This window comes from Vulpes lagopus, chromosome 3 (assembly GCF_018345385.1).
Source record: "Vulpes lagopus strain Blue_001 chromosome 3, ASM1834538v1, whole genome shotgun sequence".
Lineage (NCBI taxonomy): Eukaryota > Metazoa > Chordata > Mammalia > Carnivora > Canidae > Vulpes > Vulpes lagopus.
In genome coordinates, this window is record NC_054826.1 from 78,326,499 (window position 1) to 78,398,381 (window position 71,883).

The 71,883-nt window shown below is 43.8% G+C and overlaps 1 protein-coding gene and 1 pseudogene across 1 annotated transcript; one reads left to right on the forward strand and one right to left on the reverse strand.

Annotated features, from left to right (window-relative positions):
* Window positions 1–11,524: 11,524 nt before the first annotated feature.
* Window positions 11,525–12,083, reverse strand: LOC121488366 (annotated as a pseudogene).
* A 10,035-nt stretch (window positions 12,084–22,118) lies between these two features.
* RHOU (ras homolog family member U) lies at window positions 22,119–33,324 on the forward strand. The gene is made up of 3 exons (XM_041750249.1): window positions 22,119–22,653; window positions 24,310–24,368; window positions 29,964–33,324. Exons 1-3 carry the CDS (start codon window positions 22,392–22,394, stop codon window positions 30,417–30,419), a joined length of 777 nt encoding a protein of 258 aa, XP_041606183.1. The 5' UTR covers window positions 22,119–22,391; the 3' UTR covers window positions 30,420–33,324.
* The last annotated feature ends 38,559 nt before the right edge of the window (window positions 33,325–71,883 follow it).

The following is a 71,883-nucleotide window of genomic DNA, read 5'->3' on the forward strand; positions in this document are numbered from 1 at the left end:
TGTGTATTCTAATGAATGAATAAATAAAATCTGAAAAAAAAAATAAAATAAAATCTAGTTTGTCTGATATAAGGATGGCTCCTCCGGCTTTCTTTTGGCATACATTAGCATGATAGATGGTTCTCTCTCCCCTCACTTTCAATCTGCAGCTGTGTTTAGATCTAAAATGAGTCTTCTGTAAGCAGCATGTGGATGGGTCTTTTTTTTTTTTCTAATTTATTCTGATATCCTCTGTTTTTCATTGGAGTATTCAGTCCATTTATGTTCAGAGTGATTATTGAAAGATAGGAATTTAGCACTATTGTGTTACCTGTAAAGGTGGTGTTTCTGATGATGTTCTCGGTTCCTTCTAGTCTTTGTTGCTTTTGGTCTTTTTTCCCCCCACTCAAAGAGTTCCCCTTAATATTTCTTGCAAGGCTAGTTTAGTGGTTACAAACTCCTTTGGTGTTTGTTTGGGAAACTCTTTATATCTTTTTCTATTCTGAATGACAGCCTTGCTGGATAAAGTGTTCTTGGATGCAGATTTTTCCCATTCAGCATGTTGAATATATCCTGCATTTCTCTTCTGGTCTGCTAAATTTCTGTGGACAGATCTGCTGTGAACCTGATCTATCTTTCTTTGTAGGTTAAGGACTTTTTTCCTATTGCTGTTTTTAGCATTCTTCCCTTGTCTGTGTATTTTGTGAATTTGACTATGACATGCTTTGGCAATGGCTAGCTTTTGTTGAATTTAATGGCAATTCTCTGTGCTTCTTGGATTTTGATGTCTGTATCCTTCTATAGATTAAGGAAGTTTCCAGTTATAACTAGCTCAAACGAACCTTCTGCCCCTTTTTCTTTCTTTACATCTTCTGAGACTCCTGTGATACCAATGTTATTGCATTTTAATAAGTTGCTAGTTCCCTTAATTCTCTTATATATTACTTTTGTTTCCCCCTTTTCATTATTTTCCATAATTGTACCTTCTATACCATTGATTTATTCCTGTGTTTCATCCATCCTCATTGTTATGGCATCCATTTGCATTTGCATTTCAGTTATAGCATTTTAAATTTTGGCTTGACTAGCTTTTAGCTCTTTATCTCTGCAGGAGGGAATTCTCTAGCATCTTCTATGCTTTTTTTCAAGCCCAGTTAGTATCCTTATAATTGTTTTATTTATTTATTTTTAAAGATTTATTTATTTTTACTTATTTATGATAGACATAGAGAGAGAGAGAGAAAGAGAGAGAGGCAGAGACACAGGAGGAGGGAGAAGTAGGCTCAATGCCGGGAGCCCGACATGGGACTCGATCCAGGGACTCGATCCAGGGACTCCAGGATCGTGCCCTGGGCCAAAGGCAAGCGCTAAACTGCTGAGCCACCCAGGGATCCCCCCCTTATAATTGTTTTAAAATCTAGTTCAGACATCTTACTTGTATCTGCATTGATTAAATCCCTGGCCGTCATTTCTTCCGGTTTTTCCTTTGGGGTGAATTCCTCTGTCTTATCATTTTGGAGGTCAAAAAAAGCAAAATAAAATAAAATTTAAATTTAAAATTAGAAAATAAGTAAATAAAGGAAGCTAGGTGTGTTTTGATTTGCTTGTTAAGAGATGCTTGATAGAAAAAAGAAAGAAAAAAGATAAAAAATTTAAAAATTTTTAAAAATTGCTTTCTGTATCCAAAAAACAAAATGAAAACAAAAACCTGAACAAGCAAACAAAAAACAAAGGAGGCTTAATTCTGTTTCCCCTAGAGATGAAGATTTGCAGCACTCTGCAGAGATCAGTAGATGGTGTAGGTGAGGGGAGACAGTCTCCTTCTCAGGGAGGAGAGTGCTATTCTGATTCTCTGGTGTATTTGCCCTAGTGGAGTTGGGTCTCCAGGGGTCAGGGGAGTAGGGCTTGGTGTACAGGCTCTCTCCACTTTGTGGCACTGTTTAGCTCACTGAACTGGATCAGTGCTCTCCACTTTGTGGCACTGTTTAGCTCACTGAACTGGATCAGTGCTGGTGGGAAAGGGGTAAAAATAACTTTGCCCCCCTTTCTCATCTCTGGAGTGGGAAACACCCACAACTCTTCAGGAAGCCCTTATAGATGTGCAAACAGTCACCCCTCCAGTGTCCCTAGCTTTATCAGATCCCTGCCTTCACCTGTCCTTGACCAAGTTGTCCACCTGCCAGGCAGCACAGCACTCCTGTGTTTTATCTCAGGTATGGCTGTGTTTCAGAACCTCACACTTCAGAGACCCCCATGGTGCAGACCTGAACTGATCCTCTATGGGAGGGTCTCGCCAAGCTGTGACTGATACAGGGTCAACCCAGAAAATAGTCACATGACAACAGATCAATTTGGGGTTTATGGTAAATCAAAACAGACAGTTGGCACCAGGGTTTGCTGCCCTCAACCAGCATCTTTGCTCCTATGCTGGTGAGCTGGGCAGCTCAATGGCACCTATAGGGTCTTTTGCCCACAGAAAGGCCATATCACCTCTACCAAATGCACTCTAAGCAGGGAACTGCTTCTCCCTGTTGACCCAAGGGATCCTCATCCCACGCTGCCTGCTCCTGGGGCTCTGGCCTGCTTCCTCACCAGATCCTGGCTATAGTACTGACTTCCAAAGACTATGGTACTGGCTATGGTACTGACTTCCAAAGACTCAGACTTAATGCTCCACTATTTATAAAAAACTGGCGGTATTGAAACCCTCTCTTTTTTCTCAGTCAAAGGTTTTGAAGATCAGTTTTCTTGTGCAGTACTCTGCACATGTTCTCTCTCTCTCTCTCTCTCTCTCTTTTCCACTCCCTCTGTGATCAGGGCTCCCTCCCCTGTGCAACACCCAAGGCTCTTTCATCCCACAAATCAACTCTCTGCAGTTCCTATCTTCCATGGGTTGTTTTTCTGCTTATAGATGTGCAGCTTTTTCTTTAAGACTTTTAGTCAAATTCTTGGGTGTTCAGAATGATTTGATATTTATCTGTGTTCAAGAGAGGAGGCAAGCTTAGGGTTGCCCTATTCCTCTGCCATCTTAACCATCTCTTTCTCTAGCTTTTTGATCTGGAATTTAAGTGATTTATTTAAAGTCTTATTTTTATTGATAAAAATGTTTAAGATTATGGGTTTTTCTATGATCATTGCTTTATTTTTTTAAAAGAATTTATTTATTTATTCTCAAAGACACACAGAGAGGCAGAGACACAGGCAGAGGGAGAAGTAAGCTCCATGTAGGGAGCCCGATGTGGGACTTGTTCCGGGGACCCCGGGATCACGCCCTGAGCCAAAGGCAGAGGCACTCAACCACTGAGCCACCCAGGCGTCCCTGATCATTGCTTTAAGTGTATGTCACATATTCCGGTACATTGTTTGTATTATCATTATGCTTTAGACATTTTATACTTTTAGTTTAAATTTTTTCCTTTCCTTCCCAAGTCCTTTTTTATTTTATTTTTTAAAAGATTTTTTTTTATTTATTCATGATAGACATAGAGACAGAGAGAGGCAGAGACACAGGCAGAGGGAGAAGCAGACTCCATGCCGGGAGCCCGATGTAGGACTCAATCCCGGGACCCCAGGATTCCGCCCTGGGCCAAAGGCAGGTGCTAAACCACTGAGCCACCCAGGGATCCCTCCTTTTTTATTTTTATTGTGGTTAACAATTTTTTATTTTATTCCTTTGTGAGCAGAGACTGTTGTTTGTAATATATCTTCTTTTTTTAGGTCAGTAATGGAAATTAAGAAAATAATAACATTTGCACTCAAATGTGTCTTAGATTTTTCATTACACCCTGCACATTGGTTGATACCTTGATTGTTATACTTTTAAGTATGTGTGATGGTCATTTACCAGCTTCATGAGTCCTTTCATTTTTATTACTACTGAGACACTCAATAAGCCACTCATAATTCTCAGACTCCTCTGTAATTAAGCCCTTCTGATTGGATACACTAGCTTAATGACCCATTCTCCCTCATTATTTAAGCTTGTTTCAGTTCTTCTGAAAACTAATCTTATACATAATAACATTCAAAACAACCCTTGTATTCTACAACTGGTTCATCAAATCATTCTATACATGTTAGGCTCCTACAATATGCCAGCCATAGTTCCAAGTACTGGGGAAGCAGTTGTAAATAAGAAAGACAGGAACTGTCACCATTTATTTTTCTTTCCTCACACTTAACACAATTCATAGTTTAATATTGTCTGGCTGTTTACTCTCTGTATTTATTCATGAATAAAAGGACCATGTTTTTGTTCACTATTGAACCTCCAGCACTTAATACAATGGGTATCATATGGTTGACAGTCAATACCATGTATTAAATGAATCTATAGATCTTTCTGTATTTATTTATTTTTATTTTATTTTTTTATTTTTTTAAATTTCTTTTTTATTTATTTATGATAGTCACAGAGAGAGAGAGAGGCAGATACACAGGCAGAGGGAGAAGCAGGCTCCATGCACCGGGAGCCCGATGTGGGACCCGATCCCGGGTCTCCAGGATCGCGCCCTGGGCCAAAGGCAGGCGCCAAACCACTGCGCCACCCAGGGATCCCTATTTATTTTTAAAAAGATATTATTTATTTATTCATGAGAGACAGAGAGAGAGAGGCAGAGACACAGGCAGTCTCCATGCAGGGAGCCTGATATGGGACTCGATCCCGGGACTCCAGGACCATGCCCTGGGCTGAAGGCAGACACTAAACCACTGAGCTATCCAGGGATCCCCCATCTGTATTTATCTTTATATTTTATATTCCAGAATAGTGGAAACTAGTTACGATTATACACGCAAAATTTTTTTCACTTCAACTGTAAATATTTCTTACACAGGTGTTGTCTGAAATCCATCCTGAGGGAATATCATGATAGACAGGGAGGACTTCATATTCTATTCAGGCACACATTCCAGTTTTTTAATCTTTGAATAAATGAGTTCATTTTTATTTTCTTATCTAGGGATTAGAAAGCTTGGAAGCAACTGGCACCTGTGCAGTCATCCTGACATGGATGGGCTGTGGCCCATTAGGAGGCCTGTGCTGAGGACATTTTGTTGGAGTCTGTAACAGAGATAGAAGGAACTCAAGTTAAGAGTTAGTCTTTTCATGACACTGAAACAAAAGCAATTGTCTTTCCCAGGAGGATTTAAGAAGAGCAAAAAGTTTCAGAACTTTAAAACCATCTGAAAGTGCCTTTTTGATATACCTACTTTGAAAGGATGCCTGGGGTTGCTCCACTTGTTCCATAATAACACTGTGTGTCAATCACCTGGCTGCCAAAAAGTACAGAGCGCTTTACATAGACAGAGCCAGAAAGTCTCAAAACACAGTCTGTCTAAGCAATAGCTTCCCCAGAACTGAAATGACCTCTTTGCTGCCTCTAGGGCCCTAGGGTATCGAGTATCACTTCTGTGCAGAATCTCAGAGATTAGGGAGAATGTGTGCCACCTGTGAACTATACACCCCATGAGACTATATTCCATTCTACCATGGAGGGGGCATGTAGAATGGAGAGAAGGTATCTTTGTCACTCACCACCCTGATCCATCATTGTAAACAACTTTTGCCAAGGTGAGCTACTATTACAGGGTAATACTGGAGACATGCCCTCTGGCATCTTGGTATAGGGAAAAGCTGAGATCAGCTTTAGTGAAATGATCTGATCAGAAATGATACTTGGTTGCTGGCCAGTCATCTCTGTTAATGAGAGCAGTGTCCTAGTCTTTTGTCAGTGTAATCCAGGTCTGTGTTCTGGGACCAAACACAGCATCCTTGAGTCCAGGTAGCTATTGAAAAAATGTATTCTGGATCAAAGAAGACACAAGGGAAGGATCAAGGTAATTTCAAGCCTCTCATTAGCACAATTGATTAACAGGGTAGTGTTATGTCTGAATATAATATAGGACACACTATAGATCATTTCACCTGGATCGAATTCCTTTGTGAAAATTATGTTTGTTCTTATTCTATATATGAAATATTGACTATGCACTATAGTAAAGATGAATTGGTATTAAAAAAATAGGATTCCAGAAGACTGTTTCTTGGTGTCACTTAAATTAGAAATTTACATGTGAATCTGGGACAGTGAGAGGAAGAATAACCTTGGGCTCCCTCACCCTCTACAAAAAATGTTTAGCCATTCATGGGTTTCTAATAAATGGGCTAAGAGGAAACAGAGCTTTGAAACAGGGAGAGTTGAGAGTTTGTTTGACATGAGGAAATGTCAGGATGATGCAAATAAGTTTCAAGGACTGATGGAATCCACTGTTAAGATTTAGGGCAGTTTAGGAAGTTTACTAGTTATATATTGCCATCCAACAAATTAACCTAGAACATAGCTTAAAACTTTTATTATCTCCTAGTTTATGGGCAAGTTGAGTGGTTCTTGCTTATGAGATTGTAGTTGAAATACTGGTTGAGGCTGCAGTCTTCAGAAGGCTTGACTTTAACATGTCTCAATGACATGGTTGTTGGCAGGAGACCCCCGTTCTTTGTCATGTGGCCCTCTCTCTATATGTCTGCTTGTGTTTTTATGACATGGTTGCTGGCTTTGTAAGACAGAGCCAGCTGTCTTACAAAGTCACACTCCATCATTTCTGCAATATCCTATGAATAATATGAATATGAATCATCCCTACCTAATGTGGTAAAGGACTACACAGAGTGTGACATCACTGGGGGCCAGCCACCACAAGAAGTTATGCCAGATGCCAGCCTAGGAGAGTGTAGAAAATCTGCACTTCATTGAAAGTAGGAACTGGCTTATCAACTGGATGAGGAAATGGGTTGGAACAAGTTTTAGATAAGCTTAAGGAACTTTGGGAGTGAAGGGAAGGGAAGAATATGCAAAGTAGCTACAATGTGTCTTAAAGCTCAGATGTAGAATATTTGGGAGTTGTTAGAAAACTGCCTTTCTTAACCAGAAACCTAGAGACTAAAGTATACATGGTGAAGATTAGAATGGTCCTAGTGGGCATGAACATCTCTTCCTGGGACCTGCCTAGGAGTGACTACATTGCACATGATCTTGGATGCTTAATATCGGAGGGATTGAGTCTTTAACTAGATGGGGGAGCAGGTTTTGAGAAGGAGCGGGGGGGAAAAAAAAAAAAAGAGAAAGAGCGAGCATTACACCAGACTTGGTAGCAAGCTCAACCTAAATCCGCTTCAGCTATGTGGCCAATAGAACAAGAGGCAATGTGGTTTCACAACTGAAATATAACCTTATTTATGTATGTAGAATTATGTATGTAATTTCTGTACCCAATGTGGGGTTCAAATTCACAACCCCAAGATCAAGAGTTGCATGCTCTTCCTCCTAAGCCAGCCAGGCTCCCCTGAAATATAGCCTTTAATAGCATCCATTCCACAGCACCTACCTTGAGAGGATACAGGAGAGTAGCAGGAGGAGGTGCCAAATACACATCAGTATTTGGCTAGAGTTTAGGTCAAGTAAGACTCAAAAAAATCTTCGTATGTTCCTATATTATTTTACTTTCCCATCCATGCATCCATCTATGCATTCATCCATTCATCTATGCATCCATCCATCCACCCATCCAATATATATTGATCACTTACTTTGTGCCTTGATTCTCTAGAGAAAAGACAAAATTGTTGAATTTTTAATTCATAAAATTATGTTTCCCCCAAATTGTTACCACAATATTGTGTCTTTGGAGCATATTACCACACTAGTCAAGGAGAAAGGAGCTAAAATTTGTTGAGGGTGAAAGTTACACAATTAACAAATAGTAAAACTGCAACTAAATTTATGTTGACCAGTCTGTTTACGCCCTTTGGATCACATCTCCAAAAATGATTTATATTAATTTTTCTTATCACAGTACCACTCTCTCCTCTAATGCTTTACCAAGATTGCCCCCCCTGTTTTTTGAGAGAGAGAGAGAGAGAGCAAGAGAGAGGTGGGAGGTGTGGGGGATGGGACAGAGGGAGAAGGGGGGAGAGAATCTTAAGCATGGAGCCTGATGTGGGGCTCATCTCATGGCTGAGACCATGACCTGAGTCAAAACCAAGAGTCGGATGCTTAACTGACTGAGCTCCAGCTACTGTGTCTTTTGAGAAGACTCTTATTGCTCCCAAGGACACCTGAAATAATCTTAAAGAAAATTACATTAAAATATTCCCATATATTAAAAAGTTAGACTTAAGTATGCTTTTGTAAACATCTACTCTGGTTTCACATTGGAATTATGAGAATTCCTTATAGACTATGGGCACTTAAAAAAATTTTGTGTATATAAATAAACATTTAAAAACAGAGCTTTGATTATCAGACATAGTTGTTATGTATACATAATACATACTCAAAACATAATATAATACTGCCTACAAGTAGATTGTCCACATTGTTTTTTTTTTTTTAAAGATTTTATTTATTTATTCATGATAGACAGAGAGAGAGGCAGAGGCAGAGACACAGGGAGAAGCAGGCTCCATGCAGGGAGCCTGATGTGGGACTCGATTCCGGGTCTCCAGGATCACTCCCTGGGCTGAAGGTGGAGCTAAACTGCTGAGCCACCCGGGCTGCCCCATTGTCCACATTGTTGTGGGCTGAACTGTGTCTCCCAAAATTCATGTGCTGAAGTCCCAACCCCCTATACCTCAGAATATCATAGTATTTGAAGGTAGAGTCCTTAAAGAGCAGACTAGAGGAAATAAGGTCATTAGGGACCTTAATCCAATGTGACTATTGTCCTTACCAGGAGAGGAGGACACAGGCAAGTGTAGGGGAAGACCATATGTAGACAGGGAGAAACAGCCATCTACAAGCAGAAAAGAGAAGCCTCAGGAGGAATAGCTCTGTTGAGCTATTGATCTTGGACTTCTAGCTTCCAGATCTGTGAGAAAATAAATTCCTGTTATTGAAGCCACTCAGTCTGTGGTACTTTGTTATAGCAACTCCAGCAAACTAATACTCACATTTTACAAATGAGGGGATTCAAAGTTGGAGAAGTAAAATGACTTGCACAGGTATGTGACACTATGAAGCTCAAATGTGGGTTCATCTGACCAGAAAGTCGTCTCCTGCACCCCACCCCCAAAAGAGCACACTCCAGGGAGATAATAGTAAGAACTGCTTCCCTCTAATGAAATAACTTTATGTCCTCCCACCCCCTGCCACCCAAATCCTTTCCACAGACCTTTGCAGAGCAAGTCACTGCTGCCTCCGTGTCCCACCCACCGTGGAGTATGAGAATTTACTTGTTACCTTGTTTTCAAATATAGGAATTATAAAAGCTTTACACATTTCAGAGGATTCAAGAGAACATTTTTCTTCCTGTGATAAACAATATATTTTAATCCTTTTTTAAAAGGATATTGACTGGAATCTCATTCTTAGTCAAAGTGGATCCCCAAAACTCCTATTGCTGTCCCTTTAGTACTGGTAAGCTTAGAGCACATGTGGATTTTATCAGGCAAAATGAACTCTGGGCAGGTCTGTTTACTGACACAACCAGATCAATGTGCAGATCCAGTGGGTGTGCTGGATAAAGGCAAGGCAGACTGTTTGGTTCCAGGCTGTGTGCTGAGGACACTCTCCCATGATTGCCTAGACTTTGTCTCAAGCTTGGTTATTCCTTCCTTCCCTGACATTCAACCCAGAACCAGAAATCAGTGAGGCAATCAGTTTGCAAATAGGGTGGTTACATTGACCAGCTTATAAAGAAAGGAGACAAGGATTGTTTTGAATTCAAAAGGGGCCAAATTACTTACCGTGCAGTGAGATGGTGGGCACCCCTGCAAATAAGCTCTTTAAAAAAAAAGATTTATTAAAAAAAAAAAAAAGATTTATTATTTATTCATGAGAGAGAGAGGCAGAGACATAGGCAGAGAAGAAGCAGGCTTCTCACGGGGAGCCTGATGTGGGACTCGAATTCCAGACCCGGGATCACGCTGTGAGCCAAAGGCAAATGCTCAACTGCTGAGCCACCCAGGTGTCCTTGCAGATAAACTCACACAGGTGGTGTACTTAGCAGTTACTTTTCCATTTCTGCCTTCCCAGCTTCTGATATTTGGTCTTACTTAATATTTGTAGCTTTTTAAGTGTTTGTCCTTTTCATTTAATATTGGAGTCTGAGAGTTCAGCACTAGATCTTCTCCTTTTCTTGGTCTACACTTCTTCTTTGATGACCTAATGCCCTCTTATCCTTCATCCATGTACTGGTGAAGCTCTCTAACATCGCTAGATAGCACCTCTCTCAGAACTGCAGACTTATATATCCAACTGTCTGCTCAATATTTGCTCTTGGACATCTGAGAGGCAGCTCAACCTCATGGGTACAAACTGAATTCCTAATCTTTCTTCTTGAACCAGTTACTTGTTAGGGTCTTCCTTTTCTCAGTCATGCTAACGTCAGTTTGTCAGGCTATGATCTTTGGAGTTGTCTTGCCTTCTGTGTACCTTCAAAAATAAGACCCAGTGTAGGAGGCTCATGCTGGCTCTATCTTTGAGGCATGTTCAAAACCTCACCACCACCTCTGCACTCTGCACCTCACCCACTTGACTGGGAGCCAAGTCAGATGCTGCTGTTACCTGTCTCAATTCTAGCAGCTCCCAGGCTCATGCAGAATTGACACCATGTCTACCATGGCCTACATTCATTTTCCTTTTCTCTTTCTTCTATGACCTGGTCATAGAAGATGATTGCTAATATTTTCCTAGGCACATGAGGCTCCTTGCTGTTTACCAGTTGACACAGTCCCTGTTAGTAGGGATTTTGCTCTTGCTGTTCCCTTTGCCTAGAAGGCTCCTTCCCCATTCCATGATGAATCAAACTAGCTTTCTAGGACATGATAGAATGTTCTTTCCTAAGACACCCAAATGCTTAGTCACATCCATCCTTCATAGTCTTTGCATAGATGTAACCTGTAGGAGGCGTTCTCTGACTACCTGATTAGAAGATACCCCATCCCATTCCCTTTCCTTGCTTTTCATCCTCTAACGTGATACATAATTGACTTATTTTGGTTGCAGCTCCATGAAGGAGTGGTTTGTGTTTGTTATGCTGATTGACATAGCCTCAACTACTATAGGCCTCACATGCAGTGGGTGCTTAATAAATATTTGCTAAATGAGTGAATAGAATTCCTCATGCACAATTTCTCTTATTTAGACAGAAAAGTCCCACTGCCTGGGAAGAAAGGGTATGCTCATGGTGGCTTGAGAAAGTTCTCTTTGAATTAATCTAAATCTAGTGGGTGTTGGTTTTGGTTCCCTCCTAAGATAAGGTAAAGTTTTCATTTATATTAAATTTGTATGGTTTGGAGGCTTTTCTTTAACTACGTTGATCTCCATTCTTTTAGACATTAAATATGCCCCTTGATATGCAGAAACATTCAACGGATATGGGCTGAAGCGAGCCAAATCAAATTGATTGGCTTCCTTTCATCTCCTAGAAAAAAAGCACAGTTACCCATTTTGTTTGGTTGTTTTTTTAATTTATTAATTATTATTATTATTATTATTTTACATTTCACCGAAAAGTTTTTATTGGCCTTTTGGATAGAAACAGGAATTTATTTGCCAGGAAGTATGATCCCATCATACTTCTGCTGGAACCAGCGCATGGCTTCCTCTTTGCTGATTCCGTGTTTGGCCCCAGTGCAGCCTGTCCTGTGCTTCTTGTCTGCAATGCTGAAGCCTGGCCTACCCAGGTTTCAGCATCGCACATAGTGATACCACATAGAAGTCTAGGCTGTAGATACCATGCTTGAGTCATATTTGATCCCCAGATCAATGTGCTCCTGGATCCCAAAACCAAAGTTTCCAGTATTGGAGAAGTTATTTTTTCTTAACTCATACTCTCACACCTTTAGACTTTTCTCCAGGATTTCTTCTGCTTTGGCCCCACGGACTGTGCAGTGGACAGCAGTCTTTTTCATTTCTCTTGATACCAAAGGATCTAACCATGTACCTAGCTTTGGAGAACACTGGGGTCTGGCCTGTGAGCTGCTCCAGCACCTTGGCTGCGCGGGTCAGTCTGTCTCCACTCTCCCCCACACAGATGTTGAGGCAGAATTTGCAGATGTGAAGCTCCCGCATGGGGTTCTCCTTTTCATCTTGATCCTGCACCATGGTGGAGAACAGGAAGACTTAAAAATTTTTTAAAGATTTTATTTATTTGATAGAGAGAGAGAACACGAGCAGGGAGGAGGGTCAGAGGGAGAGGGAGAAGCAGACCTCCCTGCCCTTGCTGAGCAGGGAACCCAATGCAGGACTTGATTCCAGGACCCTGGGATCATGACCTGAGCGGAAGGCAGACATCTGAGCTATCCAGGTGCCTCTGGTTGGTTGTTTTTGAGTCTCTTCTTGTCTGATAGTCTTGCTCTGCATTTTATTTGATTTCATTTTATTTTATTCTATTTCCTTTTTAAAATCTCAGGACTAGTGTTATAAGGATTAAAGGAAAAGAAAACTAGTATTTTTTTTTGTATTTTAGATTTTTTTTTTTTTTAAATTTATGACAGTCACACAGAGAGAGAGAGAGAGGGGTAGAGACACAGGCAGAGGGAGAAGCAGGCTCCATGCACCGGGAGCCCGATGTGGGATTCGATCCCGGGTCTTCAGGATCGCGCCCTGGGCCAAAGGCAGGCGCCAAACCGCTGCGCCACCCAGGGATCCCGAAAACTAGTATTTTTAATCAACAAAATCCTTGCTGTTCATATTCATCTTATGGGTTATTTCAGATTGATGAATTTGAAGGCACTTCCTTAGGATATATGGGAGGAATTCACTTTGTCTCTCGTCTCAAAGGGCAGAGTTTCAAATTCTCCAGAAACTAGATCCTAACAGTAACTAGGCCCAGTCTGTATTCCAAGGGAGGGAGAACCCAGGAACATTTCTCTCCCAGTGGCTCCCAAATCTGGTTCCCTGCCATGCTTAGGGGGTGCAGAGCTCTAGGAGTCATTTCCAGAAAGATTTAGGGGGAGCAATACCAGGGGCAGTTGCCACAGAGCCCCTCCCCCCAGTTTCGGAATCCTCCCTGTGAGACTGTGCATGTCTCTATGCCCTCCAGGTCTGCAGAGCCCCTGGGAGCTGAGAGGAGGGTCACTGTCTGTGAGGAATGAGCATACCAAGGAGAGCACTTCTGAAGGTGGTGAGCACAGAACCCAGAATGATGGCAATACCTCTACCGGACATACAAAGGTGCTTATGATTTAATTAGGTAAAGACAATGGAAAGGGCTCTCCAGACAGAGCTAAGTCTAGAAAATACCTTTTGTAAAAAATTAATTTATTTATTAGAGAGAGAGAGAGAGAGAGAGAGAAAGGGGTGGGGATCACAAGCCGGAATAGGGGCAGAGGGACAAGCAGATTCCACACTGAGTGCAGAGGCCATTGTGGGTCTCCATCCCAGGACCCTGAGATCATGACCTGAGCCAAAATTCTACTCTTAACTGACTGAGCCATTTAGCACCCCCCACCAAAATATTTTTTTCCCCAAAAAATATTTTTTTTTTATTTATTTATGGTAGTCACAGAGAGAGAGAGAGAGGCAGAGACACAGGCAGAGGGAGAAGCAGGCTCCATGCACCGGGAACCCGATGTGGGATTCGATCCCGGGTCTCCAGGATCGCGCCCTGGGCCAAAGGCAGGCGCTAAACCGCTGCGCCACCCAGGGATCCCCCCCAAAAAATATTTTTAATGTGACTTAAAACTTTCTAATTTTGACTGATTAGAAAGCCATCTGAATTAATGAAATTTTAGAATTATAGAACAAATTTTATTTTACTTATTTTTAAAAGATTTTTAAAATTTCTTTATTCATGAGTGACAGAGAGAGGCAGAGACATAGGCAGAGAGAGAAGCAGGCTCCTTGCGGGGGCTGGATGTGGGACTCGATCCTAGGACACTGGGATCATGACCTGAACCATAGGCAGACGTTCAACCACTGTGCTACCCAGGTGCCCTACAAAACAAATTTTATTTTTATTTTATTTAGTTTTAGATTTTTATTTATTTATTCACGAGAGACACAGAGAGAGAGAGAGAGAGAGAGAGAGGCAGAGACACAGGCAGAGGGAGAAGCAGACTCCATGCAGGGAGCTTGATGTGGGACTGGATCCAAGGGCTCTAGGATCACACCCTGGGCTGAAGGCGGCACTAAACCACTGGGCCACTGGGGCCGCCCATCCAAAACAGATTTTAAAACACAATATTTGACCATGAACAAGTCCTTAAATTAACAAAGGGCCTCAATCAATACTTATAGAATTAATTTAATAAACAGATAAAAATATTTTTAAATTCACAATAGGACAGTCCTATTATTTCAGAATTGCTGGCTTGGGTGATTATACTTGTTGGGAAATGGTGACACGGTCAGTTCTTATCTTCAGGGTGGCTGAAAAATTAGAGGAGGTCAAGGTTTTGCAATAGCTAAGAGGGGTTTCTAAAGAGTTCTTATCATCTGTAAGGATTTGGACAGCTGGAAAATGTTTGACCTGGGGAGGTTCTGTGATGTGTGTTTGGGGAGGGAAGCTGGAAGCGTATCAGTTGCTGCAAAGGTCTGGGAAGGAGGTTTTTCAATCAAAAGGGTCAGAACAGCTGGGAGGGCAATTCTGGAATGTTGCAGCAGGTCTGGGGGAATGGACTTGGTGTTTCTCATCAATGGTAGAGTTGCAACAGCTGGGAAGCCCCAGAACTGGGGATTTTAAAGAGGAAGAGAAACCGAGACTGTAGGAGGAGAAGGGTGCCTGCAGTGTAGCTCAGCCTGCCATGCACGGCATCTGTTTAGCACAGGAGTAGCAATTCTGGCCTTTCTTCTCCAGTGAGTTCTCAGGGCCAAGTTACCTGTCATCCCTCCAAGGGGCCTCCTTGTTGCTCTCATTTTCCTCCAGGAACTTATGTCTATAAACTGCCATTCACCTCTTTCGCAACAATCCTGCAGGACCAGTTCAGTCTGTTAAAAATATTAAAGCACCCACAAATAGCACTTGTGGAAGATGATGCTCATATTAAAAGTAACTATTAGAGTTGTGAATAATGTTTAGTAGTTACTTATGATACATGGAAAAGTTTTGTATAAATAGGGTGTTTGGCCAATCAAACCACATTTAAATTTTACTATAAGAGTTTGCTATTTCATTCAAAAGGTGTACAATATGTGTTAGTACTGTGTGAGGCTAAAGCGAACAGTTCTTTAAAATGCAAATAACTGCCAAGTCCTATTGAATACAATTTGTAGGTTTGAATTTTTTTAATCATTATAATGTTGAAATATAACAAAATATACTAAAGTGAATAAAACAAATATATGGTGTAATAATTAATTAGCATAAAATGAACACCCATGTAACCACCCCTCAGAACATTTCTGAACATTTCATAGGGTCCCCTATAGCCCCTCTCCCTCCCAAATGTAAAATTGTCCTCAATTACTCTGACATCTAACGCGGTTTAGTTTTTCTCATTTCTAAACTTTATATACAACAAATCAGAGAGTTTATACTTTTATGTATTTGGCTTCTCATAACATTAGTGAGATTTGTTAGGGTTGTGCTTATCTGCAGTTCATTCATTTTCTTGACTGAATAGTATAATTTCCAAAACCAACTCATCCATTTTACTGTTCTGACACTTAGATTGTTTCCAGTTTTGAGCTCTTACAAAATTGCTGTACACACACGGAAAATGCATGGTACACACAGAGAGCTATAAGCTCTGGAAGTCATTTCCGAGATGAAGCATTTAGTAGTTGGCACATGACCCTCATATTCTCTTTCCTGGAAAACGTTTGTCCCAGGTGGCATAGTTACAAGATACAAGCAGCCTGGATCCCTGAGTAACCACTTGGAAGGGAGCTGCCTTGGAGAACCACTAGATCTGCAGTGGATTTTGCATGACCAAAAAATAATTCCTATGTTTCTAGACATTAAGATTTTGAGTTTATTTGTCACTGCTCCACAGCCTAGCCTAATCTGACCAGTAGAAACAATATAAACATTTTACCTTCAGAAATATTCTTTACCATCAAAATCAATAATTGATTTTCACATCTGAAAATTTCATCATGCCAACAGGAGCTCTTAATTTATTCATTCTATTTATCAACAGGCTGATGGCAAGTGATAGAAGGACTTCTGGAGACCAGGGCACCCATACCAGCATGTTGGACCATGTCTATGACCCCTTACCATAATACCAGCTGGTGGAAGAGTTCAGGGGTTTGTGATTACTGACAAGGACCCACTGGTGGTGGACAGCTGATGGTTTGGTGCCATTTATATGATTTCCCCCATCTTTTGTAGTGAAAAAATGCCAAGATTATTTTCCTTGTCGATTTTCTCCCTAGGATGGCACCAGTGGTAAATAGAGACTAAGGAAGGGTATGATCAGGGTTCCAACAGGGAAACAGCCACTCCAAGGTACTGGGGCTAAGAAGGGGAGCTTTCATGAATTTGGGACTTACTAGAGAGTTGCTAGCTGATGCTACCAGCTAGAGCTTGAGAGAAAATCCAGTAGCCATGCAGATGTGGTCATGAAACGGAGCTGGAGAAGTATAGTGTGGGAGCTGCAGCCTCTGTGAAGCAGGAATGGGGGTGGGCTGAGGGTTGCTGCGAGGATGCTGAGGGGGCACAGAGCAGGAGGAAGGGAAGGCATGCTGGGCCCCTTTGTGCCTGTCTACCATCTTGCATGGCCATATGATTGTCTTCTACCACTCTCCCATCTTCCAAATCCCTGGGGAGCTCCAATAGGAATTGGACATCTCTAGCCTAGAACCACACAGAGAAGGGTGTTCTTGTAAACATAGTCCCAGCCTCAAATTGAAGCAGTAGTGCCCTATTGGCAATAGACAACCCAACTCAGAATCTTCAGTTTATGAGAAATAATTTTGTCTTCCAAGAGTCTCTTGGACTCTCACAGGACATTTAAAAATTAGGGCACAGCAGAAGAAAAGATATGAGATTGACTTGTCCACGGCAAAGTGTTGGGGCTTAAAGAAAGAATAAAAACACATAGCTATATGACCTGTTAACATGAAAGATCCAGAAACCATACACTTCTGATTTGGTTATCTGCTGTTATTTATTTATGGAAAATGGGTAAATAGTGAAATGTTATAAGTAGTAGAAAAATAGCTTTGTATTGAATTTGATGATGGAAATTGTATCCTGGTAAATGATATATTAATTTAAAAATTATTATAGCTGGGTGGCTAGTGGCTCAGTTGGTTAAGCATCTGCCTTTGGCTCAGGTCATGATCCCAGAGTCCTGGGATTGAGCCCCATATTGGGCTCCTTGCTCAGCGGAGAGCCTCTTTCTCCCTGTCCCTCTGCTGGTCACTCTCCCTGCTCTGTGTATTCTCTCTCTCTCTCAAATAGATAAATAAAATCTTTACAAAATATTACAGTTTATTTCTTGAATATGTCAAAAGATAGAAAAGTGAAAGGTACACAGTGAAAATTCCATTAGGATGGTTTCTACCATAATAGTGAAAAAGTATAAATTAAAGTATAATTAGTTATTTGAAAATTATATAATCTTTGCTAGTTGAACAGGTAGAAAGAACTTTATGAAAAAAAACACACTAGAAAATGTGTTCGAGTTAGAGTTTGATGAAGCAAGGATTTGGCCTTTTAGCAGATGAAAAGCCAGTGTCAGTATGTTATTTCAACAGAAAGGACTATGGTAGGAAAAGCACAAGTATATCAATATCAGGAGGTCAGGGAACACTTCCTGGAAGAGGTGATATCTAAGCTGAGACCTGTGTGATAAACAGGGACAAGTCAGAGGAGGGAGGGGGAAAGGGGTGCAGATTCTTGGTCTAGGTGTGTCAGGCTGTGGTGGGCAGTGGGGTGGGGTGGGGTGCTGGAAGAACTGGGGTGGAGGAATGTTCACACCTGATCTGGAGGCCACATGGGGATGAGATCTTAAGAGCAGAAAGTCTGTGCCCAGGCAATTGTCAGCATTTCCCATGTTTCCTACACCCAAGACATAATGGAGACATTGCACCAATTGCACCAATTGCATAGTGGTGAAATCAAATGCGGGTATATGAGAGGTAAATGCATTCTTAAAAGAGAGCAAAGAAATGGTCTTTCCTATTCATTGCTGTAAGACATAGTCAGATTTGATTCATGTGTTCCAAAAATATTTTACTAAAGCATAAAAAGTAGTAATAGTAGTTTATTATTTATCCCATATGATTCTAAGTGTGATATATATGGATGAACAAAATAAAGTACTTGACCTCATGCGCTTGTGAGAGGAGACAGATAGTAAGCAAACACAGTGTAGAGCCTGCTTTCCTGAGTCACCTGCAGGAGATTCTATTTTTTTTTTTTTTAAAGATTTTATTTATTCACGAGAGACACAAAGAGAGAGGCAGAGATATGGGTAGGTGGAGAAGCAGGCTCCCTGCAGGGAGCCCAATGTGGGACTCAATCCCAGAACTCCAGGATCATGCCCTGAGCCAAAGGCAGCTGCTCACCAGCTGAGCCACCTAGGCATCCCCACTAATTTATTTTTTAAAGATTTTATTTATTCATTCATGAGAGACACAGAGAGAGAGCAGAGACATAAGCAGGCTCCCCACTAGGAGCCTGATATGGGACTCGATCCCTGGACCCCAGGATCACGACCCGAGCCGAACCAAAGGCAGACACTCAACCACTGAGCCACCCAGGCACCCTTGAAAATACTAATTCAAAAAGATATCCGTGCCTTCATATTCATTGTGGCACTATTTATAATAATTGAGACAGGGAAGCAACTTAGGTGTCCTAGATGACTGAATGGATAAAGAAAGTGTGTTATATACACACATAATAGAATATTACTCAGTCATAAAAAAGAATGACATCTTGCCATTTGTGACAACATGGATGGACTCTGGGGGCATTTTGCTAAGTGAAAAAAGTCAGAAAGAGAAAGACAAATATTGTATGATCTCACTTACATATAGAATCCAAACAAACAAACCGGAACAAACAAGGTCACAGATACACAGAACAGATTGGTGGTTGCAAGAGGTGAGGGTGGGGTGGGGTGATTTTTTTTTTCAGTTTAAGTAAATTGAATAACACTTTTTTTTTTTTTTTTAAAGGAGTAAAGTAGGAGTCAGAGGCTATAGGATATAAAAACTAACCTATGGCCAGATGTAGGGGTAGAGTAAAATTTTGTCCAGCCTAAAGGTTTATCAAATTTGAGGAACTTCTTTAAGAGAAAGATACCAACTAGACAATTAGGTATAAAAATAAATATTTATTTGAAATGAGAAATCCTTCACAGCGAGCTTTAAAACTTAAAAGGCCAACACGTATCATAAACTTCAAGAAAAATCCACAAGAAAACATTTTAATAAACTGTTTGACCTATCTCCCCACGCTGTTTTCCAACCTTTTTTAGTTGCGTATCTTTTTCCTCCAATTTTACTGAGGTATAATTGATAACTAAAAATTGTGTATATTGGGCAGCCTGGGTGGCTCAGCAGTTTAGCGCTGCCTTCAGCCCAGGGTGTGATCCTGGACACCCGGTATCGAGTCCCACATTGGGCCTGCTTCTCCTGCTGGTGTCTCTGCCTCTCTCTCTGTGTCTCTCATGAGTAAGTGAATAAATAAATAAAAATTAAAAAAAAAACTTGTGTATATTTAAGGTATACAACTTGGTAATTTGATACATATACACATTGTGAAATATTCACTCCAATCAAGGCAATTAACATTACCCATCACCTCACGTAGTTACCTTTGTGTGTGTGTGGTGAGAAATTTAAGATCTACCCTCTCAGCAAATTTCAAGTATACAATACAATGTTTTAGCTATAGTTATATGATTATACATTAGATCTCCAGAACTTATTTATCTTGTGTAACAGAAACTTTGTGCCCCTTGAACAATATCTCCCTTTATCCCCCTAGCTGCATACCCTTTGACCAATTTTGTAATTTGGTAATAGATTTTCCAGGAGAGGATTAGAAATGTACTTCATGTGCATGTGAACTTGCTGTTTGTGATACCACTACAGGATTTTGTCCTTACAGACATAGGAAGTCATAGCTATTCTATTTCATGAGATTTCCTCCAAAAACGTATGATGCATTTGTAATCGCCTGTGCTACATTTAGAGCATATTCCTGATAGGAGAGAACTTCCATTTTGACCAGGTATAGTTGAGAGACTCAAACTCTCTCTAGTACTCAACACTCACAATACTGTGTTTTATGATGTAAAAAAAATCACCATAGATTAGCTCCTGGCTCTGTCTGTCTCAAAATGTGTTATTCTTTTGCTACTGGAACACTTCCAGTGCTGGGCAATGTAGAAAAGTTCAGGTGGACACTAACATGACACTGCAAATGGTAGTAGGTGTGCCATGGGTAGCCGTCTGTACACCTGGATGGCTAGCAGTGATGTTACACATAGGAACTATAAAACCACATAAATAAATCCCACGGGGTCAGGGCTAGGAAGAAGCAAGCCAGGTGCTTGAGGCTCTAAGCCTAAAGGGGCTTCATCTCCGAGTCACATAAATGCAAGGTGGGCCTCCCTATATTTTGCTCCTTTGGCACTTCCCTTACCTCACCCTATTTACCTGACTCTGTATCCGTTAAACCCAAACAAAATGTGTCTCCAACTTCACTTTCCTTGGTTAAAAAGTTCACTTTGAAGCCATTTCAAAGCCTCTCAATATGAGGGGAAGTTAGAGTTGAGACAGTGGACTTAACTGGAGGTGGTAAAAATGTGTTATTTTGCAAAATTTACAATACACATTGCCAGGGCCCCTAAGGTCTTGGAAGGGGTTCTCTGCAAGTGAAGGGCCCTGGGTTTACGCATCTAGCCTCTTCATTAATTAACCTCTTCATTGGGACCAAGGTTATACTTCTATCACATCAACTTGTTCTTGCTTTCAGGAAATTGGTTTAGAGATTTAGCCCCTGGCCACTAAACTCTACACCTGAAACTAATACACTGTATGTTAACTGCCTGGTATTTAAATAAGAACCTGGAAGAAGAAAAAAAAAAGGAAGAGCTTAGGCTCTGGAGCTAGACTATTTGCGTTTGGATCTTGTCACTGCCACTTTATGAGCTGGGAACCTGAGCACTTTTTCAGTATCTCTGTGTCTGAGATTTTCTCATCCGTAAAATGGGTTTAAGTGATGTCAAGATGAAAGAATTAGTTCAGGTAAAGTGTTTACAACAGTGTCTGGCACTTAAAGGCTCAGTATGTATTAGCTATTGCTGTTATTGTTGTAGCATCAGTATTCATGTTAATAGTATGTGCTGCTTCTGAAACCACACTGTGAACCCTGAGGAGCCTCCGTGTCCCTGACTAGACCCAGAGAGGCTTCCGTGTTGTCTGAATGGACTGTTTGCTAAATGTAGGAGGAAGGCAGAGAGGAAGAAGTCAGAGGTAAATGGAGTTGCCCGCCCCCCCCTCCCTGCCCTGATACTTTAATGTAGCCAAATTACATTTAAGTAAAATAAAAGAAGAATTTGGGTCTAAAATCAATTTGCCGGTTCATGGCATACCAAACGAGCATTAACACTGGATCTGGTATCATTTTGCTCCCAAATGATATAAATTATTTTAGGTGGGCTAAATAACGATGGGCTTAGCTAGACTTCAAAAAGTTGTCTTTTAATTCAGTCTCTTGCAAACGTGTCCCCAAGACACCTCATTTGCCCTTGCGTGGAGCTCCGTGGCCAGCAAGGGGCCCCACAGCACCGGCGGCGGCCGAGAAGGGGAGGCGGGGAGCCAGGGGAACAGGAGCAAGCCCCGGCTTCCCGGCCGCGGGGGCGCAATGAGGCGGAACCGCTCCGGCCGCTCCGGCGCTGGTGTCGGTCTCGGGCGGGGGTCTCGGGCGCCGAGGAGGATGCTGCCCTCCGCCACCCGGCTCCTCCAGGCGCCGCGCCCCACAACCGGCTTTCGGGGTTTGCCTCCCGTCCGCCAGCCCCGCGGCGGGTGCTGGGACCCGGAGCCCGCGTGGGCGCTCCCCTCCTGCCCGGCGTAGCACCGCCTCCGGCCCGGGTGCAGGAGCCCGGCGCGCAGGCGGGGGGCGCTGTGGCCTCGGCGCGGGGACAGAGAGGCCGGGCGGGATCCGCCTCTTTCCCCTCCCCGCCCGTCCCCCACGCGTCGTGTCGCCGGGAAGCCGGGAGGAGACAGAGGCGCTCGGGCTCCACGGCGCTCGGCCCGCAGTCCTCCGGCAGCGCCGAGCCGAGCCAGGTGGCGCCGCCCGAGCCGCGAGCCGCGAGCCGCGAGCCGCGAGCCCCCGGGCCGCCTTTGTCTGGGAGCGTGAGGCCTGGAAGCGCCGCTCTCGGGGGCCGGGCACGCGCCCGCAGCGGTCGGTGACAGCTCTTCCCTCCCGCGGGGCTCCGGGTCGGAGGGGCGGTCGGGCCGGGCCCTGCTCGCCCGCGCCTGCACGCCCGAGCGCGCGCACCGATGCCCCCGCAGCAGGGGGACCCCGCGTTCCCCGGCCGCTGCGAGGCGCCGCCCGTTCCGCCGCGCCGGGAGCGCGGGGCGCGCGGGGGGCGCGGGCCCGGGGCGCCGGGGGGCCGGGGGCGCGCGGGCGGTGCGGAGGGGCGCGGCGTCAAGTGCGTGCTAGTCGGCGACGGCGCGGTGGGCAAGACCAGCCTGGTGGTGAGCTACACCACCAACGGCTACCCCACCGAGTACATCCCCACCGCCTTCGACAACTTCTCGGGTGAGCGGGGCCGGGGGCCGGGGGCGCGGTGCTGGCGGCCCGGTGCCGGCGGGAGGGAGCGTCGCGCGAGGGTCGCGGGCCCCCGATGGGGCCGCGGGGCCTGGCGGGCTCCAGCTGGGAAGCGGACCGAGCCCTGGGGACCCGGCGAGCGCGGAGCCACCTGCAGGACCGCGGGGCAGCCGGGAGCCCCCGAACCCGAGCCCGGCGGAGGGGGCGGGGTACGGGGACCGAGCCTGTGCGAAAAGAAATGATACGGCAATTTAATAACAAATAGGTCGAGTTCAGGAAGCCTGGTCAGTTTGCTGCGTAGCAAAGTTGCGTCAGGTCGACGCTGCTGGCGCCGCTGCAGAGTTTCACCGGGAAGGTGACGCGCAGGTGCCATTACCTGTGGCCCTGGGAGTCCGTCCTTTCCTTTCGGCGGCTCCGCTCACAAGGGGCGTCTCCACTTTGAAGAGCCACGGAGACGGCAGGAAAGACTTGATTTAGTGAAAACGGCGCTACGGGCTTAGGTTTGGATTAAACCCTGAGAATAAACGCGATTTCTTCAGCGTGCCTCTCCCCTGCGCCCACTGCTCCGACTTCCATCTCCCCCGTTGGCCCTGTTTCTGATTCTTGATATTTTTTCAGCGCCTCTTTAAGCTCTTACGTATGGTGTGCTGTGTTTTTTGGTTTGGTGGAAACAAAGATAAAGGATTTTTTTCAGGTCTTTTTGAAATTTATTAGAAAGGACTAGTAAAGGTAAAGTACGAGTCTCCCACAGAGGCTAATGGAAAGCATTCTGTCTTGCTCTTAAAAGAAAAGAAAAAAAAAGCTGCTTGACCTTTTAGAGAGTCCTGATGGCAAGCGCTTCATTTCTTCCATCTCGAAGGTACCCTGGAGAAAACTGCTACACTAATGGGGTTCCACCCAAATGGTTCTGTTTTTCACCCCTTTTCCCTTCCAGCTGACTATTGTAAACATGAAAAGCAATTTAGAAAGTTGTACTGAGACAAACCTGAGTGCTTAAATTCAAGTAGAAACATCCAGGCTGTGCCCTGATGCAGGCCCCTGCCCAGTACCCCATCCTAGTGGAAAGGTGGGAGGCTTTCTCTTCTTTTCTGTTTTAATCCTCTCTTTGAGCTGACATGGTGAGATAAGCAGTGCCCCCTTCTATAAACAGGACAATGCAGGCAGCCTGTGTTTGCTCATGTTCTCAAAACAAGCTACAATTTTATGATAAACCATGAAGTCTTGGAACACTTCCCAAGGGAAAACAGAATTATTTGTGAGGTTTTCCACTGAGTTAAAACGGCAAGGTTGGTTCCCATTTACCCCCTAGTGTTGTTTTTAGTTTTTTTGAACCGAGTGTGACAGGAAAATAAATCTTCCGGGGCTGGGCTAAAAGTACAGGTCTTTCTGGGGTGCCATCAAACGGCTAAGGGATTTGCAGCTTCAGCCCTGGCAGGGTAGGGAATTGCCAGCCCTAGAGGGTTTGTAGACAAAAATGCCTCCTTGGGACCTCCTTGTTTTAGGCGAGTCTTTAATTCGTGAGGGAAACCAGAATAACTGAAAGGTTTGGAGGGAGAATGGTAGTTCCCAGCTATAACTATTTTTTTTTTTCTTCCTGAAACGGGTTAAAAGACACACTTTGATAATTGTTTTCACTTTGCTTTTAAGCTGTGGTGTCTGTGGACGGCCGGCCTGTGAGACTCCAGCTCTGTGACACTGCCGGACAGGTTAGTGGATTGGCTGGGAAGGGACTGGCCATTTAGAGGCCTCAGAATAACTACCCTCTATAACTGGGTCATTCTAAAGCCTCACGAAGTGGCCCCAGCCCTGCCCCTCTCAGGGGGTGGCAGTGAGGTGGGGAGATGGCTCTGCCCTCATAAAACAGGGTTTAGTCCAGCTTTGCATGGACAGGATAGGGAACAAAGGATCAAGAATAGGAATTCTTATGGAGTTTCTGATCTTATTTACTTTCTCGTTTTTATTAAAAAATTATCAGTGATGCTTTGTGATCATTTCTTCAAGTAAGTTGGTGATAGAATCATTTTGTTAGAAGTCAACAAGCCAAATATTAAATTTGCTCAAGAGAAAAATGGAGGTTTTTAAAGAGATTTTATTTATTTTAGAGAGAGAGAAAGACAGTGGTGGGGGAGGCAGAGGGAGAGGGAGAGAGAGCTTCAAGCTGACTCCATGCTGCGTGTGGAGTCTGACACAGGGCTCGATCCCATGACCCTGAGATCTTGACCTGAGCTGAAACCAAGAACCAGACGTGCTCAGCCAACTGTACCATCTGGGGGTCCCCCTGAAAAAGATGGAGTTTGTGTCAGTGGGTGTTAATATTTCCCTCCCTATGCTGTGGTTTCCTCACTAGGGCCACCCCATCCTTTGAAGCAGAGATACAGTGGTCAAAGCTGTCCTGAGCTAGGGCAGTGAATGAACCTGGACTTAGTCTTTCCAAATCGTGAACATTTATTCTTGTCTTGGGGGTCAGGCACTTGGATGAGACACCCAGGGAGTGACGGGGATGGGGGTATTCCTCGACGAGCTCCAGGGACCCTTGGCACAGTGCTCATCACTGAGATCTCCTTGTTCTCTGTGAGAACCCACGGTGCCATCTCTTGAGTTTGTCAAAGTGACAGTTGATAAACATGTACTCTTTTCTGTACTTGTCAGAGCAAACGCCGAGGGGCACTTTGTAGGCATGTCAAATACCCATTTCACTTTCTGAGGTGTTATCACATGACCATCTGTGTTGAAGAAGCTCGCTTTCCAGTGTTCCCCAGTGACTCGCCCACGCCACAGCTTCCATACTGCTTATCTCACCTGGGGCAGCAAATTCACAGGTTTATTTCTCAAAACTCAAATGACACAAGACTGGGCAGCTTTGGTTTTCAGCTCAATACCGGTTTGGTGCTGGCCAGAGTGGCATGCTCTGCCTCTTCTGCACTGGAGCATCTCGGATTCCCCTTCAGCTGCAGCCAAAGAAAGCATACACAGTGTGGATCTTATTTCCTGTGGAAGAGAAAACTCCAAGAACACTGCTCTCCTAGTAGTTAATCTTTTTGAATGCTCTCCTGGTATTTGTAATGAAAGCTTAATTGCTTTGTATAAAGTAAGAATATTTTTCCTACTATGTGTCTGATTTTCTGATCTTTAAAAGGTGGCCAGGGTAGCATATCAATAAATATAGGCATTCCTGCTAAAACAAGAAGGTACAGTTCCTGAAGACCCTTGAGAGAAGGAGCAAGCAGCTCATTGCAGGTCCCTGCCCACTAATGGGGCTCTCCCTTAGGTGTTGATTTTTGTTACAGACACGGGCTTCCCAAGTTGGGGTTCTAGGCTTAGTGCACACATGGCGCCTGGCACATACTAGGGTGCTGTCACAGTTTATGATGGATGCACATAATGGAGTGCTAGGTGCTGGGGAATTCAAACTTAAGTCCTGGCCTGCCCCTCAGAAGACTTGCAATCTGTAGGGAAGACAAACCAGTTAGTAGAAATTGTGAAAGAAACCTGTGAAATTCCATAAGGAGGGAGGCGGTGTTAGTGTGGGGGACAGGACAGATGGGTCAGAAAAACCTCTGAGCAGTTTTGAAAGAAGTGTGAGAAAAACTTTATAAAAATGACCCTGAATTATTGAGGCAGAGTTCAGTTTTTCCTTAGTATAGCCTGTTTAAAAGTTGGGGAAGCACAAGAATAATTTTGGATGTATTTTCATGGAAACATTTCATAATTAGGGAAATAAAAGGGCTTTGGTGCAAGTTGGTAAGCTTTAGTTTGTTTGGAAATTATTCTTTTGGTCTCCCAGTGACATTTTCATTGAGATTTACTGTATTGTTTAACTGTATTAGTTAGTAAAGTACACCTTATTATGTAATGAATGAGAAAAACCAACTTCAAAACCGGTGAAAACTACACAGCTGTTAAGATCATTTTTTCCCCTGTTCCATAAGTATCCCTGAGGACATTTTTTTTTTAAGATTTATTTATTTATTTATTCATGTTAGACATAGAGAGAGAGAGGCAGAGACACGTGCAGATGGAGAAGCAGGCTCCACGCCGGGAGCCTGACACGGGACTCGATCCCAGGACTCCAGGATCGCACCCTGGGTCAAAGGCAGGCGCCAAACTGCTGAGCCACCCAGGGATCCCCCCATCTTAGGACTTATTTTGATTAATAGCAAAGCTGATCAGAGTTATAGTTCTTCCCTACCTTCCTTAGTCCAGATCTGATAAACTACCTTTTAAGGGACTTTTTATTTTTATTTTTAAAAATATTTTATTTATTTATTTGACAGTGCAGGCGCACAAGCAGGGGGAGCAGCAGGCAGAGGCAGAGGGAGAGGAAGAAGCAGGCTCTCCTCTGAGCAAGAAACCCGACGATGCCTCAATGTGGGGCTTGATCCCAAGATCTTGGGATCATAATCTGAGCCAAAGGCAGATGTTTAACCGACTGAGCTCCCTAGGCACCCCAGGACTTGATTTGGCACCTGCTGTATTTCCCTAATGTTGACTCAGCCAGTGAAACTCCTCCGTCCTCCAGGCAGTTCTCAGGATAGCCTTGTGGGCTTAAAGTGACTTGTGTGACCTCTGTTTCTAGCTCCAGGGGAGTGTAAGCACAGTAGCCCTGACCTGGGGCTCAAATGCAGGTTTCATATGGAAGCTTAGAGCAAGAATATGTCTCTACTGACTGGATAAGGAACTAGAAATCGCTTTTCTTGTCTTTCGGTTTTCTCGTTAGGGAGGTAGTAAGCATAGAAGATATTAAAAGGAGTTTTTAGCATTGGACTCACAGTCTTACTCAAGTGAAAATAGAGACTGAGGACTTTGAGAAACATAACTTTGGAGAAGGGACTGTCCCTGAAATAGGCGATCTCTGTGGTATTGACTGGAGAAGCTGAAAATTCCTCAGCTTTTTGACCCAGGTGGCCCTTGAAGAATCTCTGCGTTAAAAAAAAAAAAACAAAAAACCCAAAAAATCAGGTTTCAGCTTGACCAGTGCTACTGTTCAGCGGCCTGTCCGCCACACCCTGTCCCTGACTGAATTCTGTATGTCTTCCCTGCAGACCTGGCAGGTGCATGCAAATCGTTGGGCCTCAGAACACATTTCCTTGAGGGTACATTCCAGTTGGCCTCGTCACGCATATGTATGTTGTATTGATTTCAGCAAAAATCTAAGGTTTCTGGTCCAGCAGTGAGGAGGAGAGTTTAATTTCTGCTTGGTTCCGTGAACCCCTTAGCCAGAATCTCAAGAGGTCTGGGGAGCCAGATTTCCAAAGCCCTGTCACAAGGCCCAACCCCTGAGTTTGCGTTTCTTTTTATTGGTAATGCAACCCCCAGCTTGCAGGGCATGGCCAAGGTGACTGGCTTCCAGCAGCGAGCTGCAGTTGCCTAAGGGAGCTGACCTGTTTTGAGGCTCAGTTTTGTGCTGCTTCTTTGAGGCCTCTGAGAACAGAGGGAATGTTTTATTACAAGATCTTCAGAGCTGGGCCATAGTCTACCTGCTTGAGTTTCTGTGTTTATTTTTTCAGCACAAAGTTGGCACTAAAAAAGCCAAGTTGTTCTTTTTAAACCGTTGCGTAGAGGAGTCTGACAAGTGGCAAGGGTGAAATGCCAGATTCCTCCCTGAGCATTTTTAGCTGGTTGACTTCAACTGTTAGTTGGTTGTTGCCCTATGACTGAAATACGGAGCCTCAAATGAAGAAAGTGCCTTCAGGTAAAACAGGTGCAGATTGCCTTTACACCTACAGGGTGGCCACAGATGCAGAATAATGTGCATGTAAATAGTAGTTTGTAAATAATCAGAGCATGCCAATGAAGTAATGAAAACCTGGATGACATTTCACTTTTTCTTGCCACTGGGAAGTTATCTGTCATAGTACACCTGTGCGAGGCTGGCCCCCAGAGATAGGAATTTTATTATTTTTTTTATTTTTTGAAAGTTTGTTTTTTTAGTAATCTTGACACCAAAAATGTGGCTTGAACTTACGACTTTGAGATCAAGAGTAGTATGTCTTCCAACTGAGGCAGCTAGGTGCCCCCACGAATAGACATTTTGAAAAAGAATAAGGTGATGTAAATATTTTTCTCTGAGTTGATTGAAAGTGTTCAGGTAGTTGAATATGGCACTGCAGGGGACAATAAAAAAAAATACTGATTTGGAGACAGATATGTCTACAAGGGCTGAGGCCAGGTCTGTGTGTTCCCATCTGAATCCCCTGGCCCTGCACAGTGGCTGCTGTCCAGCACGCATCCCTGAAGTAGATGGACTGGGGCAGGCATCAGCAGCATGTTTCTTGGTTGATAGGACAAACTGTGATTATTCCATCCAGTTCTCTGTACCTTAAGGTAGGGTGGGTATGCACTTTCTCTGATCCTTTATCTTCCCAAAGCACTGAGTGTGGAGGTCCCTGGTATTTGCAAGGAGAAAAGAAAGGAAAAGGAAGAAAGGGGGGCACCTGGGTGGCTCAGTGATTTGAGTGTCTACCTTCAGCTCAGGTCATGATCCCTGGGATCAAGTTGCGCATCGGGCTCCCTACAGGGAGCCTGCTTTTCCCTCTGCCTGTGTCTCTGCCTCTCTTTCTCTTTCTCTCTCTCATGAATAAATAAATAATTTAAAAAAAAGGAATAAAGGGGGAGGAAAAGAGATAATAAGAAAGGTGTATCAAGCAAGAATAGGAATATATGAACCAATGTGACATTGTATGTCACATTGTTGTGACATTGAGAGGCACAGGTTCTCTGTATTGCCCAGGGGAGTGGCTGTCAGAGGTCCTGAACTCCAATTTTGGGTCTATCTTTTTGTCTGATGAACATTACTGGGTGTACTGAGCACTGTGCTTGCCCTGACTGTGTGCAGTGCCGATGGGACGAGTTGGGCATCACTCACAGCTGTCATGAGGACAAGGGGAGCTGTATCAGACTGGGGTTCACTGGGGTCAGGTTGGAGACTTGGGGATCAGTGTGGCTGCTAAATTTTAGAACAGGAGCTAAATACCAGCATTGAAAATCTATGTTACTCTAGGCTAAAGGCTAGATGAAGTAAATTTTATTTCTAAAACTCAACCTAGTATAAGTACTTTTTCTGTGGTAGGGTATAAGAGGATCATGAGTACTGGTGAGCACATGGAGCACACTGGGCAGATTTCATGGGGTGGGGGTGTGGGCCCCGCTGAGTAAGCCCCAGGGTTGCTTTCTGAGGTGCTGGCTCTTCCTCCTGTAACCAGCCCTGCCAGACCCATTCAGGAAAAAAAATGTTAAGGTGGTCTCTTTTCCGATGAGAATTGATTAGATGAATAACTGTTGGATGCTTTGATCGGTTGCAGGATGAGTTTGACAAACTGAGGCCTCTCTGCTACACCAACACGGACATCTTTCTTCTGTGCTTCAGTGTGGTGAGCCCCTCATCCTTCCAGAACGTCAGTGAGAAGTGGGTACCAGAGATCCGATGCCACTGTCCCAAAGCCCCCATCATCCTCGTTGGAACTCAGTCAGATCTCAGAGAAGATGTCAAAGTCCTTATTGAGCTGGACAAATGCAAAGAGAAGCCCGTGCCTGAAGAGGCGGCTAAGTTGTGTGCCGAGGAAATGAAAGCTGCCTCTTACATCGAGTGTTCGGCCTTGACTCAGAAAAACCTCAAAGAGGTCTTTGACGCGGCCATCGTTGCTGGCATTCAGTACTCGGACACTCAGCAACAGCCAAAGAAGTCCAAAAGCAGGACTCCAGACAAAATGAAAAACCTCTCCAAGTCCTGGTGGAAGAAGTACTGCTGTTTCGTATGATGCTGGCCAGAAACCCAGAAAGGCAATTTTTAGATGAAGTCCACATTAGAAGCTATATTAGCTAAAATGACTCCTTTTATCATGTAGAACCTGTATAGAGAACGTGTGTATGTATATGTATAATAGGTGGAGCTCTCGATTTTTGGATTTTTTTCTTGCCTTTGATATTCTTGTTTGTTTGAGCTTAGAGATGAGTTGATTACTAATTATGCAAGATATTTTTGAAGTCAGTTAAGCATTTTTTGGTAACTCTGGAAATTTAGAGCTCTAGACCTCTGGATTAATTTATATCTAATATGAAAAAGACACTTCAAATCTGAGTGTCAAGAATGAAATTTTGCTAGATTTATAACGTACAGAAGAACAAAAGAAGAAATGGTAGAGTTAGCTTCCCTTGATTAAGGGCTACTTCGTGCAAGTGCGTTATGTCCACAGGCCAGCTATGCTGAAAATAACTCTTAGCTTTGAAACTCCACACTTTTATAAAACTTTAAGGAATTAAAATCTGAGGGAAAACGAGAGACCTCTGCCTACAGTCCCTCAAAACAGTTGCTTTTGTCATATGTTAATACCTGGTTGCTTAAGATCTAAAATCAACCAACAAACATCTCCTAACTCAATGACACTGTGTAAACCAAAAAGGAAAAATTGTGTATTGTGATTTTTCATTCTTAGACCAGTTGTGTTGACATCGTATAAACATAGCCAAAATGCCATGTGGAGTAAAGCAAGTATTAGTCAGAAGCTCTTATATTTTCTTTAGGGGGTGATTCATGTTGAGATCATAATGTAATATTTGCTCTTACTATGCGTGCACCCAACTGCCTAAATCCCTGGTAGTTAGAACACTAGGGAGCACCTATTGGAATTGTTTTGAAACTTCCATACTATTTACATTGTCCCATTTGCAGAGAAGTGGACACTCTTATAAGGCCTGCAGCAAATGTTTGTAGGAGATGAAGTGTACTTTTTTCCCCTTAAGGCAGCCAAAATGTATGCGCGGGCGTGCGCACATGTGTATGGCTGTATTTGCTGCTGATTCAGACTTTTAAACAGTTAATGAGAAAAAGCAGGGCCACAAAAACAGATGTGAGGGAAGCTCAGCTTCCTCTTTTTATTACTTTTTTAAACAGATCTCTTTTTGATTATATTCTACTCAGATATGATTTTAAGTATACCTTGACACATTTTTGAGACCATCTCAAAACACGAATATCTCTTAAGAACTGTTTTATACTGAATGTCTCTTGAAACCTGTTAAAACAACCACTTAAAACCACAGATGCCTTTCAGGGAACTGGCAATAGAGGCCAGCGCTGTGTGTCAGAGGACTCCTGGGGGTGATGTGCTGAGGCCAGCCCGGAGCAGGGGTGTATGTACGGACCATAGCCCCCTCTCTCAGCGGCATCTTTACTGTGGGACAGCCAGAAAACCATATACTTGTGAAACATTTGTGTTCTTCAAGGTGGCAGTTTTTAGGGTTTAATATTCTGGAGGAAAAAATGTGCCATATCAGAAGAGTAGTTTTTGTTTTTGTTTTCTTTTACTTTGTGATGGCTATGCTGCTGAGATGCCAAAAGGTAGCCTAACATGAATTATAATGTCTGGTTGTAGTGAGTGAAGCAGATTTACCAAAATCAACTCAGTAACTAGGGAAACTGCTGTAGAGCCGGTGAATAGAAGAGTCTTATCTTTCTGTGGGTCTTGCGTTGTCTTTTTTATATTTGAAAGAGCTAATTTGTGTTTTCCTATAGAAGTAAAAAAATCAGGGTAGGGGCTTCTTTGATCTTGTTAGTAAATAAAATTACCTGATTTATTTGTTTAAAAACTAAAATATGTGGATTGTTCACTATTTATTTTTCAGTACATTGAAATTGGTATCATAGTTGCCCAAAGCATTTAGTTATAGCCTGAGTGAATAAAATTACTTCATTTGAGGAAATACTCTAAACAGACTCTATGCTGGCCTGCCTGGCTCACCTGTCTGTAAGGGGCCAGTTTCCTAGGCTCGGCTCCTCCTGTTCCAGGTGTAAAGCAGTGGGAGCAGCAAAAGAGTTACCTGGTGAGTAATTTTAAACAGTATTTTTATATTTAAATAAATGTCATGGAGTACAATGCAAATTAATTTTGAAGATAGAGCACAAGACTTGAAAGAAATTTTATGCATGTGACAGCATTGGGGCTGCTTTCCTGGGCCCCCTGGGCGATGGCCATCAGCACCCTCTGGCCCTGGTGGAAAGCTGTCAGTGGAGCAGGCCTGTGTGGCCCAGTTCTGAGAGCTTTCCTCAGGTGGTTTATTTTTAACCCAACTTGATACAACCCTGTACCATTAGCCCTAAACATCTAGAGGGTTGACATTTAAACACAACCATTTTTAACATGTTGCTGCATTTTCTAGAATAGTAAAGGTACGATTGATTGTACTTAAGGTTTTCCTCCATTTTCCTTTGTTTGTGTGATTTGGGCAGAAAATTTTTTTAGAGTATGTGCTTGAGTTAAACCTAAGTCAATTCACTTTAAAGCTCAAACACTGTTCAACTTGCAGCTTGGTATTGCAGAGAAGATTTTATGAGTTGTGCTTTAGAAGATGCCACTTTAGCTTAACTCCTACTGTGTAGGCCAGTCATAATTTAAAAACACAATTACTTCCAACCTGTTTTATCACTTTCTACCATGTATGTGGAAATGAACCTTTTGTAATATTGTTCTCTGTACTTGGCAGACCTAAAGAGAAACCATCCAGGCATTACACAAGCCAAAATGAAGGCAAGGTCTTCTCCCCAGACTGTTGTAACCTGGTGCCTTACCAAGTTGTTCTTCTCTGTTTTCGAGTGTAAATGATGTTGAGCAGAACGTTGTCCTTGAAGATGCTATAAATGAAATAAATTCTGACCTATGGATATAACTTCGCTTGCCTTTATTATCAAAAAATGTCATTGGAAGTGAATAAAAGTCCAGCCACACCAAAAAGCAGGTTGGGAAGCGTCATGGTGTACCTCCAGAGGTGTTTTGGGAATCATCCCTAACTGACATTAAATGCTTATAGAATATAGGGTTTTTAGAATTTGGGGGTCACAGTGTGATATAAGTGCTCTCGGACTCTGTGTCTGTCATAGTTTGGTGGCTTGTGTGTGTCCCTGACAGGAACACTGTGCTTGGAGCCAAAAGTCTAGGCTCAGAGAAGCACTTAGTGTGTTATGATGGGGAGGTGACTAGATCTGAGCCTCAGTTTCCTTATGTGCGAAAGTACTGCTTTTCTCCCCAGGCTCTTTGAATCCTGAATGAGAATACATGTGCACATGTGGGGTGCAAGATCTGTAATGGCCATGGAAGGGGTTTGAAAGTGCCATGAGCCCCACCTGTTCGACAAGGAAGGCCAGCAAGGCTCAGAATTCCCCCATCTCTGAGGGCTGGGGGAATGCCCTTGTGATATATGTGAACTTGCTGTCAGCCTTGTTATCAGGGAAGTGATACCAGCCCTCACACCAGGGAATGTGGCCCTGATGACAAGACCATCCTGGGAGGCCAGATGTTATCCTGCTTCCACCCTCCAGCCTCAGGGGTTAAGGGCTCACCTAGTGAAGGATGGACCTGGCTCACTTCATTCCCCATGGTGCCTCTGAGGCCAGGCTTTGACTTTTCATATCCACTGAACATTCAACCACAATGCACCAGATTGCTTTGCAGGGAGCAACTAGAATTCCTGGCCTTCAGCATGTGTCCCAAAGTGCTAAAACCCAGCTCTCCCTCACTGGCCTCCGTGGGCAGCCTAATTCCAGCTCAGAGGGACCTGGGAATCTCTCTTCAACCAGCCCTTGGTTGCCTCCTGTATCCAGGACAGGCCTTCCCAGTTACACAGAGCACCCAGTCTCTCTAGAGGAGGTCAGGGAGTTCTTCATGAAGATGTTTAATAAGGACTAAAGGAAGTGAGAGAATGACAAGTATCTGGGAGGAAAGTTTTCTAAAGGGAAGAGCAGGTGCAAAGGCCCCAAAGCATAGCAAATGTGTGGCATGTCCTGGAGGCCGGTGTGGACAGGACAGGAGCAGGGCAAGGAAAGGAGCAGGAGATGACCTAGAGGAAGGGAGGAGGTCAGGGAAAGGATGAGGTCAGAGAGGCCCCTGATGTCAGGGAGGGCAGGGGAGGTGGGGGCTGGGCTCCAGAGTCAGGCTCTTTGGGCTTGAATGCTGGCTCAGCCACTTGTTATTTCTTTTTTTTTTTTTTTTTTATTTATGACAGTCACAGAGAGATAGAGAGAGAGAGGCAGAGGGAGAAGCAGGCTCCATGCACCGGGAGCCCGACGTGGGACTCGATCCCGGGTCTCCAGGATCGCGCCCTGGGCCAAAGGCAGGCGCCAAACCGCTGCGCCACCCAGGGATCCCAGCCACTTGTTATTTCTTAAGCAACTTAAACATCCTGTGTCTAGTCTTTAAACTCTCTAAAAGGGGATAATTGGGGCACCTGCCTCACTGGGCTGGTGGGGTTATGAGTATGAAGTGCCCAGTAAGTGTCCACTCTGACTGGTCTCGTTGGCAAGTTCTGTTCGTTTCTCTCACAACAGGCTGCCTGGGTAATTAACTTCCAATCAGCCCCTAATGGCTCTCATCTTCATCCCTACTAATTTTTTGTGAGGCTTATGCTTTTTATGGGTTATAGCACATCTATTTTTCATTCCCACTCATTTTTATAAAATAAGAGCCAAACAATATAAATTACTCCAGCAGTTGTACAGACTGACTCTGGAGCAGGTGGGACTGCTGGGGGCTGGCCACCTGTTGGGAGAGCCGGTGCCAATCCCCCCTCCCACCCACCTCCACCCCCACGACCTCAAGGAGAAGGTGGAATTGGGCCCATGAAGGAGGTTTGGTGAGTCGGAGTGAGACAACAGAGTGAGGCTTGGGTGGAAGTCAAGCACACTCAGCTTTGTGAATCTAGAGCCTTTTTAGAAACCCCGTTTATCAGCCCACCTCAGCCGACCAGTTTCCCCTGTGCAATCCCAACAATACGACCACCAAGTCCCGACGAGACCCGGTCTGCATATGGAAGAGGCCCGTGGCCAGGAACCTGATGTTGATCTGTAACCTGATGTTTGTCATCTTAAAAAAGGACGTGTCCCAGGGCAGAGTATCACATTGCCATTCATTCACCTCCTGAATGTCCCACAGATACTTCAAATTTTACTCATTCTTTTAAGTTTTCATTCGCTACTATAACAAATTACTACAAACTTAGTGCTTAAAACAATACAGACTTGGAATACAGATTTGCAGTTCTGGAAGTGGGAAATCTGAAATGAGTCTTGCGCTAAAGTCAAGATGATGACAGGCCTGCATGCCATCCTGGAGGCTCTACGGGGACCGTCCTCTTGCTTCCTCCAGCTCTAGGGCCCACCTACATTCCTTGGCTCATGATTCTCCTTCCCCTGCAAAGCCAGCAATGGCTGGTCATCCCATTGACACGGACTCTTCTCCCACACTTTGAAGGACCCAAGGGCTCACTTGGTAATCTCCAAGGTAATCTCCCCCGTCAGGGTGTGTGGATTAGCAATTTCCATCTGCAGCCTCAATTCTGCTTTGCCATGTAACCTACATCGTCATGGGGTCTAAAGTGTAGGAGGGATATGGACATATTTGGGGGCTATTCTGCTGACCACACTCATGTCCTGGAGGTCAGCTCGTTGCTGCCTAGATCATCGCCTCCTTTGTATTCTTTTGTTCAGAATACAACAGTCGGCAGCAATCTTGGGTCACATGTGCGCAACGTTGGCAAGACTCCCCTTGGTTTATCTGGCTGATGAGGGATAGACGTGCCAGAGAACTACTGGGGGTAGCAATCAGTGACTGAGTATTTTTGGTCCCATTGATGAAGACACCTCTAATGTGGATGAAATCTTGCCTTACTTTGCTATCATTAAACATCCAAATTTCCTGCCTCTGCTTATTCTTCAAAGTACCACAAGCAGCTTTATTAGGATTTGGCATCTCAGGGTGGTCCTCAAAGGAAGAGAGTGCAGTGATTGTACCAAGTACCTGAATTTCCCTTCCCAAGGCAGTGTTCTCTCATATTACGTTAGAAGAGTGGTTTCTAATTAGGATTTGGCCTGAACTGGGGGAGAAAATGTACTAAAAATGGTGATGTGAATTTTTTGCGTCTTTGCCTGGTTTTGCAGAAACAGGCTTCATTTCACAGAACTGTTTCTAACATTTCCTCTCAATCAAACAGCTGGAGGTGTAACATTAATTTGGCATATGGTAGTTTGCACTGTGGAAGGCATTCCCACAAGGGCTTGTGTTCTTAAAATCCAAGAATACTAGTTTGGAGTGTTTAAGCTTAAAACACAAATAGAACTTGGACATTCTAGAATATCTCTTAGCACAGAAGCTTTCGGGAGTAGCATGTGCATCAGTCACATTTTGACAGATTCTGAATAATTGTTGGTTCAGGGTTTAACTTAAGTATCATATTGTACATGGCTGATGGAAGAGAGAGTCCTGTACTTCGGGAGCAAATATCAGAACAGATTTTACCATGGAAATCAGGAAGCCTGACTACTATTACTTGTGGATTTCGAATACAGCAGACCTGGCTGTCCGGGACTCAATTTCATTTTGCATCTGCTCAAGTGTCTAAAGAAGTACTTGTTAGGAACTTAGAACTCTGATACCTAAAACATCATCACCTGTAGCAGGAACAATGAATGAGTTTGGCTTGCCTTATTTATTTAGGAAATGTTTTATCGGTGAGCGTACAGAAAAATCACACATATACCAAGTCACCCAGAACCCCCAAACTTCTCCCTCTGCTTTGATCTTCTTGTCTCTCCCTCATCTTCCTACTTTTTATTCTGAAATGATATCTCAGGCCAGACCACAAAGCAAGAAGGGCTGTACACAGACTCTTGTTCACTACTGCTCTAAACCAGACAGTCAGAGATAAGTGGATTTTCAACACATTTATTTGATCTACAAAATTTCCCTTCATTGTCACTTTATTTCAGGATTTAAGCAATGAGAATGAGGGTTGGGCCTTTGGATGAACAGTTTTTGCCTTAGTAACAACCTTCAATAATCTTTAAGATTGGCTCTTGTGTTGTTGAGAGCTTATCCAAAGTTCGACACTCTCCCGTGTTCCCAGTCACCAGGCGCCTAATCTAAACCACCTCACCTTTACATTGAAATCGATTTGGTGTTGTTGAAAGTCAAGTGTTTCTATTTCAAAAGACGAAACGTGGAAAGGAATCAATTATTATTTAGATAAACGATTAGATAAAACAGTCCAAAATTTTCTTATACAAATGTTGGTAGAGGAGATCAGGAAATAGAAAGGGTTTATAAGAGGAGAAAATGTGTTGGTAAATATCATAATATCTGAAATTTATGAACCACATTCACTTATTGAGCATGTAAAATAATTTACCTAATATTGGAACCTGTCTAAATCTTCTCCTGACCAAACTGTGTGATAAATGAACAAATAAATACATCTCTTCTAACCTCATGCCTCCCATGGTGAGTGTGTTGGATTGGTTGCTATTATCTTTATTTATTAGAGAAAGAAACAAAAGGACTAACTTGCTAAGTAAGGAACTCTGCATGAGTTAGTGGTAGAACCATTAATCAGTGAGTGTATTTTAAGCCTGAATTTCCTTTTTCCATTTCTGCTTTTATATGCAAGATATAGAGGGGCCTTTAAAATTGCCAGTAGGAAAAAATAAAATAAAATAAAATAAAATAAAATAAAATAAAATAAAAATAAAACTGCCAGTAGGGATGTACTAATTTAATTATCTATTTCTGTATAACAAGCCACCCCATCACTTGGCTTTGTGGCTTAAAACAACAACTGTCTATTTCTTGTGATCCTGCGAGTTGACTGGGTTCACGGGGCAGATGATCTGGCAAGGTCATATGCAGCTGGGAGCTCAACTGGGGTAGACTCTTTAAAGAAACCCCGGGTCTCTCTCCTTGTCCCCTCTCATCTTCAGTGTCTAACCTGAGCTTCTGTACAACATGGAGACTGACTTCCAGGAGTGAATGTGCCAAGAGAGAACACTCCAGCATCAAGGGCTTACCAAGGGTGTTTGCCCCACAGTTGTTAACGTTCAGGGGTCGAAGCGAGCCCCAGAGACAACATGGGTGGCAGGCAGAAGGAGTTGCACAGGTATGTGAACCTGGGAAGGCATACTTATTTGGGGGCCTACCAAGTGGATTCATGGGGGGAAAAGAAGGCTCTGAGGCTGCCAGAGCTGGTGCAGTCCATCATGCGTGTCTGTCCTGGATGAAGAGAGGTAGATTATATATATTATCGTGCAGGTGGACAATACAACTACCAGCCAGCACTTCTGGTAACAAAAGGTGTGTTTGTCACCTATATTATTTCAGTGATGTTCTATTTGAATAGATGACATAGAATGTTGCCTAAACTCTTCCTTGAATCTTCTTCCTTTGCAGAGAGACTACACGCTGTGAATGGGTGAAAATTGGCACCTTGCTGAGTGTGCAGACAGCTGGATGGACGGAGTTAGGGTATTTCTGTTGTTTCCATCTGTTGTTTCCATATTTCTTTTTCTAGCAAAAGAGACAGATTTCAGCTGCATTTGGACAAATGGATTGATATAGAGCACAGGGTATATAAGCACTTTTAAAACCTTATTTTAATTAAAAGTATGGGCGCCTGGGTGGCTCAGTCAGTTAAGTGTCTGCTTTTTGCTTGGGTCATGATCCTGGAATCCCAGGATCGAGTCCCGAGATGGGCTCCCTGCTCAGCAGAATCTGCCTCTCCCTCTCCCTTGGCTCCTCCCCCCACTTGTGCTCTCTCACTCACTCTTTCTCTCAAATTAAAAAAAGAAAGAAAGAAAAGAAATTACTCTTTTCTAAAAAAAAAAATAAAGTCTCACCATTGCTACTGTGATTATGAGTAGTAGTATTCTACGCAGAACTGAAATTACTGTAACCATCTGTTAAGCACCCACGTGGCTTTCAGAATGGCTGGTTTTGTTCCCTATGCTGCTCCTCTCCCTCCCTAAAGGCATTGTCATAGGTACTTGTGCCCTAGGATGCTATGAGACCATCTGATTTTGACTGTTGCTATTCTTCTGCCAAGCCCTGTTCATGCTTCTGAGACTGTAGTTTGCTTTTCCCTTGCGTGCAGTTTCTAATGTGCCCACATTTGGGATTTAAAGAATTTAGATTGCTGTAGGGTGGCATGACCCCAGGAGGGGCTGCCTGGCACAGAGCCGAGAGGAACGCCCCCGGATTACCAGGCTTCCTGAATCTTCATCCTGCCTCTGCCACTGACCAGCTCTGTACATTTAGAGAATGAATTTAATTTATCTGGGCTTTAATTTCTTCAACCTCACTAGGAGGTGAAGCTATGAAATCTCCACTGCCCCCCTTTCTCCATTATCTTCAGATAATCACACTTCTTTTCAGCCTTGATCTCTACAGGCTTAGGAGCTTTCATCTTAAGCAAAATCGGTATCAAGTTAAGTAATCAGTAATTATCACCAAAATCCAAGTCCAGGAAATTTTGAATTGAGACCTCTGGTTCATCTGGTCCATGTGCACATGGGTAAAGGCCTCGCAGCAGCTTCTACACAGAGACATGGGAAGAGGAGACAGCTGTGATTCTCAAGAGGCTGGCAGACCGAGTCCTAGGTAAATACCACTTTTTCCAGGAAGACAAAATCTCTCACTTTCTGATGTGTGAGCCGTGCAGTGAGTGGATCCTTCACTAATCACAACCAGTTAAAGTTCTTTTTTTTACCTTTTTTTTTTTTAACCAGTTAAAGGTTAAAGGAAAAGAAGAAAAAGTAAAAGAAAAAGATAGAGGAAAAAGATTCACATAGAAGAAAATAAGGAAGTTGATTAGGGTGAGTTTAGGCCATGAGAGTTTGTGGGTCGTTATCTCAAGAATAGCATTTATTATGTACCTATGTGTGCATGCCACTGTGACCCTGAATGCACAGAATCCTTGCCCTTCAAGAACTTTCTGTGCTGGCTATGGAAAGTCCTATGGAGATAAATATGCTCCCTCTTTGATCTATTCTTACTGAGATTTCCCAAGTTAATTAGTCTCTTTTGGGGAGACAGAGTTATCTCTTATTGACTCAATAACAATTAACTTTTTAACAATTAACCATAACCTTTAACCACAAATGTGCCACGATTTACACAATACCATAATAGCATCAACTGACAAAGATGTGTCAGTCCTCAAATGCTTATTAATTGGGGACCTTTATCCCCAAAGCACTGTGTTGAGCACAGGTCTGCCAGGCCTTGACTTTGACGATTTAATGCATAACGAATATTGAAAAAGTTATTGCTGTGCATGTGGCTGCTGTGGAAAGGTGAATAAAGAATGAGTCAGGGGAACTGCATGTTTAGGAAGATGTTATATTTGGAAACTACCAGTAACAGTGGTTTATTTAATACTTTTAACTCATAAAATTAATATATTCTCATTGTAAGAATATCAGAGTCCTATCACCCTATATATATATTTTAAATTTTATTTATTCATGAGAAACACAGAGACAGGCAGAGACACAGGCAGACGGGGAAGCAGGCTCCCTGTGGGGAGCCTGATGTGGGACTTGATCCCAGGACCCTGGGATCACACCCTGAGATGAAGGCAGATGCTCAACTACTGAGCCACCCAGGCGTCCCTGTTTTGTTATTTTTATTCCAGTATTTCTTTTATGTGCCTATGCTTCTGCTTTACTGTCTTTCTGCCTTTCCAGCCCAACAATCATCAGGCTCTTTCTTTCTCTTTCTTTCTTTCTTTCTTTCTTTCTTTCTTTCTTTCTTTCTTTCTTTCTTTCTTTCTTTCTTTCTTTCTTTCTTTCGATTGTATTTATTTATTAGAGAGAGAAAGAGAGAGAGAATGAACAGGGGGAGGTGCAGAGGGAGAGGAAGAAGCAGACTTTCCACTGAGCAGGGAGCCCTACGATCCCCTGACCTAGAGATCATGACCTGAGCCTCAGGCAGATGCTTGACCACCTGATCCACCCAGGTGCAACTCATCAGGCACTTTCTATGCATATTACTCAGGTAGAGCTGGGTCAGCCCGCCCATTAGGACTTTGATAAGATCAGCTTAAACTGCCTTCCTAACGTCTCCGGGAAGTTTAGGGACTCCCTCAGGGTTTCCGCATGGATTTCTCATTTCTACTGAAGTGTCATTTTTGAGTTTTTGTCTTGTGAATGTTCTTTGATCTTAGTTTGATCCAAATGAGGACCATAGTCACCATCCCCTATGTTTCTTCTGTAGGCCAATATCCTGCTGTGTGTCAGACCCCTGCCGGGATTCCTTAGCTAAACTGCCCCACCACTAGCTGATAGGAAAAATTCTCCACACTGGCCTGAGCTCCCATTGCACCATCTGTCCATGATAGATAGGTGTCAATCATCCTATACAGTTGACATTTGACATTTTAGCAGATCCCACTCCCATTTTTCCGTTCTCAAACAGCATTATTAGAAAATTCAAGTCAGGTTTTGCTTCTGCACTGACATTAGAGAGCACACCATCAGAGATGTTGAACTTTTGGGTGGCTTTCAAGAGACTCCTTTTCAAGGCTGACCTTACATTTGGCATCTATCACAGAATCTCTGAGTAGGAGAGAAAGTGGCCACTCAGGCAGAGGGTGCTTATATTTGGGAATAAGAGTTGTGTTACATTTCCCACCTTCACCCCAAAGGGCTTGTGGTCTGGTAAGATGTAGTTGTGCTGAAAACAAAACACAGATTCAATTCTGTGGTGGGGAGCTGGCTTCATGTTCAGAAGGCACTAGTTTTCCAAGAGCCAGAAAAAGTATGCAACAGGCACATGGCGTTGCCACCCAGGTGGGAGCAGCATTAGTGCTCCAGGCAGAGAGGACTGGACTGTGGGAAGCAGAACATTCTGTAAGGGTCAGAGGTTGGCAGCTGAATGGGCAGCTTGCAGAGGAAGGGTCTTGTCCTCTCTGTGTCAGGGTCCCCTGAGCATCAGCAAAGAGAATCTCCATTGGTCTGTCAAATTGTGAGATGGTTCTGACCAAACTTCTCTCCTCAGGTATTCTCAAGAAAGACAGACAGTCAGGACATCTGAGACTCCATATATTTATAGGATCAAAGGCCATGTGCCTCTATGCAGGGCAAGCATGGCCAAGCTGAGGACAGGACCAGCTAATGAAGTGAGGTGCAAGAGCCTGGTCAGATGGCAGCCTAAACTTTATGGTTTTGCCGACATCAAGACAAAATACAATAGTTTTGCACTGAAATCACTCACTTCCAAATTTTTTCCCATTTAACTATAAAGGAGAAAGCATTTTTCATACTGTTTTGTGCATCAGAGATTTAATTAAAGGTCTAAAGTGCCATTAGTCCAGAGCCCCCCTGCAGGGCAATAGTGTAGAAGTGGTTAGGGTCAGACAGTCCTGTTCTCAGATCCCTGCTCTGCCCCATTATTACTGTGAAACCTTGCACAAGTGACTTAGCTCCTCTGTGCCTTAGCTTCCTCAGCTGAAAAAAGAAAATCCTCCCTCAAAGGACAACTTTGAGAACAAAACAAAGAACCAGGAAGGAGTTCTAGATAAAAAAGATCTCTCATGCTTCCTAATGTTTGATGTGGTTGTCAGGCTTCTGAAAATTCACCAGCTATTGGAAGTTCAGGGGCAGAGAGCTGGTTAGAGAGGGGATCATGGGTTTAGCTCAACTCAGTTTGAGGGTTCTAACCCTCATGAGGCTTGGGGTGGCAATCACTGGGTGAAGTGCTACTGCTTCGGGAGAGACGCTCTTTGCCAGTCAGTAAGTCAGATCTGAAGTGGGAGGACTGTTGGTGGGTAGGTCTGGGAACAGGGTGCTTCCTTTCCTCCATGTGGTTGTTACATGTCTGTCTTCTGTCTCCCTCTGCATCAGTTGACATCTTCCAAGAAGTAGACGAGGAGATGGTTAGGAGAATGAGAGGTTTAGTTGGGGGCTGACGCAGGCTGCACTGGGCCACCACAGATGGTGTTGTAGATGTGACAGTCTTGGTCAATCTGAGAGGGAAGCTCCGGAGCACTCAGCCCCTTCAGAGAATACCCACTTTGGGCAGGAGTAGCCCCCACCCTAGTACCCTGCCCTTTCGTTCAGCTGGGGACTGCCTAGGAAGAGCATGACCTTGCTTGAATGGCTGCTCAGGAGCTGGAGGCTGTCTCCCTCTGTGATCCTCCCAGCTGGGCTGCAAGTTCTTTTGGGGCATGAGGGTGGGGCGGGGTAGAGGCCCTTGGCTGCTACTCCAACCTAGTGAATCTGAGAGGTCCATGTGTTCAAGCTCAGTCGTGAAAACAGTGATACGTACTGACCTCTAATACGTGTTTGACAGTGTTTAATTGTATTGAAACTTCAAAACAACTCTGAGTTAACTTTTACTTTCTACATCTCTCAGAAAGCTTAAGTAATTTATCCAAGTTCAATGGCTAGAAAATGGCAGAGCCAGGGGATTTAAGTGCATTAAATGAAATGATGTGCATTTCATACAAAATATAGGATGTGGGGATCCCTGGGTGGCGCAGCAGTTTGGCGCCTGCCTTTGGCCCAGGGCACGATCCTGGAGACCCGGGATTGAATCCCACATCGGGCTCCCGGTGCATGGAGCCTGCTTCTCCCTCTGCCTATGTCTCTGCCTCTCTCTCTCTCTGTGACTATCATAAATAAATAAAAAAAAAAAAAAAGAAAAAAAACCAAAAAAAACAAAAAAACAAAATATAGGATGTGCATTCAACATATCCAGAGAATGTAAGGATTCACCCTGGTCACAGTGTGTGGTGGGAGGGAAAGAGTAGAGATAGGCTTTTGAACTAATTACCTTAATTAACTAATTACCAACAGAAGACACAAGCTTGTCTGGTTGTAGTAGAACCAGCAACTTCATGGCCACCTGCCTCCAGATTATTGGTCTAAAAAACCTGGCTCAGGCTATGGTAGTATTCAGAAAGTAAGTACAGAGGAATAGTGTATAATTGAGAAGGGTTGGGGAAAAGGCCTTTCAGATTCCCAACTATCCTTATCAAGCCAGAAACTGGAAGGATGGGCTGTACTTTCATCCTTTCACAAAGCAAAGAGGCCCATTTAAGTTTATGGACAGTCCACTGACCCGAGATGGGAAAGCAAACTTCTTTCTTATGACATCCAAGGTGGAGTTTTGGAAGATCCTCAGAGAGCAAAAGATGACCTTTCCCTGTATTTCATTTAGCTCATCTTGCTAATCCAATATTGAGAATATACACTAAGATACTCATGCCCTCAAATGAGAGCAAAATGATCGCCTCATTCCCGTGGGGATTTCAAACATCCCATCTGAGGAAGCAGAGATGATGAGCTTGTGCTCAGGTCCTGGGGTTACCCCAAAGAAGGAGAAGACCATCACAATGGATGGGCCAACCTGGACCCTCTGAGGGTGACGTGAGAGGTGGCCTCCAAACTAGGGTTGCCATGCAATATCTGGAACATACTTATACTAAAAAATTATTGGTTATCTGTTTGAAATTCAATTTTTTTTGAAAAAAAATTTGTTTATCTGTATATTTTCTGTATTTGTATTTCACAATCCTGTATTTTGGGCAGCCCGGTTGGCTCAGTAGTTTAGCACCGCCTTCAACTCAGGGCATGGTCTTGAAGACCCGGATCGAGTCCCACATCAGGTTCCCTGGATGGAGCCTGCTTCTCCCTCCGCCTGTGTCTCTGCCTCTCTCTCTCTCTCTGTGTCTCTCATGAATAAATAAATAAAATCTTAAAAAAAAAAATCCTGTATTTTACCTGGCAGCCCTACTCTAATTACAATCTCCAGAACTGAAGAACAGAGCCAAAGTGTCAATCTAAGACAGAAAGGTAGATTTTAATAACCAGACAATGAGATCAATTAGATTATAGATCAAAGCAGGAGTTTTTGAATTGTTGAAATCATAAAAGTTATTGTCTAATTGAAACATTCCGAGTGCTATATAACAGTGTTTGATGAAGGCAGCATAGTCACTACGAAGGGATATCTAAGAGGTAGACACCATTATTACCCTTGTGTCACAGCTGAGGAAATTGAGGCATAGAGTGCAGATGACCTACCCTAGGATGTGCAAGTGACAGAATGGGGACTTGAGCCAGAGGACTCTACCTTGCAGATATTGGTTCTCTGTTTATTTCATTTGCTTATACAAATAGGTGCTTAAAGATATTAGAAACTTCCTTCTGAAGACAATTCCTCTGTGCATGGGTTAGGGATGAGCTAATGGAGAGGAAAATCAGAATTCTCAGACTCTTCCTTAATAGTCACTGATTAATAAGTAAGATATTGTTACAGGAAGAGGGAGTTTTCAATAATAATAATATGTGACATGTTGCTTGTTTAAAAAACCCAGAGGTCATGAGTGCTCTCCCGTTAATTATAATACCTTATATTTCCAGAGCACCTCCTTGTCATCCATTCATGGATTTGGCAAGACATTCATGAAACATGGTGTGTGCATTTTGTACTAGGTTGAGTTTGCTGTTCTTCTAGATCTCCTGGCTGCCCTTCTCAACTTTGTTGTGTGGACTGGAAAGTTGACTTCTTCCCTCTTTATCACCTGAATCTCTGCTATCTGGGGTGGTTTGCGCCAAGGCAGGCACTGGGGGTGCTCAGAGCTGGGGAGAGGCTGGAGTTTTCTTGCCTGGCTCCCTCCCTAACAGATGGTGGCTCTACAGCATTTAATGACCCCTCCCCTGTAACCCCAGGACCAGTCTGCAGCCATTGCTCTGAGTTCTGATCAAGGCTCCCCACTTGACCCTCCAGGGCCTGGGGTGATAACCTTCTGCTTGTTCCTTCTCTCTGGGGGCTTTACCATGGCTCGTTGGTTTCCCTAATCCTCTTCTGACTCTTCTAGATAGAGTCACTTAAATGTCTTTGGTTACCCCTTTGAGGGTGTCATCTCTTTCCTGTTGGGACATTGATTGATACCAAGCTTCATTATCTCCTCTATGATTACTGCTTTTCAGGTTGTCCATAAAATCTGCAAAAAAAAAAAAAAAAAAAAAAAAAAAAAATCAAAGACAAAAACACTGAAGTGATGGAAAATACTTGTGAGAAAATAAAACTCAAATGACATGCATGCTGACTGTGCCCCAAGGAAGAAAGAGGCTTTCACTGTTAGTATGGTGGGTTTGCATGGCACTGACCAGGGTCCATTGCAAAAGCACTTCTCATACGTATTTTATCAATATAAGTGTCATATAGTTGTATAGCTACATATAGTATATTCATTGCTGAACTACACTGTGCATACATTTCTACAACTATGTATTTCCTGTACATAGACATATATACATCTCATGTAAAGAAGATCTCTCTGATAATTGATCAGGTTTAGCAAAGAAGAAAGGAAATCAAGCAGGACAAATGACTACTATGTTTACTTAAATACCTTTTGAGCTGCTCTAAGAGAGATCTTGGAGAACAAAGGATATTCCGTGGAAGAAAATTTCACTTCTGTGCGGGGGAAAACTTATAACAAAGTTTTAGTTATAGGTTATTTCTTCATAAACATCATTTGATTTTGGCTTTTGGTCATATAACTTATTGTGACCCTTAAAAGAAAATGTCATGAGTCTCATTGCATGATGTAAATACGTTTTTTTTAAATGTCCCTGATAACTTCTCTTCATGTAGCTCTCGTTTTGTTGTTGTTGTTTTTGTTTCTTGTATGCTAAGAGCCTGGATTTTAAAGAGCCTGAAAGGAAAATGGAATCTTGGCAGAAATATCTAAGAATTAGCAGTCTTTTGCATTTTGGCAGGGAGCAGGGGGTGTGTATGGTATTAGAAAAAAATAGCTCACAATGTGTTAATGTAGCTGTTAGAGCACTGCCTGGCTCAGAGTAACTGTTATATAAGTGCATGCTAGCATTATTATTATTATTTTACTTTGACAGCATCTTTTTACATAACAGTTGAAGGCTCAGTAAGCCCAGCTGTTGCTCCCCCAACAGTGGGGTCTGCCCCACCTCCCAGTAGGACCCCCAGACTTCTACAGCCTGTCTCAGCTACTGCCACCTGTGGCCATGGAAGATTACACCTGGTCTCTACTTCTGCATGCAGAGGCTCTGGAGATGTGGGAAAGGAGGAACAGGACCTTGCTGTATAGGCTGTGACCAAGGAGTTCCAGGGGACTGATGTGCCTGGCTCCTGAATTTCTGCTTCTCAGCCTGAGGTTGTCCATGGTTGTTCTTTACTGAGAACCAGCTGCGCCCCCCCACCCCCCGCCCAGGCCACAGCATGACGCACAGCCACAAAGTGTCATACTCTGTTCTTCCACAGACTTTTAGACAGAAAGTGGAAATGAGGCTGAAGGAAAATTAATATCAGTTTCTAAATAAAAAGAAAGTGTGATTCTTTGCCAGGCAATTATGGTATATCTGTGAGCTGGCCCAAAAGACAAATAGTCATCAATAACCTGCAACTAGATTGGCATTTTTTAAAAAAGATTTTATTTATTTGTTCATGAGGGCACACAGAGAGAGGCAGAGACATAGGCAGAGGGAGAAGCAGGCTCCATGCAGGGAGAGCCCGATGTGGAACTTGATCCCAGGACCCCGGGATCACGACCTGAGTCAAAGGCAGACATTCAACCACTGAGCCACCCAGATGTCCCTAGATCGGAATTTTTAAACTTAATTTTGCGATATGTATATCAAATACTTCTGTCCTGCACGTTTTATTTCCTCAAAATATTTCAAGTCTTTGTTAAGATTCTGATTAATTCCCTTGCCATTTTCACAGAATATGAGGCTTATTTTTATTGTTGGTTCATGTAAAAATGTAACTGATACAAAAAATGTAATATTAATCCATCACTGCAGTTATAATTTTTGGATACACAATTCATTGCGGTGGGAAAGGTCTGGGAGATTTCTAAACAGAAGAAAACTCAGAAAAAAATCAATTTTTTCCCCAAAGGTATACAAACCTTCCCTCTTTTTAGATATGGATCCTATTTTTATTAAATGAAAAAGTAAAATAGAATGCAGTTGTTCCCTTATGAGCTGGCTTTAACAAGGAAGCTTGTTTCTTATTTAAGTCTCATGCAAAAATTCACTAAGGGCAAGAAACCCTACAAGACAGAACATCTAAGATCAATTTATTTAGATTCAATATAACAAGTATTGGTTGATCATTCATTATGTACCAGGCATGATCGTAGGCATTGTAAATTCAGAGATGACTAAGATGGCTGTATCCTTAAGAAGCTCACAATTCCTTCCTGAGACAGGAAGCTGGATGAGGCATTCTTGTACAATGAGAGGAGTTCATAGATGGAGTCTGGGCTATGGAGTCTTGATGGAGCACCCAAGGACATGGACAGTTCCTTCTGAGGAGAGCTTGCTCTTATTTGGTTGTGTGCCTATCCTTTCTGATAGACTAAAGACTGACTACATGGAGACAATGACAATGCCTTCTTTGTTGCATCCCTACCAAAAGTACAGGGTTCAACTTATGTTTTTATAGAAAAATAGAAAGAAAGAGGTGGGGTGGGAAGCAGGGAGGGCAGAAGGAAGGAAGGAAGGAAGGAAGGAAGGAAGGAAGGAAGGTAAAAAGACAAATATTAGTAATAGATGTGATTCTTGAGCCAAACATTAAAGGATGAATGTAATTTCTCTAAATTGGAGAAGAAGGAGGGAATAATGAATTCTGCCTGAAATAGGAAGTCAACAAAGATTTCACAAAAGAGATGACAGTTTAGCCAAACTTTGAAGGCCACCAGAATTTGTCACTTGGAGCTTAGCTCCCCAGCCCTTGATTTGTGCTGTACTCAGTCATTCATTTCCAAGAATATGGAAAAGGGAGGAAAGGTAGCTTCCCAGAGAAGCCCGGCAAACACCTCATGGGCCAGGTGATGAAGGCCAAGATCAGTGGTGGCATATAGCCTAGATGTGGTACGATGAGAAGGTCACTTCGCTTCTATGGTCTCTCTCCCTAAAACTATAACCCTAGTCCAATCATGAGAAAAGCACAAGATAAACTCAAGTTGAAGTCAAATCTCTAACTGGAACTCCACAAAACTATTAAGGTCACAAAAACAAGGGAAGTCTGAGAACTGTCACAGCATAGAGAGGGCTAAAGACACATGCTAACCAAATGTGATGTGTCTTGTGGCTGGGACCGTGGGACAGAAAAAGGACATTAAGGGGAAATTAGTGGAATCCAAATGACATGTGGAATTCGGTTAACAGTAATGTACAAAGGTTAGCTCCTTGGTTATGACAAATGTGTCACTTTAATGTGAGATTTTTAAAAAGATTTTATTTATTTGTTCATGAGAGATACACAGAGAGAGAAGCAGAGGCATAGGCAGAAGGAGAAGCAGGCTCCATGCAGCCCAATGCAAAACTTGATCCCCGGACTCCAGGATCACACCCTGAGCCAAAGGCAGTTGCTCAACCACTGAGCCACCCAAGCATCCCAATGTGAGATGCTAACAATAGAGGGAAGGGGAGGATTTTGAAAAACCATCTTTGCAACTTTTCCGTAAACTGAAAAATATTCTAAAGTAAAGTTTATTGAAATTAAGCAAGAAGAGGCACATGCTATTTCCAATCACAAAAACTGACCCAAGAACTCAGAGCTACTTGCTCACACTAGATCCTGCCTCTCAGATACTGTCACTCAGTACTATTATGAGATTGCTAAAATGAATGAATAAGTCTCTGTTTCACTTGCAAATAGCTTGTGGTTGGGGGTGAACAAATATCAAATAAATTTATCAATTGTAATTAGAGGGAGAGAAAAAAAATTAAGTCAAATTGTGTAGGCTAATAGTCTATAAAATGAGGCAAAACAGCAGAGAGAAAGAACACTGTTGAGAATTGTCACTTCCACCCTCATTTCCTGGGTCTATGTCAGCGGGGACCACACCTCACCCACATGGGGAAGGGGTGCTTGTAGTCCCACAGTCAGTCCAGGGATCTGAAGCTAAGTGCCACTTTCCAGGCTCCTATGACTTTGGGTCCCTTGTTGGGTAGGATTTGGAATTTTTTTCTGCCTGTGCTTGATGAACATCACCCTTAGTCCAGTCTGGTCTTGAGAATGCAAAGTCCCTTCTTGTGTATCATTCTCCTGCCAAGTGTGCCTGGCCCAGGAGCACATGGACAGAAATAATAAAATCTGAGTTGCAACATGAAAGGCCATCAGAATTCAACAGAATTGAGGCTGGGGAGAAGAGCAGATTTTAATAAAGCCAGTACCAAGCATGCTCTGCAGGGCCTGCAGTGAGGGACCTGGGCAGGCTGGCCTGGGAGACTCTGTTGGGACGTGGTGGGGGTAAGGTCGTGGCAGGTGTGGTGTTGGACTGTGAAGACCCTGTGTGCTGGGCAGAGGAGCTTGCACTTGCTGAGTAGAGTGAACCACTGAGGGAATATTGAATGGGAGTTGCCTTGCTCTAGGAAGATGAATCCCATGATGGTGCTCGGGAAGTACTGCGGCAGACTGCCTGGCTACATCATAATCTGGGAGATAGTGCCTGTGGTCATTCAAATTACTAGCAGCACTTTGGAATAGAAAGCAATAAAAAGAAGTTCAAAGGAGTGAAGTGGAAGTTGTCAGTTTTTAACTCCGGAATGTATTTGTCTATTGCGTACTGTTTCTGAGATATGTGAGAAAGTGATTTTCCAAAGGTGTGTGCATTGAGATGCTTACTTCTAGTAAGCTGCTCCAGGTTTTCTCTGTCTCATCCAATTTTTCCTGAAGCACTGTATCATCCTTATTTTCACTTCTGCTCTCAAAGTAATCTCACATTTGAGTGGTTCACAGGGTTACTTCCGCCTATGATGAATTAGCTGCTGGGCGAGGAGCCAGGACCAGGCAATTTCATGTTCACAATGGCTTTGTTGCATCTGCAGGGCTAAGTCACGGTTTGTGGGGCCAAGCGGCCGCAGTGTGCGGTTGCTATGCCCCTGAGAATCTCAGGGGCATGGTGTTTGCTGGGGCGAACTCCTTCCTCATGTCCTTACCTTTCCCCAAGTGGTGCCACTAGTTGGATTTTCTGTTTTGTGAAAGAAGGCCATTGAGTTGGTTTCTTTGCCAGAAGCATGCAATCAACTAGGACACCAAATGTTGTAAATGGCAAGCAGAGATTGGGCAATAAAGGGACGAGTGCTTAAGGGAGAGGCAGTGATTGGCTGGCTCTTCCTCTCAGGTGTGGCACAGGGCTTCTGGGAACTGGGCTCAACTAGTTGCCTCTTCTCTGCAGAAAAAGCTGTCTGCTATTTTATGAAGTGTTATTTAGATAATAACTTTATCACTGCTCTAGGTACTTCACTCCTTTACAGAGTTTTTTTTTTAAGTAATCCCTATGCCCAATGTGGGGTTTGAATTCCCAGCCCCGAAATTAAAAGTTATACTTTCTTCTGACTGAGCCAGTTAGGCACTCCCTTTACAAAGATTTTTATAGTATCTTTGGGGTCCCTCCGCTAGGGGAGAATAGGATTATGTACATCGGTGGAGCACAGTGTGTAACAAGGGGGTAAAAAAGAAAGGAAGTACCAGCAGCTGGAGGTTAAGTTTCCAACTATCTCATTCCTTTTGGCCATGGCTTAATTTTGCTTTGTTTCAGAAAATGTTAGATATAAAATTCAATTTGGCTTTTTCCGTCCTCGATTAGAAGTTAATGAATTTCTGTGGTATTTGATCTGGCCACAGGCTATTTCATTAGCTAAATAAAAGTTTCATTAATTTTAGTGAGCTCATAATTATACTGGATGGTAGGCTTTGGTGGAAGCATGCAGTTAGACTGTTTTCATTCAGTTTCATCTTTTACATTTCCCCCAGAGATGGACAGCAGGGCCCTGCTAATTTACATAACTACATAAATATAGATTTTTTTTTTTAACAAACCAGCATTTAAGATTAGAGCCAGTCATTGTTCTCTCAGTTCTTAGGGTAATCAGAGGATGCTTCTCAGTGGGGAGGGTCTGCCTCCAGAAAGAGGGCCCTCCGGGGGACTCGAGAAAATGGAACAGGCAAGAAGATGTTCAGACAAAGCCCATCAGGCACCTGGAGAATTGGACGCGCTATGAGGAGACAGACAAATTGTGGCTCCCTTGCCATTTCTTTTTCATAAAGCAAAGAACTTTAGATCCTTTATATGAATATGTTTAAAATACAAATAATTCTTTTCTCCTGCTGGTAGCTTTTAAGACAAGCAGAAGAAATGGTTGTTTTAAAAGGCATTTGAATCATACAGCTAAAGCCAAATTTAACTATTTCTTTACAGTTTAAAAACATTCAGAATGACAAATACACAATGATATGGGGGGATCACACAAATATAATGGTGAACCAAAAAATCTAGACCCAGAAGATTATGTACTATATGATTTATTCACATAATAATTACTTATATAAAAAAATAGACTAGAGGGCACCTGGGTGGTTCAGTGGTTGGGTGTCTGCTGTTGGCTCAGGTTGTGATTCTGGGATCCTGGGATCGAGTCCTGCATTGAGCTCCCTGCAGGGGGCTGGCTTCTCCCTCTGCCTTTGTCTCTGCCTCTCTCTCTGCGTCTCTTATGAATAAATCAATAAATATATTTAAAGAAAAAAAAACTAGACTAGAGAGTTTTAGAAGACCAGGGAGTGGTTATCACTGGGGATCATGATGAGAAGAGGGAATGCAGGGGGCCTCTGGGAGGCTGGTGATGTTCTGTTTCTGATGTTGGGTGATGGTTACATGAACTTATTCACTTTGAATTAGGTCACTGCAAGTTTTGTATGTTTTTGTAAATAGTTTGCAGTTCCAAAAGTTTAAAAAAGGAAATAACCTCCACCAAAAGAAAGAGACCATACTCATATAAATTATTTCATTTAACTTCTTTTTTTTTAATTTAAAGATTTATTTATTTATTTGAGAGAGAGACAAGGTGAGCAAGTGGGTGTAGTGGGATAGGTAGGGGCAGACAGAACTTCAAGCAGGGATTCAAGCTGAGCAGGGAGCCCCCATGGGGCATGATCTCACAATTCTGAGATGATGACACAAGCCAAAACCAAGAGGCAGATGCCCAACCAACTGAGCCACCCAGGTGCCCTTCATTTTAACTTCTTACAACAACCAGCCTGTAAGGAAGGCATGTGGAGTGTTGGACCCCATCCCCTGAGATGCTGTGGCTCTTGGAGAATTGCTCTCTGTTCCTGAGTTGAGAAAGGTCTGGCCCACCCATCTTCTGAAATGGGTCCAGTGCATTCCCTTCCCTGGGTCCTACCTGTTAGAGTGGCTCACTGATTGGAATGTGCCAGCAGCAAGCAGAGAAACCCTTTTGACACTTTGATTAATAGGAAAACTGAGATATGAATATGCAGTTTCAGAGCCAACTGGACCCATTGTTAATCTGCTCTGCAGGTGTATATGACCTTTGTCTCTCTTTCTAACCCTAGACTTGGAAGCTGTCATAGTTGAAAGTATTCATAAGTGTGTCAGGAAGAAGATCTGAAAGGACAGGCCATTTCCAGATTATTTCCACTCTGGGTTACATCTATAACAGATTTTTTTTTTTCCTTTGGGATAAGCTCATTACATCTCTGATCACTCCCTGCCTATTGGAGTGACACTTTTTCTTCTCCTCACTAGGAACATGGATTTTAGGCCTTACTATCTATCTTCTACTCACTTGGAACTGGCTAGCCACAAACTAGGAAAGCTAAATATACCTGCTCTGAGGACTGAGGATTCTTAGTGACCTCTGACATACAAATTAAGGTGAAAAGGACAAGTAAAGGTAAAAAAGGTTTTTCTTTATTTGCAGTTCCATCAAAAGAAGGGATTGAGCTAGATCTCTTCCACTTGAGTGTTATGTTTTTGACTTTTAAACTTCCACAAGGCTTCTAGTAAAACTTCCAGAGGATTGAACCCATGCTCCATTCTAAAATCTCACTAAGATGACTGTAAATGAGTGATGAATGAATGATATAAACCCACAAGGGCAAGGAGAACAGTACTGGTGAGCATAGAAGAAGAGAGACATCAGGAAAGTTTGGCAGATGAAAGCAGATCAATGATTGGTAACTGATCATCAGGGCCAAGAAACTAGGAATCTGCATACCTGAAGAGAAGGAATGCAAACAAGAAGCCAGCCAACGCTACAGCAGAGCCCCAGAAGGGTTGGAGGCCCCCAGTGCCTTAGAAGCTGGGACAACTGACTAGGGAGGTGCCAGACAAGACTGGTTGAAAATGTGTATGAAGGACAAATAAGAAACATCCTTCCCCAATCCTTACTCTGCTTCTCCTTAACCGATACAACCACGAGAAGGAGAATTTATTCTGCAGAGAAATCAAACCAGAGAGGCTTTGCGCTGAGGGATATGAGGAGAACTAGGGGTGAGGTGAAATATGAAAAAGAGGTAAAATAAATAAAACCCTACTTAAAAATTCTGAGTGGGTGCAGCCCAAGAGAGATGTAGAGGTAGGAGAATGTGAAGGTTTCCCAAGGGAACAATGGGGCTGAATCACCCACCACCTTGAGTGGTAGAGTCCACCAGATGCTAGCTCCAATCAACTTTTTAATTTCTCACTTCTAGCAAAATGAGAACATCACCAGACCATAAATTTTTTATCATGAGAGGCAAGAACCAAAACAGATGAAAAAAAAAAGGGTGGGGGGGGAATATAGAAGGAAACAAGAGACAATACTGGAAGGAAAAAAAAAGTCAAGAGATAAGAGGATCTTGTATCTATGAAACAAGAACAGTATGCCAGTAAAACAACAACAACAACAAACACAAAACTTTGGAGTAAAAGAAAGAAATCTCTTGAAAATTAGAAAATATAGTAGCAGAAATACAAATTAAAACAAATGTTTTCCTCATTACCAGAATAAAGGTGTGAAAATCATCACTAAGCCCAAACCCAAATGGAAGAGGAGCCACATCAGCCTCCAAACCCCTGTGCCCACAAATTGAAGCAAGTCAACCCCTGCTGACTGCCTGATCTCAAATGTAGTAAAATCAGCCAGAAAGTGGGAAGGCCACTGATATGCAAAGGACTTCCTCAAACACAACCAAGTCATAAACAAACTAAAAACTAAGTAGCGATGCAAGTCCCTACTTTTGACTCCTTATGGAAGTTTGAAACCAGCAAGTTCAATGTGACTACTACCGACAACTACAGTATGAGTTTCCTCTTGCTGTTGTAACAAATAACCACAAACGTAGGGCTGAAACGGCACAAATACATTATTTTCAATGTGTTCCATATAGGGCTCACTGGGCTAAAATCAAGGTGTCAACAGAGTTGCTTTCTTTTTCTGAAAGCTTGACGTTAAAATCCATTTCCTTTTTTTTTAAAATTTTTTATTTATTTATGATAGTCACACACACACACACACACACACACAGAGGCAGAGACACAGGGAGAGGGAGAAGCAAGCTCCATGCACTGGGAGCCCGACGTGGGACTTGATCCCGGGTCTCCAGGATCGCACCCTGGGCCAAAGGCAGGTGCCAAACCGCTGTGCCACCCAAGGATCCCCTAAAATCCATTTCCTTGAGCGTTAGGGTTCTTTTTTTTTTTTTTTTTTTTTTTTTTTTAAATTTTCTTTTTTTTTTAATTTATGATAGAGAGAGAGAGAGAGAGAGAGAGAGAGGCAGAGACACAGGCAGAGGGAGAAGCAGGCTCCATGCACCGGGAGCCCGACGTGGGATTCGATCCCGGGTCTCCAGGATCGCGCCCTGGGCCAAAGACAGGTGCTAAACCGCTGCGCCACCCAGGGATCCCCGTTAGGGTTCTTAGTAGAATTCAATTGCATGTGATTGTGGCACCCAGGTTCCCATTTCCTTGCTGGCTGTCTGCTGAAGGCCGATCCCGGCACCGAGAAGCTGCCTATATTTCCTGGCTCAAGGCCTCCTTCCTACATATTCAAGCCAATAATGATGGGCTAAGTTTCTCTCAGTCTTCTAATCTCTCCTGCCTCTTTTACCATCTTCTCATCTCTCTGACATCTGCTGGAGTCTTAACTTTTTTTTTTTTTTTTTAATTCAAGTTAGTTAATATATAGTGTATTATTTGTTTCAGAGGTAGAATTTAGTGATTCAGCATTTACATACAATACCCAGTGTTCATGACATCAAGTGCCCTCCTTAATGCCCATCACTCAGTTACCCCATACCCCCACCTGCATCCCCTGGGTTCACTACTTTTAATGTAACACACTCACAGTTCCAGGAATTAGGGTGTGGACATCTTGGGGGCCATTATTTGGCCTGCACACATCAGAACACTTTAACAAAAGAGACTCTACCTTTATCAAAACATGGTCATACCCACATCTCAGGTTGACTCTCCTGATTGTTGCTGTGATGTTGATGACTCTGTGGCTACCGACCTGAGGGGACAACAAGCAGGGGAGATATGAGGAAATCACTAAAGAAGTCAGATGTACATTTTAAAAAAAATTCTACAACCCAAATACTCTAGCCTTTATGTTACTTTCATTTATGTTACATGTGGGAGCCAAGTACTAATGAGGATGAGATGTCACTGTGAGAATAGCCACCAGAGCTGACTAAGGACCTCTTCTTACTGACAGGGCCTCTGTGTGTTCCTCCAAGGCATTTGGTGCTGTCCCTGTGGGTCAAGTGGAGACTGACATTCTAAGAGCACACATGATATTAATCTTTACTCAGTTAAACTCACAACCAAGGAGATGTCTATCAAAATGCTTCACTTTGCATGTCACTTCACATGCTTGTCCCTCTTCTCCCATGGAAGCTGCCAGCTTTCCTGCACAGATGACAACCCTGAGCTAAATAAGCCAAATCAGAACTGGATAAACCCTAGGGCTGCATAGCCATGTTGCTTGGTTCTTTGTAAGAATATTGATCTGGTTAGAAGCTGGAAGAGGCATGAAGTCTTGAAATCTGGTGATGATGCCAACATTGGCATGGTTCCTGGCAGGGCTCTCCAGATCATCTTCCCAGGGAGAGTTTTACTGGCAGGGATGTGAGAGCATCTGTAGTTCTGAGTGTCTGTAGACAGTTAACAAGAAGGCCAATGGAGGTAGCAAGGTCAAAATGTCTGTCCAGAAAACTCAGAGGCTAAAAGAACATTCTATCCCACACCTGCCTCCAAGCCCAACTGGAGTAGAACTAACTTGACACTGTGTGTTCTGATGGACAATTTGAGTCATTTGTTCAACAGGAAAAAGTTCGCTGATGAAAACAATGTATTATAAAAGCTTCAAAAGGAAAATAATATTTTGTGGGCTTGTTGGTGGCTTGTAAGTTTTTAGGCTTTAAAATCGATAATTAGGGGCATCTGGGTGGCTCGGCAGTTGAGCATCTGCCTTTGGCTCAGGGCATGATCTGGGGTCCTGGGATTGAGTTCTACATTGGGCTCCCTGCAGGGAGCCTGCTTCTCTCTCTGCCTATGTCTCTGCCTCTCTCTCTCTCTGTGTCTCATGAATAAATAAATAAAATATTTTTAAAAATCAATATTTAAAAATGAAAACAACTTGATCAAAATAGGTTTCAGAATAAGAAAACAGTTAAAATGAAATTTAATGTGCAAAAAAAAAAAAAAATCAAAGGAACTATTCTAAGATAAAGGTGAGGAAATCTCCAGGAGCTAGAGTAAAAATACAAAGAAATAAGTGAAAAAGACAGGAAATGTAAATGATCCATCCACAAGGTTCACCCAACATCCTAGTAAAAGGAATTCTTTGTGAGGATGAATAAATATTTGTCAAAGTGTCATTTAAATAAAAATCTCAGAAATGAAAGATATGATGCATCAGGTCCACCACAGGCCCAGCTCACAATGAGTGAAAAAGTCCTTCACCAAGGCACATCAGCTTGGATTTTCAAGGGTAAGGATAAAGACAAGACCCTAAAACTGTTCACAAGGGGAGAAATCCCTACTACAGAGAATAAGAGTTTGGATGCTATTGGATTTTTCAACTGTCCATTGGTGTCTAGAAAATGGAGGAGCAAGTCCTTGAAATTCTGAGGGAAGACGATTTCCATCCTAGAATCCTATATATAGTTCACTGGGTCAGATGCTGTAAAGACAATTTCAGACAGGCAAGCTCTCAAAGATACATTTCCCTTGGAGTTTTTCTTAAGTCCTTAATCAAAAGAAAAAGTAAATCAAGAAAAAATGATTTGGAAATCAAGAAACAGGGGATCCCCCACAGGAGAGTCACAGAGAATCCTCAGCTTGTGGTGGAAGGAGCCTGGATGTGTGGAGAACAGCCTGTCCCGGTAGGCTGTGGGGTAGCACCCGTAGCCCTTCTGGAGAGATATTGATGAGAAAAACAAAAAGCAAAAAACATTATGTGATATCTTTGTCTATATTGAGAGGAATTTTGTAGCTTTGCCCAGAGAATTTAAGAAGAGGTGAGGTAGATGGACAACTGTGTCAACACTATGTGGTATACTTGCTGCCTCCAGAGAAATAATACATCGTACTACAAATAAATTACAATTACAGTATATTATACGGTTCACTCTTGAACCATATTCACATGGTTGTTAATAGTGAAACCATTAACTATTCATTGGGCCCCAGATTGTTACTAGAAGTCCATTAAGAGCATGGGAGTGAGGGAGGGGAAGTGGAAGGTGGAGATGTTGAGTGAAGGCAGCTAGGTTCCAACCCCATGAAATAAGAAGTCAGTTGATGATGTTTAAAACTGCAAACTTTTTAAAGAAGCCTTGTAAGGTGTAGCATTTAAGAATACAGAGACGAATTTCAGAAAAAAACCTGACAGGGACACCTCTGGCCAGAGAGCTGAGTGGTGAGGATAGTGTGTCAGAAGACTCTTCTTTCTCATTGTAGGACTTGTGGTACCGTTGGAATAAAAAATTGTGTACATTTCTTGCTGTGATAAAAATACAGATTTAAAAATGTAAATAACGTTAGATTCCTCCACTATAATGGCAGCTGTGTGCCCCAGCACCACAGTCAGGCAAGTATTCCATGCTGTGGAATTGCTGACACACCACACAGCAGAGATGCCAATGTCCTGGGACCAGTCATGTGACAGGCTGCTGGAGAAGCTGGCTCACACTGCCCTCCGTGGGCTCCGCATGGACTTCTCAGAGGCCACTCCTTTCTTCTCCCAGAATTGGTGCGTTCCTGGGCAAGAGCTGCTTGGATGTATTTACAGCCGAAAGTGGCATATACTGAGGTCAGGAAATGAGAATGTAGGGTGATTGTTGGGTAATTGTGAATATTCTGGTAAAAAAAAACATGCAGTATTTTAGTGGGGAGCATATTTTGAATTGAATTTCCTGATATTTGTATTTATCCTGATCAAACTTGCTAGCCTTCTGCTGGATAGATGCTTCTGCCTGCTTGGTAGCCCAGTTTAAGAGCCTCCTGATGGGCTTCCTCCTTAGCCTCCCTGTAGATGAACCTGAGTCCCTTTGATTGGTCTCAGAACTCATACTCTCCTTGCTTAGTGGCTTTGAGTCCAAAGAAGGGTCTTTTTTAGGCCATCCTTCATTTTTCTGTGGCTCCTTTGCTTTAAGATCTGTGTTAGGAGCTGTCTGTGTTAGGTTAGCAATCAGAATTCTGTGTATTTAGACGCCAGAGGCTGGCCCAGCTAGGCTTCCCCTCCTCCTCGCCACCCCTGCCCCCCAATCTGGCTTTTCTCTGTTTGAATGTGGGCTGGGCAGCAGCCACCAGGGGCAGAGCCTTCTGGGCTGCACAACCAGCCCCCATCACTGAGGGGCCTTGCTCTTGAGAGCTGTCTCCTGCCAGTCTGTCTCTGAGATAGCTGGGCTTGGGTGCACTAGGGGGACTGCAGTGGTCTCGTATGTCACCTCTGGCTTCTCTGCCTATGTGGATCATGCAGGCTTGGCATTGATGTGGTTAGAACTAGACTTGGAAATTCAGCTATGAATTTGTGAACTCCCAGGGAAATCCTTTCTGTTTTTTTGGTTTTTCTTTTTTTTACAAATATCAAGTAAAATGAAAGATTGGATTGATGATTTGTCATCAGAATCAGTTCAAAGGATTGCTCTTCATTTGGAACATCTAGAACGATGAGAGAAGAGAATACAATGTTCTCAATATGAATTAGTCTCTTGATTCTTGGCATTATTTTGCATGTGTATCAGAGCTGGGCTGCTGGGCTGGATCTGCTCTAAATGCTTGGCCTGTCTTGGAAAACTTCATGGTGACCTTGACAATCTAGATTTGCTCTGGATTTGACTTTGCACTAGACAGAGGTGTAAATTTTAATTAATCCATGAGCAGGCTCAGCCGTGAGTGGGCACAGCCAGAAGCAGGCCCAGGTAGAGAGTTCCTGGCCCTGAGGGCAAAATGCTCTTGGGGGGCATTGAGCAAATCTCAATGACACTGATGGAGGCTTCCCGTGGCCAGGCCCTGCGGTATGTTCCCACAAGTATTCACTCATGTCACAGGTGCATGATGATCCCTGTTTACCTTGAAGAATCTGAGGTAATGAAGGTTTTCGTAACTCACCAAAGCTCATAACTGGCAAAGCCTGGATTTGAACCCTGGTTTTCCAATCATGAACCCATACTCTTCCCCACCCTACATCCCTCCCCTGGAAGCTAGTTATGTGACTGAGGGCAAGTCATTTCCTTCTCCAGACTTCTGGGGCTTTTCTGTCTACAACGAGAAGTTTTGATAGGAGAAACTCTGGGCCCTTTTGTGCTCTAAAAAGGCCCTGCGTGTGACAGGAACTGGCATACAGTAGGCACTTAATCTGTGTTAGTTTGAATGAGCGAATGAAATATGAGGAAATAATTCTTTCTCAGTAGCAGAAAAATCACTTACCTATGTAGGCAACGAGCTCCTGTTTGGAAGTCAGAAACTGTGGAGATGGGAGTCCCAGGGCACGAAAGGGCCCCAGAGTTTCTGTTGTCAAAACTGTCATGGAAATATCAGGAATGATTTTGTATTGCAGTTGTGTCTACTTTTCACGTCCATAAGATTGCAAGCTTCCTGAGACCCGGTCCTCACTGTATGTTTTGCCCTGTGTGTTCTCTCTAGTGTAAGATATACCTAGAGAGATTGTAAAAATGTAGATTCCTTGGCTTCACCCCCTCACCCCCAAGGGGCCCTGACTCAGGAAGTCTGGGATGTGGCCTACAAATCTGCAGTTTTCACACTCAAGAAGAACCTGGTGCTTTGTTCTATGGTTCTCATTGTGGAACATTCTATGCTGGATGAGCTCTGGAAAAATCAATTACTAGATTAAATCATGTGTTTCCATCCCCCCGTGAGTGGAGGATCAGGGTAGGTCCAGTTCAGGAACGGCTGACATGCAAGGGAGTGCTGAGGCCCTAGGGGGTCAGATCCAGACTTGGTGGCTCACTTTAAGTACTAAGACAAAAGTACTTAAACCAAATGATGCAGAATTAGACAAATTGAACGGTGAGGAATAGAAAATGACCAAAAAGGGCCCCCGTCTGTTGCTATAGTTGCACAGGCATGTCAAGTACATGGGCAGAGCAGATACTTAGGAATTGACACGGCAACCAACTGTGAATGAATATCTGATGTCCACAGCTCAGGATGTCCTGGGAATAGGGGTCAGCATGGGGAGAAGGGGCTGCTGGATGTCAGCAGAGCCTGTGCCTGCATGATGCTGAACCCTGATCCTGTGCCCCATGTCCCCATTGTGAGGCTCAGGGCTCTGCCTTCCATGGGTGGTGCTCATGACAGGTGTCTCCTTAACTAGGAAAGGTAATAGACAACAGCCATGACTGATGCTGTATTTTAAAATGGGAAAGGATTCTCCAGATAGAGCAGTGGTTAATTAACATTGACATGATGGTCCTGGGCAAAAGTCAGCTCTTCTCAGAGGCCATGTGTATTTTTGCATTAAGCAAAAACAATAATAAATTAGAATCAAATCATGAGAACAAAGAGGCCCTTTATCTCAATAGAAAGCCTACTGCGCATCTCAGAGTCTCCCTTTTCTTCTGTGCAAAATAACCTGATCAGAGAGATGAGCTGCTCTCCTCTTGGAGAAAGTCAGCCACCAAGGAGGCACCCTGCCAGCGCCAGGCTGGGCAAGACGTGAGCTGCCCCCAGTCCCTGTAGCGTTCAATAAGAAAATGCTTAAGTTGGACACCTAGGTGGCTCAGTTGGTTAAATGTCTTGACTCTTGATTTCAGCTCAGGTCATGATCTCAGGGTCGGGAGATAAGCCTTGTGCTGGGCTCCGTGCTGCCAAACATGGAGCCTGCTTGGGGTTCTCTCTCCTTCTCCTTCTGTCCCTCCCCTGCTCATGCTCACTTCACTCTCACTCTCCAAAAAAAAGAAAGAAAGAAAGAAAGCAAGAAAGAAAGAAAGAAAGAAAGAAAGAAAGAAAGAAAGAAAAAAGAAAGAAAGAAAGAAAAAAAGAGAAAGAAAGAAAACGCTTAAGTAGTTGAGAGAAATAGAGCAAGAACCCTCGGGAGAACCACTGTCTAGTTCTAAGTGGGCATCTATGTTGTGATTGCAGCAGCACAGATAAAGGAAGAGGGGTTTAATTATGTTTTATTGTTTCATCATCATCTTTTGTTCTCATAGAACCTGCCCCACTTGCCCCCAAGGCTGTTTATTCCCTGTACTTTTGGGGAATTTAGCTACATCTAAATGTTCTGTATTACAGAGGATGGCAGGGGACATTTATTTTAGGGGTAGGTGCAACTCACCTAAAAATTTGCCTAAAGATTCAGTGTCTCTGGGAGGAGGAAAACAAAGGGCTGATGGGAAATCCTGAACCATGCTTCTGTTTCAGAGATGGAAAGCTCCTCCCAGAGATGAGGAGACTTCTTATTCCACTTAAAATCACTCCCAGGTTTCTGTGTGTGTGTGTGTGTGTGTGAGTGTGCGCGCGCGCGCACATGTGTGCAGAAGGGTGCAGAGACATAGAGACATTTTGGCAGGTCACCTCCATAGGAATGATGGATGCATTCTCATTTATTTTGAACTCAAAAGTTCAACGAATTAGCATGCGGCACATGGACTTTTGACTGTCCTAGAGCCCAGATGAGTCATCCAGGATAAGAACGCAGTAACAGCTTCCAAGTTTCAGGGCCCCTAAAGGATCTAATTCCTAAGAGGTGAGGTAGCTCATGGAGGCCTGTAGATGAAGGGTGGGGATGGAAGAGAAGAAACATTTTCTTCCACTCCTTTTACCCTAAAGGGAAGGGAAGGTGCATACAGGTCAGCTCTTGGGCAGTTTTCCCCTGCCCCCAGTACAGAGGGTGAGGTTTCTCCTCCTTTCTCATGCACGGGTGTGTTGATCACAAATCTGTAGGGACGCTCCCCCACGGCCACGCAGAGCCCAGGAGTGCTGGAGTCAGGAGTGCAGTCCCTGGCATCAGAGCAAATGGGTTCAAAGTCTAACTCTGCTACTTTCTAGTTGGAGAAGTTACTAAACTCTTTGCCTTCAGAGTGGGCTTGACGATATCTTTACTTACTTCCCAGCATGGGCATGAAGGTTATGGGCATAAGCATTAGTGTGCTGGATGGCATGCCAGGACAAAGGCTACCTCTCCAAAGGCCTTTGGGCTTCCCATTCAACCAAATTAGACATTGACTCAGGCCATCACATGTGGACCAGGTGTTGGGCACTGAGGATACCAAAAGCAAGTCAGTCAGGGCTCGGATGTCCTTTAGTCTCCAGTCTCATGGAGAGACACGTGGCCGCTGGGCCCTGTTATGCTCCCTCTCCACCTGGACTTCACACTCACTGCAGACTCGGGCTGGCCTTTCTTGTTTTTCATTCAAGGGGAATAAGAGGCCTCTCGCCGCGTCTGGCAGCACTGGGAATCCAGTCACTGTTGCTGTACCCGCATCAGCCCAGACCTGGTGGCCTGGCTCTATTCACGGGGCTGCGCCTGCATTCTGAGACGGATCTTGCACTCTGTTGCAGGAACTGGCTGTATCTTTCATATTCTGGGGCACCAGGCCCTACTTTTATCATCTATTCTAGAGTCCAGCATCTAGACAGGACCTAGGACCACTTCAAAGCACTCCCTTCCTTGCCCTTCCCTTCCCACATCTCATTGTAGGACACCATGAGACATTTATTTCATATGCTTGAGTCTCCACTCTTCAAGATTCCCCCTTCCAGGGATGCCTGGTTTGCTCAGCGGTTGAGCATCTGCCTTTGGCTCAGGGCCTGTTCCCGGATTCCTAGGATCAAGTCCCGCATCCTTGCATGGAGCCTGCTTCTTCTCCTTCTTCTGCCTACGTCTCTGTCTCTCTTTCTGTGTCTCTCATGAATAAATAAATAAAATCCTAAAAAAAAAAAAAAAGATTCCTCCTTCCACGGTGTCAGTCCAGGCTTCTATGAATTCTTTGAAGGATTGGAGAGGCTTCTAACTTGGCCTCGAGAAGCCATTGAGGCCCCAGGCATCCATTCCTCCCTGCCCAGGTCTCTGGATTTTGTCTTGGGCACATTTCTCCTTGGCTCACCTCCAGTCCTCTCTCCCCTCTGCTGCCTGACCCTCCCTGGCAGCAGACCTGTCCTTCCCCATTTGTGAATGATGCTTGAGCTTACCTGTGGGCTCAGCCCACATTTTGAAACCCCCTCACTGTGGACGGGGGCAGTCCTTCTCCCCCTGCATAAAGGCAGGCATGCATAAATCTGAGACCCTCCTGGGACCCTGCACTGCCCCTCCACGAACATGAGCACTGTAGCCATGAACAGGGAAGAGCCCCAGCCTGGCCAGCTTCCTGTGCAGGCTCAGCCCCTGTTCCTGCATCCCCTGCTTACCATAAGACCTGTCAGGGTTGCCCCTCCTGAGGCCCCTCCCTGAGGCTTCATCCTTTTTTTTTTTTTTTTTTTTTTTTTTTTTGTGGTGCTTGCCACAGTTGTGCTCAGATAGCTTTGATCTCTTATCAAATAACTTAATTGTGACAAGCTGTTTAATGTGCATCTGTGCATGATAATATAAGCTTTAAGAAGGCAAGGACTGTTTTGTTGACCTTTGCACCCCCAGCCCACCCCCAGCACCTAACACGGGTCCTCTGAACAAATTCTGGCTCCCCCAAAATACCACTATATAACCTGCTGATAAGCCGCATCCCTTGCTTACCGAGGCTGGGGACAGCATGACCTTGACAGTTTTAATAACATCTCAGGGATGGGAGTCAAAGTCGGGAATTTATGAGGCTTTGAGGGTAGGTTTAAAAGGGTCTTTCCACATAGAGGAGGTGAGGGGTTTAGATCAAACTGGGTAACGTTCATGATATTAGAGTTTAGGTTTGGTGAACACACACAACAATGTTGAGGGTTTTGAGGCAGGGGTCTGAAGAGTCTGGGAGTGTAAATAGTTGTTGATGCTATCTATTGAAAAGTCTAATAGTTTAGTATTCCTTCAAATGGGGTTTTCAGAGCAATTCTTGAAACAAACAGTTATTTGGAACTTTCCTTTTCCTGAGTCAGGGGTTCCCAAAAGAGCAAAGTCCTGTTGATCTTGACAGCAGATGGAAGGGTTCAATAACTTGAGTTCTGAGAGTGAAGGATCCCAGATGTCCTCAGGCCCTCCTGACTTCTGGAATCACATTTGAAAGTACAGAATGAGCAATGCTGGCCCAGTTGTGCACTGTTTCTAAGAGGTCCAGTGGGATACTTGTTTGGGTATGACTGCATCCCAGGCCCCCAGAGAAGGTTTGTGCAGGGCATTTCTGGGCTGCCCTTCTCCCATCCTGGCCTTGAGGTTTCCCTTTGAGCCAAAGTAGACCGGGCTCTGGCATTCCCAGAACACCACCAACACAAGGCCAGTAAGAAAAGCTGGCTCTATGTGGGATGGTGGAGGGAACAGCTCAGCTTCAAACCCAGTGTGGGGTTTGCTTGCTTCTGGAGTTTTCGAGGGCCACACCATGGGCTCCAGTATTCTGCAGTCTCTTCCTTAGCACGGTCTCTTCCTTAGCACGGTCGGTTGGTCGCCTGCTCGCCTGCTCGCCTGCTCTCCCGGGGCCCAGACCTCCCGCTCTCCCTCTTCCCACCACAAAAGGTAAAATTCCTCTGTCAGAGATAATAGAAGAAAACAAAACAGAGCAAAACAATCTTGAGAACTCCAGGTTTTGATTAAGCAGAACAATTTTATCTACTTTCTGCCTCTCCCATCTCTAGCGTCTTATAGAAAATGCCATGAAGGCGTGTCCTCACAGAAAGACAGTCCCCACCCCAGAGGGATTCCATTGCTACCACAGCAAACACTGCTTTCCCCCAACCCATCTGTATATGTACACATTTCGTCAGTGCTTGAAAATACTAGGCTGAACCTAGTATTTTGTAGGTCAGGATGGTCAAATACCAACAATTTGATATTGCTCAAAGTGAAACTATGTAAAATGCTAAGATCATGAATTAATTCAAATTACTCCTGGCAATTAATTTGATGCCTATGACCAAACACAAAGAATGCTAGCAACAAGGTGGAAAATAATTTTTACCTCTGTCAGTATAAGCCATAAAGATAAGACATGATTTCATTACCAAAGAAGAGGGTATAACGATGGAGCCAGACTATAGGGCAGTGTGATTCTTTCACTGTCAGGTCTCAGGGCTTGTCTGTGCTAGGAAACCACCCTGGAGTGGCCAACTGCTATCAGATTTCTGCTTTAAACAGGGTTCAGATGTAGGTTGGAAAGACAGGCAGAACGGAATTGAAACAGCAATGGGGAGGGGAGAATGAAAAACCTGACCCCTGGGGTCAGGAGGGAGGATGAGAGGCCAGCAAAGGCCCAGCACTTCCTATGAAAGCCCTGACCCCAGGCTCTGGGTATATTAACACCCAGGGGGAAACAGGAAATGGGCGGGTGGGGGGAGGGCTGAGGAAAGGGGAGGCGGGGAGGCCCCACAGCAAGGAGGCCTGCAGAGCCGGTTTAGCTCCGGGGTCCAGGCCCTTAAGCACTTAAACTGTTTGCTCCTTGCCACACATGCAGACACTGGCTCCCAGGGTTGGGAAGGTTGTGGAAGGAAAAAAATCAGTATTAGGGAAAGGAAGAGTTTTCCAGATTCGCCCCACCCTGACTCTCACAGATCAACAGCCTGGCTGATGGGATGGGCTGGAGGTCACACACCACACTCCCAGGTGGGCACAGATAGAGCCAGTGAATTCTCCATAGTGACATGAGAAACCTGCTTGCCACTCAGCTCTGTGTGCCAGCCTGGATCTGGGCTGCCCCTGGCTTTTCCAGAGAGTTAGGCAGCCTCACTTTTGCTCAGGTGTTTGGCTGTGAGGCATAATCTTATTTCCTGTTGGAGATTACCCTCCTTCTCCAGGCCCATTTTCTCTGATAGGCCTCCCCATCGGGGGACATGGAAAAGGGCTTGTATTTGGGAACCAGGAGGTTTGTTTTGTAGCCACCCCACACCCCTCAACTGCTCCTCTTCCAATATTCCTGGTTCTGTGAAATCATAATTTCAGGTCATCTTGGATCACTCCTTTTTGTCTGCTCCTCTTAGATGTTCTTTACCTCCAAAATATTTTTCAACCAAGCCATCCTGTCTCTCTCTGCCATCCTCCCTCTGTCTTGGACCAGACTCCTGACATCTCTCACCTATCTGACTTCTAACTGGTCTACCTCTCATTCTGCTCCCTTCAAATTCATTTTCCAGTTACCTGAGTGATGGCTGTATCTTAAGTTGAGCTTGTCAAGTTACTCCCTTGTTTAAAGCCTCAAGATTCTTTCTCAGAAAATGCTTTACTGTGGCCTCTGAGGCTATCCTACCTGGCACTAACCCTCTATCCGTACTCCATGCCTTGTCCCCAGGCCTCAGTGGTGCCCCTCACTGATCCCTTTGCTCTGGACTTTGTGTCTCTTGAACCACATGCTTTCAGGCCTGCCTAGTCAGCTGGCCTCATGAGTCCTTTGGGTTGGTTTCTCTAAGCTTATCCAGGGAGGTCCTCCCCACCCTCTATCTACTCTGAGGTCCCTTTCTTACAGCCCTTGCTGCCTAACGACCAAGAGATCTATTTATGTGTCTGTCTTCCAGACTGGGTGACAAATATCAAGGGAGCAGGGGCCCTTGGCTCTTCATCCTTTCATTCCCGGAAGATTGCCCCAAATGCTGAAAGGGAACAGACTCCTTCTTCATTCTTCCACTCAGGGAGGTTTGCCTTCACTCCTGCTGAGCAGGTGGGGTGTGTGGAGAAGTGATATGGGAACCCAAAGAATGGAGGAGTGTGCTCCTTTCCTCTGGAGCTCTTAATCTGGTTGGAGAGACAGATAAACACTTGTTTACTGAATATACATATGGAGAAAGCTCTTTTTAAAGCCACACAAGGCCACAATTAAATACATGTGTAGGTGAGCAGTAAACATCTACTGAGGAGGGGAGGGACATCTCCAGGGCTTTGGATTAAAGCTACCTAGTTTTCCTTTTGGTTCCATCCACCCCCTTTGCAGCTGCTGCCTTCTTATATTTCACTCTTTGCCTTGTGATGAACAGCATCTGTCATTCCTTGGGAAAGTCACCTCATCTCATTGGACCTTAGTCTCTGCACCTATACATTAAGGGTGTAGAGTAGGTGAGAGCTAAGAATTTCCTAGCTCTGATGTTCTGAAAGCCACACTCACATTTTCTATCAACACGTTTTTGGTGTCTTTATCTCTGATGCCTGGACGAAGAACAGGAGTTATTCCCCCCGACCTTTTGTTCTGCTTCCTGGACAAGCTTGGAAAACTTCTCTGCCTAAGAGTGGGTAGTCAGTCAATGGGAGCTCTTGGAGAGTGCAATGGACTAAAAGTTTATGTCCTCCTCAAATTCAAATACTGAAATCTTAACTCCCAAGGCGATGATTCGAGAGGTTGCATCTCTGCGAGGGGATGAGGTTATGGAGGCGGAACCCTCACAAATGGAATAGTGCTCTTGTAAAAGACTGTAAAAGACGCCCAAGCAAGCTTCCTTGCCTCTTTCAACAAGTGAGGTTATAGCCAAAAGAAAATGGTCTATTGGGAAGTGGCTGGCGCCAGACACTGGATCTGCTAGCACCTTGATCTTGGACCCTTCTCAGCCTCCAGAACTATGAGAAATAGATTTTTGGCATTTGGTCATAGCAGCCCAGATGGACCAAGACAGGGAGGTAAAGAGCCACTGGAGCCTGTCCTACAAGGGAAGGTTTTCTTTCTTTCTGTTCTTAGTTATCACCTTGGCTTACGACTATTCATTCATTTAATAAATATTGGAGTCTCCACAGTATGCCAGGTTCCAAGCTAAGTACTAGAATATGGAAGTTCATAAGAAGCAATCGCTGTATTTATATTCCATATGAAGATGGAAACGGTATCCCAGAATAGTGTGGTAAGTAACTGAAGAGGGAGGTGTGAAGCAACACAGGAGTGCAGAAAATGGGGCTGACCAGTAGGCACTCGGGAAGGATATGAGAAAAGAAGTGGTGTTGGAGTAGGGTTCTGAAAGATGGGCTGGAATTTGCAGGTCGAAATGCTCAGTGTGTTGAGGGCCTGTCCATTGCCAGGCAGAGCTGGATTTAAGTTAAGGGGCGGGGGGGGGGGGGGGGGGTCGGCAGTAGACTAGGCTAAGGAGAGGTGAGGTTGGCATGTGGGAAGGACTTTGGGTGGCCTACTTAGGGGTTCACTTTTCATCCTAGAGACTATAGGAGACCACTAATGGTTTTAAAGCAGATCTGAACTTTGGTGGCATGTTGGAAACAACGATGTGGGAACTGGCTGGAGAGGGGGAGTTTCCTCTGGAGGTCTGTAAATTGCTCCAGCTGGAGACAGGGAGAGGCAATGGGGCAAAAGAGTCAAGGGGAGATACTTAGGAGCTCCCTTCAATGAAACCTGCTAACTGGAGTAGGCTAAGACTGAGTCAGGATTAAGAATAACTCTGAGGTTTCTAGTTTGAACAACGGAGTGAAAGGAAAAAGGAAATGTAGAAGTGGATATTATCCAAAGTGACATGTTAAAGTGTCCCATGAGAAAAGTCTGGAGTCTTTGTTTCTGACAATATTTCCATGTGTTTCCTCTCTCCTGGAAACCCCTCCCTGCTGGCCTATTTTGGTGTCTTGGTTGTGGTCTCATGCCTGGTTTCTGTGTCTCTGCTGAGCCCTTTGGAAGAGAAGTTTTATGTGAATTTCCCCATAAGCATTAGCACTGGATGTCCTTGATTGTGAAGCCTGCAGCTCCTGCCTGGTCCTATCTTACTCTTCCCTGGGTTCGGTTCCGCTTTGGCTTCCAGAATCCTAGCCTAGGGGCCTCGCTTGTCTAGATTAATATGCAGAGGAAGATGAGAAGAAAATAATTTTTGACATGTTAGGTTGGATGTGTCTGTGGGATATCTGTGCAAAGATTTCCAGTGGGCAATGGGAAAGAGTTCAGGGGAGGTGGGGAATGGTATTTGGAAGCCAACTATATAGGGCATGGCCAAAATCACTTAGAAAGAGTGTGAGAGTGAAAAAAAGAGGAGAGAGACTGAAGATTGGCCTTTAAGTGATGCTAACATGAGGTGGGTAGGGTATGAAAGCCAGGGAAGGAGAATGAGGAAAGAGTTACTAAGTTCACAGTGGACTACAGGGAGATCATGTACCAGAAGCCAGCCAGCAGTGGGAAGAAAGAAGCAATGAACACCAGTATATAATTGTTGCACAGAAGTAATTCTATTTAAACATGAAAACATTTACTAGCCTTTCACTAGATGACAACCCTATGCCAGGAAGAGAGGTTCGCTAGCCCCTCCCTATAACGATCTTACGGTTCAGTAAAAGAGATGCCATAAATAAGTAAGTGGACTAAATTGTAGAATACACAGAGAATTCAGAACCGTATATTGAACTGGTGGGGTAGATAGTTAAGGGTTCAGAGGAGATGACTTTCTAGGTGAAGTGGTTGTTCTGTGCAGATCTCCTGCAGGTGGCAAAGGAGGGAGCTGTGGGAGGTCTCACAGCACTGTCAGTGTGTAAATATGGACAGGGATAAAGCATGAAGTGAATGGCAGAGAGAGGAATGTAAGAATAGTCAGGGTTCAGATTGTTGAGGGCTTTGTGGTTTGGAGCAAGAAGGTTTTGGTCATGTATGTTTCCTGTGGCTGCCATAACTATTCATAAACTAGATGGCTCAAAACAAAATAAATTTATTCTGTCACAGTTCTGGAAGCCAGAGGTCCACAATCTAGGTGTTGGCAGGACCATGCACCCTCCAGAGGCTCTAGGAGAGGAAACTTGTTTGCCTCTTCTAGCTTCTGGGGGCTGCTGGCGTTCCTTGGCCAGTGACTGTATTACTCCAATCTCTGCCTCCGTGGGCTGCATTGCTTCCTCTTCCATTACTGTGACCCCCCTCTTTCTTAAGGACCCATGATTGCACTTGGGGCCCATTTGAGTGTTCCAGGATAATCTCCTCATTTAAGGATCTTTAATGTAATCACATCTGCAAAGATCATTTTTCCATTTAAGGTCACATTCACAGTTCCATGGAGTAGGACCTATAAAACTTTGGGGCCATTCTTCAGACTATTGCAGTGAGAAAAATAAAACCATAGGGCTGGCAGTTAGGT

Bases quoted from the DNA above. Each gene is read 5' to 3' on its own strand.
- RHOU (XM_041750249.1), top strand. From the start codon at position 22,392: ATGCCCCCGCAGCAGGGGGACCCCGCGTTCCCCGGCCGCTGCGAGGCG. The intron at 22,654-24,309 runs GTGAGCGGGGCC...TTTGCTTTTAAG, and splicing joins CGCCTTCGACAACTTCTCGG to CTGTGGTGTCTGTGGACGGC. The intron at 24,369-29,963 runs GTTAGTGGATTG...GATCGGTTGCAG, and splicing joins TCTGTGACACTGCCGGACAG to GATGAGTTTGACAAACTGAG.